Source organism: Scyliorhinus canicula, chromosome 7 (genome assembly GCF_902713615.1).
Source record: "Scyliorhinus canicula chromosome 7, sScyCan1.1, whole genome shotgun sequence".
In the NCBI taxonomy this organism is placed as follows: Eukaryota; Metazoa; Chordata; class Chondrichthyes; order Carcharhiniformes; family Scyliorhinidae; genus Scyliorhinus; species Scyliorhinus canicula.
The window spans coordinates 140233358-140305446 of NC_052152.1; positions in this window are offsets into that span (position 1 = coordinate 140233358).

Below are 72089 nucleotides of genomic sequence, written 5' to 3' on the forward strand. Positions count from 1 at the left end.
CTCAAGTGGATAGAGCTGTGAAGAAGGCCAATGGTGTGCTAGCGTTCATTAGCAGAGGGATCAAATTTAAGAGCCGTGAGGTGATGATGCAGCTGTACAAAACCTTGGTGAGGCCACATTTGGAGTACTGTGTGCAGTTCTGGCCGCCTCATTTTAGGAAGGATGTGAAAGCTTTGGAAAAGGTGCAAAGGAAATTTACCAGGATGTTGTCTGGAATGGAGAGTAGATCTTACGACAAAAGGTTGAGGGTGCTAGGCCTTTTCTCATTAGAACGGAGAAGGATGAGGGGCGACTTGATGGAGGTCTATAAAATGATCAGGGGAATAGATAGACAGTCAGAGACTTTTTCCCCGGGTAGAACAAACCATTACAAGGGGACATAAATTTAAGGTGAATGGTGGAAGATATAGGGGGGATGTCAGAGGTAGGTTCTTTACCCAGACAGTAGTGGGGGCATGGAATGCACTGCCTGTGGAAGTAGTTGAGTCGGAAACATTAGGGACCTTCAAGCGGCTATTGGATAGGTACATGGATTACGGTAGAATGATGGGGTGTAGATTAATTTGTTCTTAATCTGGGACAAAAGTTCGGCACAACATCGTGGGCCGAAAGGCCTGTTCTGTGCTGTATTTTTCTATGTTCTATATTCTACATTTGACCAAAACTGTAGGTTTTCAGCAGTAACTTAGAGGAGTAGAGGGCAGCATGGTGGCGCAGTCGTTAGCACTGCTGCCATACGACGCCGAGGTCCCAGGTTCAATCCTGGCTCTGGGTCACTGTCCTTGTGGAGTTTGCACATTCTCCCCGTGTTTGCGTGGGTTTCACCCCCACAATCCAAAGATGCACAGGTTAGATGGATTGGCCAGGCTAAATTGTCCCTTAATTGGGGAAAAAAATGAATTGGGCACTAAAACTTTAAGGAGAGAGTGGCTGCAATAAGTTGAAAGAGGAGCAGATTTGGTGCAGATAAACGTAACTTTTATTGAGAAAGCACATTGCGATGCTTACACACTTGTCGCCCCTTTCGACTGGAAGCCATTTCTCTAGCCGCACACCATCTCCCGCCCACCACCAACACCCTCCTTCACCACCCCCAAACCCCAAACTGATAGAAAGGCGGGCGCGACAGCCAATCTAATTGCATTTTATTCCCGTTAAGTTCACTATATCTTCACTACAACAACATGCCTGAAAATGAACAAAAAGGGGCTTTTCACAATAACTTAATTGAAGCCTATTTGCGACATAAGCGATTATTATTATTATTATTAAAATATATTTGTCATGTCGCTTTAACAAAGAAGAGAATATTCCCTCTTTTATTACAAATTAAGGGTGCGATTTATCGTGCTTGTCGCACCCAACTTGGTGACGCGACTAAGCCGTTGAATTTCACGAGAGGCATCTCATGAGATTCGCAGCGTTTGAAACGCCTCATGAGGTTCTCACGAGACTTTGCAATCTGGATATCACCCTCGCTGGTAAGATTCAGATTAACATAAGCGCATTTAAATCTGTCTGTGCCAGCTTCTCCGGGTGTCCAGGACCTGGGATACCTCATCAGGCTACTATTTAGCAGTGGTCCACACAATATTAGACCAAGCATAATGGCACCTGGGGAGGCCATCTCCCAGGCCATGAGAGACCCCCGCGTGGTCAGGCTCTGGGAAAGATGGTTCCCTGGCACTCTTGCTGACATCTAGGAACCTTGGCACTGCCCGCCTGGCACCCTGGCAATGCCGCTCAAGCACTGCCTGTACAACCAGGTGGCACTGCCAGCCTGCAGGGGCACTGACAGGGTACCAGGTGCCTGGTTGCTAGGTTTCCCATGCCAGGAACCAGTTGTGGGGGTGCCTTGCCAATAAGAGGTGGAGTGAGGGGGGGCTTAAGGATCACAGAAGAGGTCAGTTGGGTGCAATGGGAGGTCCGGATGCCACATTGAGGAGGCCAAGGGCACTCAAATGATTGAGGTGGCCTTTAGAAATGGCACCCCGATCTGCGAGTCCTCTCTCTGCACTGGCGAGCTGAGTTCAGGAAATTATGTGACTGCGGTCTCGATGGGGCATTCCCCGCCGAGGCCAAAAAACCAGCAAAGTGCCATTGAATAGCGGGGTCTTTCTCAGCACTGCACGTGCCGAGAAACAGCCCACTAAACCCACCAGAAACGGGACTCTGTTTTTGTCCCGTTGAACCATGCCCTAAGTGTCTGAGGTGCTCCGCGGGAAAGGTCAGAATGACATAGCTCTACTGAGGAAGGTTCCAGGACAGGAAAAATAATAATAATAATGATCTTGGTATCACAGGAGGCTTACATTAATACTACAATGAAGTTACTGCGAAAATCCCCTAGTCGCCACATTCCGGCTCCAGTTCGGGTAAACTGAGGGAGAATTCAGAATGTCCAATTCATCTAACAAGCACATGTTTCGGGACTTGTGGGAAGAAACCGGAGCACCCGGAGGAAATCCACACACACAAGGTGAGAACGTGCAGACAGCGCACAGTGACCCAAGCCGGAATCAAACCTGGGTCTCTGGTGCTGTGAGGCAACAGTGCTGACCACTGTGCTATGGTGCTGTCCACAATGGGGTCTTGAGCTGCACAAAAAGATTGCTGCTGGAAGTGGGTAGCTCGGTATTTAACAGCTTGTTGGATGTGTCAAGAATAACAACTGTAGGGCAACCATACGCTCCTGAGGTTAGTGGCGAAACGTCAATCGCAGGCTGACCCTGCATTCGGCGGGATGTTTATCTTTCTCGAATGTGATCCACATGTCTGCTCACTACTTTGTTCTCAACTTGAACTTGAAATGACAGTGGACCAGTTTCTGAAATGATGGCTCCTGAAGTCCAGCATCTTCACAGAATCGTCCACCTTGAACATACAAACACCGCTGTGTCAGTCATGATTCAGTTTCTGAGGCTTTTTGTTTCTGTCTCACCTTCCTCTACAAATTGGAAACACCAAATCCAGTGTGAAAGTGGCATTTCACCAGCAGCTCTGATGGCGTGGAGCCAGTAGTAGTAGTTCATAGATCATATATCTAGAATTTACAGTGCAGAAGGAGGCCATTTGACCCATCGGGTCTGCAGCAGCTCTTGGAAAGAGCGCTTCACTAAGCACTCACCTCCACCCTATCCCCGTAAACCAGTAACCCCACCGAACCTAAGGGCAATTTAGCAGGCCAATCCACCTAACCTGCACATTTTTGGACTGTGGGAGGAAACCAGAGCAACAGGAGGAAACCCACGCAGACAGGGGGAGAATGCACAGACTCCACACAGAAAGTGACCCAAGCCGGGAATCGAACCTGGGACCCTGGAGCTGTGAAGCATCTGTGCTAACCACTCTGCTACCGTGCTGCCTGTGGTGTTGTGCAGTAACTCAGAAAGAATCTGGAAGGACGTCGCGCCAAAGGACCTCCAGACATCATGAGCTTTTGCGGTCTGGAGAGCTTTCAGCGAGACTATTGGGCGAAGGATGTCAGAGAGCAGTCTTGAAGTGCCGGATGCCTTTCAGGTCTGTAAAATTATGCGCTGGTGAAAGCAGTCCCATTGACAGAGACAATGACCTCAGGCATATCATGCATTCATCGGGATGCATGGAGTGATGCAGCCTCTCAATGTTTGCAACTGAAGTAGACATCAAGTCACTCTGAATGTTCATTAACGAATAACAGGAATACGGAGCTTAGAAACAGTCCCACATAGTCAATATGTCGTCTGACTCAAGGATGGCCAGGCCATTCCCATGGGTGAAGAGGAGCTGAAGGAGGCTGCATCTGGTGCTGCTGGAAAAAAGAACAGTGTTTAACATAACTACGTGCCAGCATCGTCATCCTTAACATATCTGGGTGTGTACTGTGGAATTCTGCCAAGAGTGCCTCTCTGCCCTGGGAAGGGTACACAACTCTGAAACCCCACAGTAAGATTCTGTCCTGGAAACTCAGTTCAGTGTTTCTGGAATAAAAGGGGCGCAGGTAATCCAACACAATGGTACCTGACCAACCTTGTAAAACAAAGGGCGGAATTCTGCGTCAGCCGACGCTGGAATTGCAAAACGCGATTGGATGGGGAATCGGTCGTGAAGTCAAAATCGTGGTGGGCATTGGGTGCACACCAGAGTGCCATGCACTGATGCTTCAGCAGCAGCGCCAAGGTGTTCTACTCTGCACGCGCAGTAAAGGCTGTTCACATATCATTAGCTGGCCTGATTCAGTATTCTCCGGGGCCTGCGCGATACTCCGCCTCTGCCAGGGGGTTTCACTTGTGGTTTTAAAAATCAGGAAACAGGCGCCATGATGAATGAGTGATGGAGCGAAGGTAGGACACGCAGAGACACAACCTCTGGGGCTCCACCAGGCCTGAGGGGACAGTGGGGGGTGATGGGCATAACCAGGCGATGGGGCCGTGGAATCAGGGTGACGCCTCACAGGACCGGGGCGCCCAGGCACGGACCGTCATTGCCTTGGCCTACAAGGCAGCAGCCTTGCTGCGCACCCCACTGACTTCACATATGGCCCTTGGTCGTGCAGAGTGCCACCGGCTGTATAGCTGCACCCACCCCATCACACCCTGCACCCCAGCCCCCTACCAACCCTGTTTCCCCCTACCAGCCACCACCCGCTAATAGGAAGTATGCGGCTTATCCAAGGACAGCGGCCACAGTAGCTCCTGCAGGAGGGCGTGGAGCATACTGCTGACATGGGTAGTGCCAGCCACTAGTACACCGGGCAGCAGGGATGGAGGCCCCACAGTGCCAGGCACCGACAAGGCCAGGAGTACGGTGGACAGTGTGCCGGGGGAACGGCCGGGAGTGGGTGTGGAGATGGGGGAGGAATGGAAGGGAAATGGGGGGCAGGGGCTGCAGTGCACGGCCGTACGCACAGAATTAACGTGTCTGACTTTCACCCCTGCTGGCAATGGATTTTGGTTTAAACAGGAATGGTGGCCTTCTTCCTAATACTAATGCCCTGGGGGATGCACTGAGGCTGTGTGAGCAGGAGCTGCCCAAGGAGGACACAATGAAGCAGCAAAGTCTGCCCCAGAGGAATAAGAGCCTGCTGGTGAGGATGGAGAGCCGGCCGCCCAACAGACTGAGGAGGAGATGCAAGAGAGGTGCCGCATGAGGCCTCATTTATATTGGCAGCGACTGTCATTCAAGAACCTGCACATGCCGATGAAGACTCCAGCTGAGCAGTGGGGATAGTGCGACATATCTGCCAGATCACAGAGAACATGGCACTGTGGGGGAATGGGGGAACGAGACCAACTCCTGGTGGCTGGCAAAGTGACGGTCTCCCTGAACCTATATGCCACAAGATCCTTCCAGGTTCCAAGTGGGGTCTAGTCTCAAATCTCATCTCTCCCTCTGAGACTGTGCCACCACCTTTTGGGTCTGTGCCACATCAGCCCGTGACTGCGCCACCTCCCTCTGGGTCTGTACCAAGTTGGCTTGCACCAGGGCAATGCAGCTGCAGTGTTCAGGTGGCTCTGGTACATGGCTGCATTTGATAGGGGAGTCCTGTCTGGGACTCGGCCTCTGCCCGCACAGAATTCCCAGGTCTTGGACATCTTGACCCATGGCCAAAACCTTCGCCCCCAAGGCCTCTACTGTGGACATCACCCACGCGGTACTGGCCTGGTGGCATGCATGGTCAGCACCAAGTTCTGCTCTTGCTGGCGGTTCAACTCTGCTGACTGAACCAGCAGGCGCTGATGGTTGCTGACAACCCCTCATGCAGTCCCTGGCTCTGCGACTGAGTCTCCACTATCGATGGGACCACCCTTTCCAGAAACCTGAAACCCGTCCAGACGGCAGCTAGTCCCTGGGGTCAGCCAGCCTCTGACCAGACATCCCCGCGGCGGTTCCTACCTCAACCTATCGTGTCACAGCACATGTGTGGTGCGCAACAAATAGCATCCCAGGAGCCTCTTCACTAAATTGCCCAGACGAGATGAGTGTCTCTGGAATGGTGGAGGGTGTTGGAGACAGCTGCGATGGGACTGGTGCTTCAGGGTGTCTCGGAATGCAGGGTGAGGGCTCATGTCCACTTCCGTGTCTACCGAGCTGCTCTCTTCCTGGGGATGTGTTTGTGGTTGGGGTCGGTGTGCGAGGCACCAGAAGGGTCCGCCTCATCACCAGGTGATCCTGCAAGACACAAGACAAGAAGTATGATTGGACCATGGATTAGGCTGGCTGGTATGGTGGAGTGGGCAGTGCAGGAGCTGGGATGAGTATGTGTGGGGAGCGAAGTGCATATATACAGCTGAAGCTTGTCAGCGTCCAAGTGTCAATCCCAAGTACAGCGAATCAGACACCGTTTTTCCTTTCAATCAGTTGTGTTCCACATGGCGCCAGTGCTAGCCCATTAACAGTCAGTGGATTGGTCTGGGTACAGTGTCAATTTGCTGTCCAGATTCAGAAATTCGGTCCAGGCATCAACACTTACAGCGAGATTCTCCCTTTCGTGATGCCGATTTGGTAATCGGCGATCGGGCGGAGAATCCCTTTTTACGACAGAATCGGGGCGGCGCCTGTTTGATGCAGGTTTTGCATTCTCCATCCCCTCCAAAATGGCATCATTGTGGCACGGCTGCATGCTATTGGGATGTCACCTGAAAGCCCTGCCCCAGTGCTCCGCCACCGATGGGCCGAGACTCGACAGTGCAGGGAACATGTAGTCCCAGTTGTGCAGGAACCCAGCATGGTGGCTGCGGACTGCGTCCAGCACCGCCACAGTCGGGTGGGGGCCGTGCTGCTGGCCGGGGGGCTTCCACAAGGGCTGGGGGGACTGGTGGGGGGGGGGGGGGGTTGGTCAGGGGATGGTGAGGGGGTGTCCAGGGGGGCACTATCTAACAGGTCGGGTCCTCGCACAGCCAGCACCAGGTTGTATGGAGCGACCGCTGCAGGTCGTTGCTGTGCACATGTGCGGCCAGTGACATGGCAATTCTCTGGCCATTTATTTTGTGGAGGCCGGGCGTTTTACGTGGCACGGCTTCTTGCCCCTCACCGGTCGCAGAGGAAACCTAACCATAGAGTCCACACTGTGGCCCGGGTAGGTTTCCTCAAATGCACTTCAAATGCACACCTGCTTCCATAAATCTTTCTAGCATTTCTTCGAGGTTGGCTAAATGTTGTTTCAGTCGGACCAGTGCAAAGCTGTCAGCAAAATACACAACCACATTTGGAAGTCCCTGCAGGAGACGCTTCATAGTTTGTGGAAAAGTTGCACATGCAAATGAAACTCTAATAGGCAACTGGGGTGTTCTGGTCGAGGCCTCTGTGAAAATTGATTGTCACATACTCTCTTGACGTGCTGTCCAATTCCAATTGCTGATAGGTATGATTCATATCTAGCTTGATGAATGATTTGGTTTCTTCTTCTGGAATTTCATCGCACGTCAAATTAAATATTTATTACCAATCTAGTTTTATATTTTGCAGCCAATCTCAACCCAAAAGGCTGAGCTTTCCCGTTCTTCAACCATCACAGGAAGCTGAGGTATCTGCTATTAGCAGCAGACAGGAAAAGCAGCTATATCTTAGACATGAATGATTGTCAGGTTCTCAGTTGGATGGATCTGCACTCCACTGTCAACGGTTTGCTCCTTTCTCTGGGGTACTTGCGTGTGCTTCCTAACAATAGTAGCTGAAGCAGTGACGTTCACCTCCATCTACAGTTGCTTGACATTCATCTAAACTGTCACAGATGGGCGCAGATTTAACAGCAGTTACATGATTAGAGAGTATGCAGCAGCACCAGCTTCCCTTGTGTCAGTTGACTCAATCAGGTTTGGTCTTTATTCTGCTGTCAGTTTATTTTTTGTTTTGCACTGCTGAGCTAGATGTCCTCTCTTGTCACAATGGTAGCACTCTGCCTCTCTAAATCTGCATGTGTCTACTCCATGATTCCCTCCACATCTATAGCAAATGTGTATCTTATCAGCTGACGCATTGTAAGTTGGCTTCCTGACTAGTTATTTGGTAGGCAGGGAATTGCACTGAAGATCTGCTGCTCCATTTTTGGTGCTATTTTCAGCAGCAGGTTTCTGCCTAACATGGTGCAGTGCTCCATTATTTAAGTCCTGCAAATCCTGAGAATCTCTTGAGGTATTCTCCATAGTGAGGGAAAGTCCCAGAGTGCATTTGGAATCAATATCCAATTCAGCAAACTACCGGCACTGTATGACATCATCGTTCACCCCGCATACCAGCCAGTCCTGTAGCATATCATTCAAGGCATCCCCAACTCACAGTGCTCAGTGAGCTGTTTCAGGTTCACCACAAATGCAGCAATAGATTCTCCTGGAGCACAAACTCTCATTTGAACATGAAGGGCTGTCTGATTACAGATGGATTTAGCTGAAAATGTGATTTCACAACTCCACTAATTAATTATAGAACTTTGTACTAGATGCTTTTGGGGCAGTCAGGTTCTGATAAAATTAAACTTTTTACTTGCACACATCCTCAGCTGGATAGTTGTACATTTACCTTCATCAGTCATTTCATTCATAATGAAATAGAAACATAGGGATGGTTTTTCCAGCCGTTCACATTATTTCAATTCAACCCCCTCTCATTCTTCTAAATTTCTGTGAATACAAGCCCATTCGACCCAATCTCTCCTCATATGACAATCCTGCCATCCCAGGAATCAATCTGGTAAACCTTCACTGACTCACTCCATGGCAAGTATATCCTTTCTAAGATGAGGAGACCACAGCTGCACGCATTACTGAACGTATGGTCTCACCAAGGATCTGTATAACTGCAGTATGATATCCCTGTTCATGTGCTCAAGTCCTCTTGCAATGAAGGCCAGGCATTAGCCTTCCTAATAGCTTGTTGTTCCTACTTGCTCTCAATAACTGGTGTACGGGATACCCAGGTCCCTTTGTACATTAGCATTTCCCAATCTATCAGCTTTTAAATAATACTCTGCCATTCTGTTTCTCTGTACAAAGTGGATAACTCTTCACATTTATCCATGTTATAATGCATCTGCCATGTATTTGTCCACACACTCAACTTGTCTAAATCACTTTGAAACCTCTTAGCATCCTCCACACCTTCCTACCAAGTCTCTTGTTATCAGCAAACTTGGAAATAATACTTTTAGTTCCCTCATTCTAATCATTGATGTATGCCATGAATAGCTGTAGCCCAAGCACTGGCCACTGCAGGACTCTACTAGTCACTGCCTGCCACTTTACTCCTGCTTTCTGTTTCCTCTTTGCTAACCAGCTCTCAATCCATGCCAATATACTACCCATCGCCAATCCCAAGCACTTAAATTGACCATAACTTCTAATCTGGGACTTTATCAAATTCATCTGAGAATCCAAATACAACACTGGTTCACCCTTATCTATTCTACCAGATACCGCCTCAAAAAACTCCAGTAGGTTTATCAAACATGATTTCAATTCATATATCCATGTTAGCCATGATGTGGAGATGCAGGCGTTGGACTGGTGTGAGCTCAGTAAGAGGTCTTACAACACCAGGTTAAAGTCCAACAGGTTTGTTTTGAATCACTAGCTTTCGGGGCACTGCTCCTTTGAAGGATCAGTGCTCCGAAAGCTAGTGATTCGAAACAAACCTGTTGGACTTTAACCTGATGTTGTAAGACCTCTTACTATATCCATGTTAGCCATGATGTGGAGATGCCGGCGTTGGACTGGGGTGAGCACAGTAAGAAGTCTTACAACACCAGGTTAAAGTCCAACAGGTTTGTTTCAAACACGAGCTTTCGGAGCACGGCATGTCATTCACGATGTCATTCACCTGAAGAAGGAGCCGTGCTCCGAAAGCTCGTGTTTGAAACAAACCTGTTGGACTTTAACCTGGTGTTGTAAGACTTCTTACTATATCCATGTTGACATTGTTTAATCTGCTGATATTTCTAAGTTTCTTGTTATCGTATCCTTTATGATAGACTTTAGCATTTTCCTTACTACTGATGTTATGCCAGCCTGTCTGTAAATCCCTGATTTCGCCCTCCCCCTTTTTTTAAATGATCTGGAGATGCCGACTTTGGACTGGGGTGAGCACAGTAAGACGTTTTTTAAATAGCAGCATTACTGACACCAATCCTCTGCATTTGTAATGAACGGATTGAACCTCCAGAAGAACGGCATTACCAGACGGTCTTATTTTTCTGTTTCTGCTTCTGCATGTGCTGGCTGTTACCTTTTTCTTGTGTTTACTGCTTTAAACATGGTTACCGCTTTACGACAGTGACCACTTTTTTTAGACTAGAGGCTGTCAGCAGCTTGTCGATTCTGTCATTGAGTTTCCCGTGATTTTCTGGTCTTGGCAGAGTCCCAGTGTTATTGGATCTTTTTTTTTCTAAAAATTTGAAGGTTCACTGTAGAAAACCTTTCGACCTGAAGGTAATACTTTTTCTTTTGTTTTTGTTCTGTGGGTATTTTTGGACTTTGGGGCCATCTGCGGCATGCCCTCTCCCAGTAATTATCCTGTGCTTTTCAAGCTGGAGAGGATCCTAGCAATTATTTTTTATTTATTTTTTATTCATTTATGGGATGTGGGCGTCGCTGATTAGGCCAGCATTTATTGCCCATCCTTAGCTGCCTTTCAGAAGATGGTGGAGAGTTGCCTTCTTGAAGTCCCTGAGGTGTAGGTTCACCCACTGTGCTGTTAGGGAGGGAGTTTCAGGATTTTGCCCCAGCGACAGTGAAGGAACAGCGATATATTTCCAAGTCAGTGTGGTGAGAGACTTGGAGGGGAACCTCCAGGTGGTGGTGTTCCCAGGTATCTGCTGCTCTTGTCCTTCTAGATGGTAGTGGTTGTGGTTTGGAAGGTGCTGTGGAAGGAACCTTGGTGAGTTACTGCAGTGCATCTTGTAGATGGTACACACAGCTGCCATCGTTCGTTGGTGGTGGAGGGAGGGTTTGAATGTTTGTGGAAGGGGGAGCAATCAAGCGGGCTGCTTTGTCCTGGATGGTCTTGAACTTCCTGAGTGTTGTTGGAGCTGCACTCATTCAGGCGTGGATTACACTCCTGCCTTGTGCCTTGTAAATGGTGGATATGCTTGGGGGGGGGGGGTCAGGAGGTGCATTACTCGCCGTTGTATTTGACATGCCCAGATAGCCACAGTATGGACCTTTTTTATGAAAATAATCTTTCAAAACCTTTACAAGGGCAGTAACTCTTGTCCAGGCGGGTCTTAGTTTTTGTTATTATTTTAACTTTGCAGGACATTGTTGTTTTAGAACTTTGTGGTACTCACAGCAACTAGGGTGAAGTGTGCAGCATAAATTGGGTTTATCCTTGTCGTCAGTATAATAATCTGAGGGAGGCGCAGATTTTGTGCAGGTAAACTTAACTTTTATTGAGAACACATATTGCGAAGCTTACATGCTTATCACCCATTTCTACCGGAAGCCGCTCCACTCACAACTCCAGCCCCCTCAGTTGATTGACAGATGGGAGGGACAATTAGTACTTTGGTGAAGTGTTTCAGGGAGGGAATTTCAGAGTTTAGGGCCTAGTCATCAGAAAATGTAGAGCTACCAATGGTGGGATGAAGTAAGCACAATAGGCCAGAGTTGGAAGAATGCAGGGTTCTCAGGGGTGAGCAGGTTACAGACTTTGAGAGCAGCAAGGCTATGAAATGATTTGAAAGGATAACAATGCTAAAATCAGGGCACTGCTTGACCAGGAGCTACTGTAAGTCAGTGGGCAAAGGGGTCATAATTTAATGTGCTTGGGTGCGAGTTTGGATTTTATTTTCAGAATACTATCTCATACTGATTGTGAGGTGAGTAGCGATTTGTGACATGGTTTTTCTTTCCAGTTTTCCCTCCATTATTCTTTCTATTTTTCAAAGGAAATATACCCACAGTGGTGGCTCCCTCAGTTACTGTAACTTCAATTTTCCCAGAATCTTGCTGACGCAGTCACTATCATGAAGGCCAACTAGTTCACCTAAAGTCGAGGATTGGAAACAACTATCCTCCAGTACAGCATTTTATCACTGAAATAATGAGATTACTTTTCTGAATTAGGGGAAGTGCAGAGAAAGTTCCTTTATTTTTAACAGGTAAAGAGAATCTGAGTTTTCCAAGTGTTTATGGTCTCTTGTACCTTGAAATGGAAAATTAGAAGTAACTCAAACATTCTAAACATCAATATATTTGAACAAGAACCATTATGTCATCTAGAAGCGACTGGGAACAATAGTTTCTTCAAAGCAATTATTGGTGGCACAGTGGTTAGCACTACTGCCTCATATCGTATAACACCTGGGTTCAATTCGGCTTTGAGTGACTATGGAGTTTTCACTTTCTTCCCGTGTCTTTGTGGGTTTCCTCCTTGTGCTCTGATTTCTTCCCACAGTCCAGAGGTGGTTTTGGCCATGCTAAATTAACCCTCGAGGTCCAGGGATGCGCAGTTTAGGTGGGGTTGTGAGGTTACGGGTGTCGGGTGATGTAGTGGGCCAAGGTGGAGTGCTCTCTCATGGAGTTGGTGCAGAGTCAATGGGCTGAATGGCCTCCTTCTGCATTGTAGGGATTGTATGAGTATAAAGATTCAATGTTTTTAATGTATATGAAGCAATGAAATATATATCAGTATTTGGACCTAGACAGTAAAGGAATTCTTCAGTCAAATAAAATTGTTTGGAACCACCAACTTGCCTTTAAATCCTTTTGCACAAGTAGGTATTCACAAGAACAATGGATTACACAGATATGTGTTGCTGTTTGGGAACATGAAGACGCCTGGCTATGGTGTCAGACTGGTTTGTCTCTCCAACATGGCAATATAGAATCTGACAGCTACCTTGATCAGACCATTGTCCAAGGGTGAGGTGTTGGAAAAACTGAATAGTTCTGGAATGTTTTTTAGTGAGATTCAGAATCAGACACCCAGTGGAGACACACTGGGCCAAATGGCCTCCTTTTGTACCTTAACAATTCTGTGAATTCAGAGAACTTCAGAGCTGCACATACTGTTTAGCAGTCGTTGTGGTCAAGTGACATGAAACAAAGCAGAGGGTTAAATTTTTAGGCATGATATAGGGCAAAACAAACATCCAACTTGCCAAATTTATCTTCAAAGCAGGACCTTGGCAGTGAAAATGTGGAATTAATGAAAGACTGAAGCAATTTGAACACTTAAATTGGCCATGATTTGCCAAATGTACAACTGAGCTCTTGAACGAGCTTATAATTAGCCAATGATGAATTTGAATTCAGGCGTACCAGACATTAGGGGATGTTAATCACTGCCTGGGCACAAATTGAAGCTGATTGCTTGAACAAACATTGGCATCCTATTTAAAAATATCTATGCTTTTCACCCACCTGTTGACACTAGCTGGAAAACGACCCCGTAAGTACCAGGTGTGGTCTGTTGTATCTCAAGTTATTGTCCTTTATGTCTTGAAGACTATTTAATCATGTGGGGGTATACTCATCAAACCCAAGGTCTGTGCCTGCTCACTGTAAAATAGAGATCATTAGATCATGTTAAAGTGAGAACTCTTGCTCTTTTTAAGCCTAAGAGAGCTGCACTGCTTTGTAATAATTTAACTGCTGTCCAGGCAAAGGACAGGTCAGTCATTACAGATCCAGGGCCAATTCCAAGATGGTTACCAGCGATGACATGCATTTATATAGCACCTTTAATGTAGTATAATATCCCAAGGTGCTTCGTGGGAAGCTTATCAAAGAAAATGTTATACCAAAGCACATAAGTGACAGAAGCAGATTTTTAAAAATGAAGCACACTTTTCACAAGCATAAGACATCCCAAAGTGCTTTACATCCAATTAAGCCATTCTGAAGTGTAATCATTGTTGTAATTTAGAAAACAATGCAACCAATTTTTTCACAGCAAGCTCCTCCAAACAGCTATGTGATAATATTTTTAAAAATTATTTTTGTGATGTTGATTGAGAGGTAAATATTATCAGGAGCAGCAGGATTATCTCTCCTGGTCTTCTTCAGAATAATGCCAGAAGATCTTTTACATTCACTTGAGAGGGCAAGTAGGGTCTCAGTTTAACATGTCATTCAAAAGATAGCATCCCTAATAGTCGGCACTCCCTTAGTAATGCAGCAGAGTGTTAGCCTTGTTTGTTGTATTCAACTCCTGTAGTGGCTCTGTAAAAGCCCAACCAACTCCAGGGCTTCGAAGAATGAAAAATAAGCAGAGCTTGAGGAATGGCCCAAGGCAGGTAAAGTTTGGGGGGGGGGGGGGGGGGGGGGGGGAGAGCTGCGGGGGCATTAGCAAGGCATGGAGGAGCATTGAAGGGATTTAAAAACAAGGATGCGAATGTTATATTCCAGGCTTTGGTAGAGTCATGTAGATCAGTGAGCACAGGAGTGATGGATAAACGGGGTTTTGTGTACGACCAGGTACAAGAAGCAGCATTTGGATCAATTCAGGTTTATATTCAGAAGGTCGATAAAGGTGATCGGGGAACAGACGCATCTGAGGCAGATGGAAATGGGCAAAGTTATGGAGATATAATTAGGCAGTCTTGGAGATTGAGCAGATATGAGGTCAGAGCCTGAGAGAGTGACCAGACAGAGAGATGGAGTCAGTGGCTAAGAAATGGGAATAAGAATATTTAGTTGGAGGAAATCTCTGCTCATCTAGTACTGGATGTGAACAGACATCAGGATTGGAAGGATCAAAAGAGTTGCTGAAGTGGAATTGGATTTCAATGATGCACATGTGGAAATAGAGGTATTTACCAATAATGATACCAAAAGGAAACATTCAGATGAGTTATAGGAGGGGTGAAGTACGGATAGGTCCTTGGGGGCGGGGGGGGGGGGGGGGGGGGGGGGGGGGGGGCAGGGGGTGGATGGCGGGAGACTGAAGTTACATTGCAGGTGATACTCTGATTCAGACTGGATAGGCAAGACCATGGGAGAGTAGTCCCACTCAGTTGGACAATGGAGAAGAAGCATTCGCGAAGGATGATGCGGTCAATCATGTCAAAAACTGCAGACAAGTCAAGAGCGATAATTTAAAAGAGAGATACAGTCACCAAACCATCGAGTTATTTTGACTTTCACAACACCATTTCAGTGCTGTGGATCAGGATCAGAAACCTGCTTGGATGGGTTCAAGTATGGAGCTGCGAGAAAGTTGGGCACAGATTTTGGAGGAAACACCGCAGGTGGTATGCTCCCTGAAATTGTGCCAGTCTGATATTGGGTGGGGAAATCACCATTTGGCCCGTCGACAGCAATGATGGGATTCTTTTTTTAAAATAAATTTAGAGTACCCAATTATTTTTTTCCAATTAAGGGGCAACTCAGCGTGGCAAATACACCTCCCCTGCACATCATTTTGGGTTGTGGGGGTGAGACTCTTTTTTTAAAATTTAGAGTGCCCAATTCATTTTTTCCAATTAAGGGGCAATTTAGCGTGGCCAATCCACCTGCCCTGCACATCTTTGGGTTGTGGGGGCGAAGCCCATGCAGACACGGGGAGAATGTGCAAACTCCACACAGACAGTGACCCAGAGCCGGGAGTGAACTTGGGACCTCAGCGCCGTGAGGCTAACCACCGAGCCGCCCTAGCAATAATGGAATTCCAACATGTATCATGTGGAACATTGTTAAAAAAAATCAGAGGCATGTGTTTTACATTGGATTACTAGCCTCAGATTCATCAGCCCTGAATTGACCTAAGGGTTTCAGTAATCCGGGGGCCATATTGAAAGGCCGCCGCTGCACACAGCTCATTCTCTCCAATGGATAGGAAGCTGCTGGGAACTGATGGCTTCGGATGCACGGAAGCATACTGCCTCCAAATTTATGTCAGGCATCCTTATCATCTGGCCTGGCAGGTGACCTGCTTAAACGTGCTCCACCTGTCTTCATGCAGGACAAGCTGGTACACAACAAAAGGGAGATGTCCCAGACACGTGGCGGAATGGCTGACCTCAAGGTCCTGACAGACTTTGAAAATAGAGCAGTTCAGCTGACCAGTGAGGATGTGGACCATTTGTGTGCTGACAGTGAGGTCAGCAGCGCTCAATCAAGTGAGAATCCAGCACTGCAAGATCCATCAGACAACCATGTTGTGAGTGATGTCTCCTGAGTCACAGGCCCCTGCCATGCACTAATAATCCTCCTTTCTTTCGCAGGTACATCTGTGAAGTAGCCAAAGACACCACGAAAGAGGAATCCGCAGACACCGACATTGATCGCCCATCACAGTGCTCACCCACACCCTACTTCAGCACAGAGATAGACACCATCCACCAACACAGCCTAGTTCTAGAGTAGCCTCGAGTCGCAAACTGGTGATCCACAGCAGTCAGAGGCATGAACATCCCAGGGTGCTGGCACTCAGAGGATTGCTGTGAAGGCCAGGAATCTGCTGAGTCTGAGTCAGATGAGGAACCTCTGAACTCAGTCATGCAACACCTGTCCTGCACTGCTGCAGGAGCGTCACTCCATAGTTGAGGCACTTGCTGGCATCCATCAGTGCAAATGCTAGAGAGGTCAGGGTATCTTGAGCTCACTCCAGATGCCCTATGCTCTCGAGGAGCCAGCCAAGGGCTCTCGGGTACCCACAGAGGGAAGGATCAGCAGGTGCACACGCTGGGGCCTTCCATCAAGGAGACTCTGAGAATATCCGCCCCAACAAAAGTGATCACTCATTGGCGACACTGATTCTCATTCATCTGCAGACAGCGCTTGCTCCACCTGTAAACCCTTGCTGTGGCAAGGCATCTACAACCGGTAGCTATCGGGGGTTCAATCCCTGCATGTGAAGGAGTCCTTGCCTCCACTTGGTCTTGGTTTGTTCTTCCCTTTGGTGAGCTAGGCATCTCCATCACATTTTCTTTCTTCTCTCCTACCCATAAGCAATAAGGTGGACACTAGTCTCCATCTTCCTGATGGTTTCCTCACTGCAATATCCGAAGGACCACTCTTGGTCAGGTCAGCATCTGTAGCTGCTTCTCAAAGCCCCTTTATGCATGCTGGAGAGCCCTGGCCACCACACAACCAAGTGGCGACAGCTCCAGCTGTTCGGCTGAATCCTGAATTTTCATTTTAGGCACAGGCATTTTCCTAACCTGCACTCCAAAGCTTTTCAGTTTGCTTGGACCATGAAGGTCACTCTTCAATGATTTCTTAAACATAATGCAAGGGAATACGACGGCACTCCTCTGTCAATGTTCCATGGCCACCTTTCCCAAGGGTATCCACAAGCTTGCCCAGTCACCCAGCACCATCAGACGCATTCAATTTTGAAGTCAGGCCATGAGGGATTAAATGTAGATGAGCAAAAATTGGCACTCTTAGGAATTAGTGCTGTTTGAGTGGGCACAATTGTTTGACTCGCCTGACTCCAAGCATGTCAATTGGGTTCAAGCTAAATGGTCCCAGCTGTAGAAGAGTCATCACCTTTGAGACATTTTCCCCTTTTCCTGGCTGTCTTCTTCACCCTCCTTTCCCTACCATCCCCTCCATGTGTTTGCGTTCGACCTTTCAGTCTGTGCTGCCACGATCACCACCCCCCTCATTGCATTGTTTCCCTTGCCCTGAGGTTCCCTTCTCGCTGGAACTATTTCTCTCACCCCGAGATTTCCTTCAATAAGCCCATGTCACTAGAATCTCCAAAGTCATGGTGGCATCTTAAATTATAAATGTCGCTCAATATCAGTGACCATGCACTGGTAAAAGCAGCCAAAGAAAATACAAGTTTGTTTGGATCTACCCAGCTGGGAGCATTCAGGCTGACTAGGATGGCTCCATGAATCCATCTTTAGGTGTACCGTACATGAGATCGGAGCTAAGGATAACTGATGATTCTGGAGTCACTTTCGATGGTGCTCATTAATTATAAGAAAAGATCATTACAATCAAGCTAAATTTTTGTGTCTGTTCCGGTGGCATGTTAGGAACTCAGTTCCATGATAAACTTTGTTCACTGTTCCCGATTTCACCCTTGGCGACATTTCGCAGATGGGAACCGTCTGCAACTGGTGGGAATTGACTGTACCCATTGAACCACATCCAGCATGAGTCAGCATCTGCAAGGGAGAAAGGAAGGAACTTGGAGGAAAAATAGCCATCCCCTTGTGTCAATTAGGAATCCCACTGTAATCAAATGATGAAGTGCAAGTAAAAGCAAAATAGTGCACATGCCTGAAATCACCTGTGGAGGGAGAAATATAGTTAATGCTTTGAACCCATATGCCACCATTAACAGCCCCTTTGCCTTAATTCGATAACATTTTTCGCAATCTTTCCTTAGCTCTGACCTATCACTGACCTCCAAGTGTATGATTCATCACAATTCTATCCACCTTCAGTTCTGGAGAAGGGTCATATGGACTCAAAATGTTAACTCTGTTCCTTACCATCTTACTCTGTTCCCGTACCAGCCTCCCCGGACAGGCGCCGGAATGTGGCGACTAGGGGCTTTTCACAGTAACTTCATTGAAGCCTACTCGTGACAATAAGCGATTTTCATTTCATTTCATTTTCATTACGCCACTGATGCTACCAGACCTTCTGAGTTTATTCAGCATTTTCTGTTTCGATTTAAGAACTGCAAGCACTGTCTGGCGAGTGCCTGTCCAGTCCGGTGATGTAACCCAGTTAAAAGAATTATGTGAGCTGGACACTTTGTCATCTCCCTGAAAAATGCCATCAAAGCATTGAGCATACAATTAAATACTGTACAGTGCAGTGACTGTTACTATAAAAGGAGAACAGAGGTTTACAACATCCAATTGCTTTGTACACTAATCATTCCCCTCCTCCAACATGGAATAGATCTGGAGTTACTGGACTTACAAGTCTGCCACAATAATGTATGCAGCTTATAGAAGAATAATTCAATGCGTCTCTTAATGGTCACAAAAAATGCATGCAACAAAGAAAGGAAAATGTCTCAGGGTAATTCTGATGCTAGAGTTACAGGACATCACAAGAATTACTTATTTTTTCTTCAAAGTGGCCTATTTGGGGAAATGAAACAATTTGCGGCACTTTGCTTGCAATATTGTCTATGTGATACTTACAAGTCGGCAGGTAGTATTGTGTTGCTTCATAAGGGGTTACTATTCACAGGAGTGATACAACAAGGAAATGCAACCGAGAGTTCATGGAGTGCAGTACGTTTCTCTGGAGTCTCTGTGACTCATGAAGGGCTGGGATAGAAATTTGATGATTTACATACAGTTTTTTCTGAGATCTATACAAAACACGTTTTTTACAAATTTCCCCACTTCATGGAGCTTCAAGAACATCACAGAATTCCCACAGACATGAAATCATACAGTGCAGTGACACTGTCGCAGTTGTTTGTCATTTCCATGGGAGATAATCTGACAGCTCCACACAGTCTAAAGAATGCTATATTTATCTGAAATATTAAAGCAATAAGTAAATGTCCAAAAATATCGGAAACTTCTCTTCTGCGTTTAAACATTTATTAAATCTCTCACCGCATAAATGTTGAATTTTATCTGCTCACCCAATGTTATCACTAATATAACTTGTCTTGGCTCACTAATGTTGTAATTTATCTGACTATTGCAGTCCAGCATCCTTTTTCCACAAGTGTGCACTTACAAACCATCTATTCTATAATGTTATTACACCACATAGAAAAAGCATAACGAAGACTAAATTCAATTATCTTCAATGGATACCTATGGAATTTGCGATGGGCGTGTGGAGTTTGCACTTTCTACCCGGATCTGTGTGGGTTTCCTCCAGGTGCTCCGGTTTCCTCCCACAGCCCAGAAGTGCCGGTTAGGTGGATTGTCCATGCTAAATTAACCCTTAGTGTCCAAAAATGTATAGGTTAGCGGGTTTAAAGGGATAGGGAGGGGGAGTGGGACTAGATAAGGTGCTCCTTCAGATGGTTGGTGCAGACTCGATGGGCTGAATGGCCTCCTTCTGCACTGAAGGGATTATATGGTTCTCATCTATGGTTGTTTGATCAACATTTGCCTATCCAAATCTGGTACAGGCAGTATGCCAGCTTTGTGTCACCTGCTGATTTAAGAGATTGCAGTTTGTAGTCAGCACCAGCTTCACTGGTCACTGGCTGCACATCCCAACAGGTGTGCTACAACTATGAATGGCTAGCACCAGTCAAAACTATCATGCACTACGCCAAACTGCACCTTTTAAAGAGAAATGAAAAGAAAAACTTGTGTCCATGCAGTGACTTTCATAACAGCCTCACATCCTAAAGCACTTTCTAGTCAAATAGATACTTTGGAAGTATAATTGCTACTGGATGCAGTATCACTGGAAGCACAATGAACTCACAAAATGGTCAAGGCCAGTGAATGTATTTTCAAACACAATGGGAGGAATTCCTGGCCTCCCAGCTGCATGTTTCCCAACGGCGAGAGGTGACGCGACATTCACTGGCAGCAGAATTCCTGGTGCTGTCAATGGGAATTCTTATTGCTGCTGCAAAACCTGGGGCGGGAGGTGCACTGCCAGCGGGACTAGGGAATCCCGTAGTTGTCGAGCGGCCAGAGAATTTCTGGCCCATATTTTAGCAATCTTTGCTGTTCAAAAGAAACAACGCCACAACTTCAGATTGCTCCCCAGGTAGTTCTTTCTTGTGTATTTTTCTCCCAATCTGTGGTGGACATGAGGTTCACCCTGAAGGAGACTTTGAACCTTACTCTCGCCCTACCTCACAGATGGTGTCCAAGTTTAAGGTGTGAGTACGTGACCAACTTCAGGATTTTATCATCAGTCATATGTACTCGATGTCTTAGATATCTTAGATATGCTGTGATTGTGCAGTATTTTCAATTTTTGTTTCAGATTCCAGCATCCGCAGTAATTTGCTTTTATCTACTCCATCTGAGCTGGGCTCTGATGATGAGTGGTTCAATTCCAGATATTATTGTTCCTTGAAGTACCTCAGTGCTCGGCATTTTGTCCTCCCATTTGCTGCCCATGATGTTCCGAATGCATCTCATGTGGAACCTGTCCAACCGCTTACTATATCTGGAGTAGGTAGTCCGTGTCTCAGGGGAAAATAGAAGGGTACATATTACCACGTCTGTACACAGTAGGTTTTGTTATAACTTTAAGACCTTATTTCCCCTGGTAGGCAAATGGCCTTGACCGGCGGTAGGGGGAGGTGGCACCATCTGTGGGGTTGCTCCTGGGCTGGGGGTGGTGCGTGTCTCAACGCCAGCAGGTCCACCATGCCACTCCCTTGGATAGAGTTTACGCACATTGGGGGCAACTCCAGCTCCTGCCTGTCTGTCCCACTGACCACCCATAATTCCTACTGACCATGACAACCTTTGGCCGAGTGGCTGAAGGCGATTGCTAATAAAGAATTGGCAATCATAGTACAGTGAGCACTTCACAGCTCCCAAGTGGGTACACATGCCATATCACAGGTGAGAGTTATTGTCTAAAGTGTGAGGCCTGGACACTGTGCCTGAACACTGGAGGTCTAAACACCACAGATGCAGCAGTCAACATCCAAACACCCAGGGGGTGGGCCTCGGCACTGTGGACAATCCCGCAACCAGAGGGTGGGGGTGTGCACCTGTGAGGGAACCTGCGTCAGGTCCAGGTAACGTTACAAGCGGGGTCTGGGACACAGGGTCTAGGATCGGGTGGCCAGGTGCGCCGGTTGCAGCCGGCAGTGCATGGGCAGGGCGGGATGGCACCCATGAGGGATGGCAAGGGAGGTGAGGGGGGGAGGGTCTCAGGGTGGATGCCATCGCTGGTTGTCTGTCTCTCACTTTCTCCAATTCCTTACAGATATTACATTATGGATGATATCTTGGACCCCATGGAGGCTGCACTTGTGGTGCTGGGGGCAGGCCAGGCAGCCAGATACCAGAGAAAGCAGCTGCAGCAATGTCGAGAGAGGCATGAGGTGGCAGTCCATGTGCAAGGCCCAGCCCCACACCCTGAGGAACTGGCCTTCCAACAGGCTAGTGAAGGACCCAGGGAGGAAGAGGCCGGCAAAGCCCAAGGTATACAGGCATTGCTGATCCTTCGAACAGATGATGGACAGCTTGTGCTGCAGGAGGGTCTGCCTCAACAAGGGGACGGAGTGGTACCTGTCGTTTCAGACGTGGCACCCGTGGAGGAAGAGGAAACTTGCTCCTGGTGGCCTTCAAGCTCACCGCACTGAACTTTTAAGACTCAGGATCAGTCCAGGGCTCGAGAGGGGACTTGTGCGGCATTTCTCAAGCTATGGCCCACAAGTGCAGGGATGCTCTGTTTGTCCTGGACTTTGACCTGGACCAAACCTGAGAGGATTCCCGGACAGCAGGAGTCTCAGCCAGCGCTAGGGTACCCCACATCCATCAGGTAATAGATGGAACGCAATTCGCCTTGCACACATTGGGCTGTCATGGAGTGCCCTACATCAACAAGAAGGAATTCTACTCCCTGAATGTCCAACTTATGTGGAACCACCAGATCATGCACGTGCGCGAACACTTCCTAAGTAGTGTGCACGACAGTTACATCCTAGGGCAGCCAAGATCGCCAGCCTCTTCGAGGACCACCCAGGATGTCCAATTGGTTCTTGGGGATAAGGGGTACCTGCTTCAGATCTGGCTAATGACACCAGCACGAAGACCGGTGACCGATGCGGAGACCCAATACAACAAAGTCCATATGGCCACCTGGCCTATCATTGATCAGTGCATCGGTGCTTTTCATCAGTGCTGAAAATGTGTTTCCAATGCCTCACCTGCTCTGGTGGTGCACTGCAGAACCCTGGAGGTTCAGCCAATTCGCGGTGGTCTGCAGAGACCTCCACAACAGCAGGGTGACATGCTGGAGGAGGAACATATGGCAACCTCCGAGGAGGAGGATGAGGAGATGCCGAATCAAGAGAGCTGGAGGATGTGTCTGGGGGCAATCCACAGGACCAGCCAGAGGATGGAGGACAGGCGGCAGCAATGAGGATCCAGCATGCCCGGAGGGCCAGGGAGGCCCCCATCCTCACCTGCTTCACATAGGGTGAGGCCTCATGCATCATCTCGCCCCCCCTTCCCACCCACCCTCACACCACACCCGTTCCCCCATCCCCACCCAGCCCACTTTCCTACTTCAAGTGGAAAGGAAAAACATTCACACTGATTACAGAGTCAGTGACCTCACTTATGCAGCAGTGGATGACAAACTTCAAGATATTGCAAATATTTCCAGTCCTACCCTGCAAGAACCAGCAATATAAACATTCCTGGCAACAGTAATTTTCACAGCATTTTGTAATACAGTCCTTGTCCTGCTGTGTGTTGTAATGGCAACAGGTAGCAGATTTCAGTGAGGATGCACTTGTTGAAGAACCGACATATCACACACTGTTCCTCAACAAGGTTCAGCTATGGGAATTTCTCCTTGAACACCCTGGTCAGATTTGGCTGCCTGCTGAGAGCCCTTCTCCCATTCCACATCTTCCCTCTTCCAGCTGCTTGCCCTGCTCCATTTGACCTCTGCTCATTCTGTCATCCTGTATTGCAAGGGGAATGTAGACTAATGCACCCATGCCTAATGGGGCAACATGTTTTTGCAGAAGTCGAAAGTCAGCAAACAATTCTTTCACATCTTTTGTTTTAAAGTATATTCATTGAGGTTTTACATTTGAACAACAGCATAACAAAACCACAGGAATGCACAGTACAGCAAGAAAAAAAAGCTTAATAAACATAAATACATGAGCAAGCATTAAAAAAAGCATAGCGTCTCTAACTGAGAGGCTATCCTCAATCTCACTGAGGATTTAACTAATCCTACCACCTAAACCTACCACTAATCCTGCCACACCAACTATCTACCCGCCACCTTGCCTTATCTCCACTCATATAACCATAGAATCCCTACAGCGCAGAAGGAGGCCATTCAGCCCACTGAGTCTACACCAACCCTCTGAAAGAGCACCCTACCTGACTACATTGCCCTATCCCATAATACCGTAACCCCACCTAACCCGCACACCTTTAGACACTAAGAAACAATTTAGCATGACTAATCCACCTAACTTGCACATCTTTTGACACTAAAGGACAATTTGGCATGGCCAATCCACTTAAATTGCACATCTTTTGACACTAAAGGACAATTTGGCATGGCCAATCCACCTAACTTGCACATCTTTGGGCTCTGGGAGGAAACTGGATCCGGCACCCAGAGGAAACCCACGGGAAGAAAGTGTGAACTCTATCCAAGGTCAGAATTTAACCCAGGTCCCTGGCTCTGTGAGGCAGCAGTGCTAACTACTGTGCCACCGTGTAGTTTCATTATAAACGAGTTAAGGGATATCCAAAACGCACTCCCTTCCCATAGTCACACCAATTACAGCACATTAAAAAAAGGGGTTAAACTGTGCATAAACCACATATCGCACAATCGACTCAACATGGCTTTTTGCTAGAACAGGATAACAGGTGACTCGCCCTCGTGCTCACACCTCACACACCCTTGCAGGAGATAAGACGACAACAAATAATTAGCAGCATAATCACAAGGGAGTAAATTCCAGATTTATAGAAGAACTGCAGGATAATAACACCATCTATGTTGGTTGGAAAGGTCAAAGCCATGACAGGATCATCCAATACTCTTCAGGATCTCTCAAGAATTCCAAAGAACAAAGTACCTTCACTTCAACCATGCCATCACCCCGATGCACAAGTGACCCAAAGCCAACTCCTCGGCCAATGGGGATAACTCAATATGATCAGCCACCTCCATCCCCTCATGACTAGCATTAAAAGCAGGATAATATGAAGCCAGTGGCTGCAGAGGGGAGGTCCAACCGACCACAGGCCTCAAAGCCAGGGTACATTGTGCTCCATCGAACCTGATGCGCCCAGCATCCAAATCAAGATTATTAAAGCATGGCAGCCAATCTACAAACGCATTCGGGAAATAATTCCCACTTCTTGCCAGGGACGGGGTTCACAGACACTGCTTTTCCGGACCTTTGGTGTACTTACTGTGTATGTTTCCTTGGCTGCAGAAAAATACATCTCACTGTACTTTGATACATGTGACAATAAATCAAATCAAATCAAATCAGACCTACCTCCTGAATCCATCAGGATAGATGACACCATGCTGAAAGATTTCAATAAACCAAAGGCAGGCCCTTTCCAAGGAAAGTGCTCTGTCAAATACAAGGGTTTTCTCCTGCGCCTCCACCATTCTCCTCTGGATTCTTTGCAGGTCCTCAAAGTGAGCTCCAAAGACCTGCACCACAGAGCCGGGATCATCATCCAGAACAACATTCTCGGTGTTGGCCGTCAGCCCGATGTACAGAACTCCACCGAGGCGTAAACCCGCTTACCAGCCACTGCAAGCTGGGCCCTCCCTAGCCACTCTGGCTGCCTCAGCCAAACAAGGATTCTCTATGATTTAACTCGGTTCCTCATCGTTAAAGTCCAGTCAGGATCATCCAGGGACATCGTGCAAGGCATATATCCCCAAAAAAGGTAATTATGAAATGTGCACTAGTATAAAATAAAGGGTTAAAAGGTGAGCAGAGCAAGTTCACGCGGCAACACAGCCGCACTCACATCATGTACCAACCCGTGCCTTAGCATCTTTAACACTATTCCCTGTGGAATTTTGCAACATAAAGCAACTCAGGCAGCACAGTAGCATTGTGGATAGCACAATGGCTTCACAGCTCCAGGGTCCCAGGTTCGATTCCGGCTTGGGTCACTGTTTGTGCGGAGTCTGCACATCCTCCCCGTGTGTGCGTGGGTTTCCTCCGGGTGCTCCGGTTTCCTCCCACAGTCCAAAGATGTGCAGGTTAGGTGGACTGGCCATGATAAATTGCCCTTAGTGTCCAAAATTGCCCTTAGTGTTGGGTGGGGTTGCTGGGTTATGGGGATAGGGTGGAGGTGTTAACCTTGGGCAGGGTGCTCTTTCCGGGAGCCGGTGCAGACTCGATGGGCCGAATAGCCTCCTTCTGCACTGTAAATTCTATGAAAACTGTAGAAAGCGCCAGGCACCTGTGGAAATGGAGCAAAAGCCAAAAGAAATCGACCAGCTATTGGCCTGTACATTGTTACTGATCAATTTAAATTGTACTGGTGGGGATGGGACCTTGCTGCTGCTGAAAGCATGCTCATCCATGCATAATTAAGAGACAATTTGGCTTGAATCTCCAGCTGTATTGTGCTCAAGCGAGTGCACAATGCAGCCAGAGTGTGCCGGGAGAGGCCTGCAGCGAGCCTCAGGACAGATTCCGCGCCTCGTGAGATTCGCCGAAGTCCTGCGAGACGTCGGAGTCATAAATCGCCCCAAATAGGCGGGACCGAATGTCGCTCACGGAAGTAGGTATTAAACCTACCTGCGCAGGATCCACCGGCCTCCTTCGGTTCTCCGGCCTCCCCAGGGAAGCTGCAGTCAATGCTGGTTCACACAAATGAGGACCAAGCGGAATGGCACCAGGGGGGTCGCCCGGGCCATTGGAGGCCCCTGGGTGGTCAGGGTGAGTGCAGAGTGGCCCCCTGGTCCTCCCCCTGAAATGTGGCACCTTGGCACTGACCAGCTGGCTCCTTGACACTGTCACTCTTGCACTGCCAACATGCCCGGATGGCACCGCCAAGCCAGCAGGAGCACTGCCTCGGTGCCAGGGTGGCAGTTCAAGGGTGCCAGAGTGTAAGCATGGCACTGCCAAAGACCAGGGGGGCCATGCTCTTGAAATGAGGGTAGAGGTGGGGTTTGAAGGGTGGGGAAGTGCAGGGCAGGTAAATAGGGGCCTCCGGGAGGTTGGGGGGTGATTGATAGCATTCCTAGTCAGGAGGAGGTGCTGGAAGGGGGCTTGGGGAGGGCATGAAGAGGTGGGACCCCCAGGGACCCCATGGTGGGGTGTCCTTACTTGGGAGGTGTGGGGTACTGTCCATGTGAGTGGGCACTGTCATTATTGCCCATGGGTGGGAAGTGTGGGGGACCCACATGCTCAAGTAGAGATCGGGGTACCCTTTCAAAAATGACAGCCCGTTTTCTCCAATGGCTCCAACATGCAAAAGAAAATTCCAAGTGTGAGCTAAACCGGTGAGGACCTCCCCAGAGCCCAAAAAATGACTAAGTGGCATTGAAAAGTGGTGGAAACTCATCGGCAGAGCCGGCAGGAAACTACATGAAAAACCCGTCACAAATTAACTAGAAATTTTGGGGAGAATCGCGCCCAATGTTAGCTGAGTGTTGAGCTCCAAAATGGCTGCTGGGATCAAATTAGTGGTCTAGATCTCCCCGGGAAAGTTGAGGGGCGGGATTCTCCTCTACCTGGCGGGGAAGGGAGACCCAGCGAGACGGAGTGCCGTGAACCACTCCGGCATCGGGCTGCCCCAAGAGTGCAGAATCCTCCGCACCTTCAGGGGCTAGACCCGTCCCGGAGTGGTTTGCGCCCCACCAGCCGGCAGGAAAAGGGCTTGGCGCCACACCAACCAGTGCCGAAGGGCCTCCGCTGGCCAGCACAAGTCGGTGCATGCGCGGGAGCGCCAGCGTGTGCTGGCGTCATCCCCACGCATGCGCAGAGGGCTTTGTTTCCGCACCGGGAATGGCGCACGACCACAGCCTCCAGTGCGGAAGGATAGAGTGCCCCACAGCACAGGCCCGCCAATCGGTGGGCCCCAATAGTGGGCCAGGCCACCATGGGGGCACCTCCCGGTGCCAGATCCCCTCCGCATCCCCCAAGAACCCTAGAGCCCGCCCGCGCCGCCAGGTCCCGCCGGTAAGGGGCCTACTCTAACTTACTCCGGCGGGACTGGCAAAGAACGGGCGGGTCTTCGGCCCATCGCGGGCCTGAGAATTCGTAGAGCCCCAGGGCCCATTGAGTCGCGCCGGTCACCGCCATTCTCCACGGCAGGCGGCGCGACTCAATGCCGGTCCAATTTTTTTGGGGGGTGAAGAATTTGGAGGACGGCGGGGGCGGGATTGACGCCGACCCCCGGCAATTCTTCGACCCAGCGGGGGGCGTCAGAGAATCCCGCCCGAGAAGTTCACCTCTATTGAGGGTCACTATGTTAATGGAAATTCTGAAAACGTGTTTTTAGTTCATAACCTGAAAGGGGTCACGACATCTCTACAACTGTGCCTCGTCATTAGGCCTCACTACTCACCTCGCCGATGGATCCATGCTACAGCTAAGAGGGGAAGTTTTTTATTCACGTATGCTGCTGGACAGGCTAGCATTTATTGCCCATCCTTAATTGCCCTTGAGAAGATGGCTGCCTTCTTGAACTGCTGTCGTCCATGTGCTGTAGGTACACCCATGGTGCTGTTTCAGAGAGAGTTCCTGGATTTTGACTCAGCGACAGTGAAGGAGTCGCAATATATTTTCAAGTCAGAATGGTTAGTGACTTGGAGGGAGGATCTTCCCCTCCAAGGAAAGTTCCTCAATCTCCAGTACAAAAAGGTAGAGCCACAGTTTCAAACACTGTCAGGGACTGCAATCTCAACCTATCGCTGGCAGGAAGATGTGGGGCGATTCACCTCATGATCTGCCTCCTCTGCATAATTCCAGTGGGTTATCACTGTGTGCATGCATGCCTTCAATAATTTGGCATCCTAGCACAATTTACCCTTGAAGTGTGTGCACATGCCTTAGGTGTCATTCTGGAACATAAACAGCACCCATATTACCCAAAAGACAGACTACTCATTCAAATTTCACACTGAAGGTATCAAACCTGAGTAAATTAGCAATTTATCTGAAACACAGTGCTTGAAATTATCATAACGGATTCAGTGTGCCTGACCTAAATGGGGTATTGTGTCATAGAAGTAACTAACAACTATTATTTTCCTTAATATTATGCACCAGAGACGATATAGATTATTCATTACCTTCATCTGCTTCAATTGAGGTAAATTATACTGTCAAGTTTTGTGAAGATTGTCAGAATGGATTTGAAAATATTGTATTCAAATGTTAGATTTTTAAAGCAAACTCTATCCACGCAAGTTTAAAAAAAACTAACATGAGAGAACGTGCTTTTCATCTCAACTTTGATGTTGTTTCCCCAAAGACTGTAAACAATAAGCAATTTGTCAGCTTGTGCCAGTAATTGGTAAGCATCTCATTTGTGTTTGAAAGCTATTGGTCCAAGGTGCTTAGCAGACAGGTACGTCCAGTCATCCCTTTTTCTGTCAACACAAGGTGTTAAAACATCACAAACATTGACAGTTAACCAGCAAAGGTCATCTTGGGCCAGATTCAGCTGGAGAACATGAGTGCTTTTCATAAATCATTTTTCTCAAACCAAACACTAGGGAAGCAGAGCATATTCATTGTTTTATACTTTCTATCCATTCACAGGATGGGCCATTCACTGCTTTTAATGGCCATCCCTGGTTGCACTTGAGAAGGTGCTGATGAGCATCCCTTGTAAACTGTTGTGGTACATGTGGTGTAGGTACTCCCACAGTGCTGTTAAGTTCCAGGTTTTTAACCCAGTCAAACTGGTGAAAAATGCAAAATCGAAAAAGTAGTAACAGTCGGATTTTAACTACTTAAAATACTAACTGGAATAAATTTGATGCAAAGGCATGGACAGTCCAAAAATTCACCAATGTTTTCAGGGGGATATTTCTTAGCCTGTATGCAGAGAGCCCAGCAAGAGAAGTGGCAGTCCTGGGATTAGTTTGAGGGACGGGCATCTTATCTAGTAAATTGAAGGAAACCCCAAAGATGCTTTCTACATACATAAAGAGAAAGAGGATAACTAAATAAAGTGCATAACCAATTGGAGACCAAGGTCGGGATTCTCCCCGACCCGGCGGAGCGGGGGTCCCGGCGTAGCGGAGTGGCGCCAACCACTCCGGCGTCGGGCCGCCCCAAAGGTGCGGAATTCTCCGCACCTTTAGGGGCTAGGCCCGCGCCGGAGTGGTTTCCGCTCTGCCGATGGCGTCAAAACTGGCGCCAATGGCCTTTGGCACTACGCCGCCCGGCATCGGGGCTGGCCAAAAGGCCTACACCAGTCCGCGCATGCGCCGGTGCGTCAGCGGCCGCTGATGGCACCACCGGCACATGCGCGGTAAGGGGGTCTCTTCCGCCTCCGCCATGGTGGAGGCCGTGGCGGCGGAGGAAGAAAAAGAGTGCCCCCACAGCACTGGCCCGCCCGCGGATCAGTGGGCCCCGATCGGGGGCCAGGCCACCGTGGGGGCACCCCCGGGGTCCGATCGCCCCGCCCCCCCCCCCCAGGACCCTGGGGGCCCACGCCCGCCGCCAATCCCGCCAGCACTAGAGGTGGTTTAAACCACGTCGGCAGGATTGGCCTGTTAGCGGCGGGACTTCGGCCCATCGCGGGCCGGAGAATCGCCTCGAGGGGCATGCCGATCGGCAGGGCGTGATTCCTGCTCCCGCTGATTCCCGGGTGGCGGAGAATTCCGGCCACGGTGGGGACGGGAGTTTCGCCAGCCCAGGCGGCTCCCCGACCCTGCGGGAGGTCGGAGAATTCCGTCCCAAAAGAGTAACTTATGTATGGAGGCCGAAGTTGTGGGCATGGTTGTTAATGAATACTTTGTTCCTGGTTTCAACTAAGAGGATGACTATGTAGATATTGCAGCTGAGGAGGAAAGTGAAAGATTGGATGGGGATTAACATAGTAAGGGAGGAAATATCAAGAGGTTTAATTTCCTTGAAATTGGATGATTCTCCAAACGAAAATGAAACAAACCTAAAGGAAAGATAGGGAAGAAATAGTGGAGGCTCTATCGATTTCTAATCCTCCCTGGCTATAGATGTGCTGCGGGAGGACTGAAGGACTACGAACATTGTACTATTTAAAAGGGGAGGAAAGGACAGACTGAAGAATTATAGGTCAATCAGAGCAACCTTGGTGGATGGAAAAGTATTGGAAAAATTCCAATGGGCAGTATAAATTATCATTTGGGAAGGCACAAATCAATCACGGACATTCAGCGTGGATTCCCATACCAGCCTCCCCGAACAGGCGCCGGAATGTGGCGACGAGGGGCTTTTCACAGTAACTTCATTTGAAGCCTACTTGTGACAATAAGGGATTTTCATTTCATATTTCATTTTTTCATTTCATTTGTTAATGAAAGGTTGTGTCTGAATAACTTGGTAGAATTTTTTCAGGAGGTAAAAAGGAGGGACGATGAGGTCAGCATGTCTACTGTTTTTGTGGTCGGGCTTTTGATAATGTCCCATTTGATAGATTGTTCAATTAATTAAAAGCTCCTGGGTTCCAAGGGAAAATTACAATTTGGTTCCAAAATTGGCTTATAGAAATTTCCACCTTTGCAGGAGTAAACTGCCAAGGAACTCCTTGCAAAGGTTCAGTATTTGGGCCCTATTGCATAAGGGCCAGTTCCCCTCCAAAAGGCTCATAATATTTTGCAGCAAATAACTTTGCTTTAGTCCCTCGGACTCAAGCTCTAAGTGACACAGAAAATAAAGGAGAATTGCATTTCTATAACACCTCTCACAACTTCATGAACTTGCTGTTGTAATGTAGGTAACACAGCAACCAATTTGAAAAGGGTAAAGTCTCTCAAAGCAACATAACAACGGGTAGATAGTATGTAGAAATAATGTTGGAATTCAGTAGAATCACAAGGATGTTCAGTAAAAAGGTTTTACTTTTGTAAATAATTGCAATAAATAACTGGATTATCAGGTACAAAAGTTACTTAATGTTTGGTTCTCATGTGGGAAACAGGTTATGTGCAGACCCTGAGGTTCAGGAGTGGAGTATGTTGGCTCACTGTGATAAGACACAATTTTACTCTGCCTATGGAGGGGTTGGTGAGAGGTGGGAGAGCTCTGTGGGCTGATGTTTCCTAATAATTTTCTCTATGCATTTGTGAAAGTGTTCAAATGAGGCTATCCATCAAGGATAAAGTGACTGTTCACGGTGATTGCTTTCCATGTCTGCAACATCCTCTCAGAGATATTTCCCATCAACCCATTCCTGATTGTTTGCAAATGTGTGAAGCACTCAGGTCCCCTTTACGATTCACAGGACATTGCTGGACACAGAAGGGAAGTAACCTATCTCAATGATTTGATTGATTCTTATCCCTGCCCTCAAGTGAGTTTTATTGTAATGCTCCTCTGCATTATTAGTGACCCATTGAGCTCTCATGAGTCTTTCAAGTGGCTGTTGCTCCTCATGAATTAATAGCTATCCTAGCATTTACCCATGTCAGTTAATCTGTGATCTTATATAGCACATAAATCTTTAAAAGTGCCAAAATGCCGCTCACTTGCCCTATCTAAGTTCCACACAATAAAACTTACTTTGCATTCGCAAAATGAAAGAGCTGAGACAACAGTCACAACTTGCATTTAAATAGTGCTTTTAATACAGTAAAACAACCCAAGCTTATCAAACACGATTTGGCACCAACCCACATCAGGAGATATCAGAACAGATAATCGAAACCACAGACAAGGAAGCAGGTTCTAAAAGACTTAAAAGAAAGCGAGAGGCAGAGAGTTTTAGGGAGGGAATTCCAGAATTTAAGATGGAGGCAGCTCAAGACACAGCCACCAGTGGCCACCAGTGAAAACTCTCAATTCTCCAGAGGCTATAGCGACGCACCGACTAATCATGGGGGGGGACTTCAACTGTGTACAGGACCCAACGACGGACAGATCAAACCCCAGAACGGGGAAAACCTCAAACATGGCAAGGGAACTCAGCCACTATATGGAGCAGATGGGAGCAGTAGACCCCTGGAGATTCGCCCACCCGGGGGAGAAAGAATTCTCTTTCTTCTCCCCAGTACACAACGTGTACACCAGAATTGACTTCTTTGTGGTGGGGAAAACGGTGCTTCCAGAGATAGACAAGGTGGAATACTCCGCAATTGTGATATCAGACCACGCTCCACACTACATGGATGTGCGGCTAGAGACGGGAAGGGCCCAGCGCCCCAAATGGAGGTTGGACGGTGCCTTACTAGCTGACAAGGCCTTCAGCGAAAGGATAGCGCAGGCCATAGCGGAGTACACTGAGATCAACCAAAACGGGGAGGTCTCACCCTCCACGTTCTGGGAAGCGCTTAAGGCCGTACTAAGAGGGGAAATCATAGCCTACAAAGCGCAAAGAGATAGGGAGGAAAGGGTGGCTAGGCAGAAGCTGGTCGACTCCATACTGGAGGTAGACCATAAATACTCCGAGGCCCCGACTGTAGAACTCCTGGCGGAGAGAAAAGAATTACAAAGGAACTTTGACCTGCTCTCCACCAGGAAAGCAGTACACCAACTCCGCCAGGCACGCGGGGCCCTATACGAACACGGAGACAAAGCCAGCCGCCTGTTGGCCCACCAGCTGAGAAAGCAGGCAGTCAGCAGAGAAATTGCGCAAATCAGAGATACCAGAGGCACGTTGGAAACAGAACCAGAGAAGATTAACAAAACCTTCAAGGCCTTCTACCAAGAGCTGTACACCTCAGAGCCCCCAACGGGGAAGGCTGGGATGAACCGGTTTCTTGACGGACTGAACATACCAGTTGTGGGAGAGGGCAGAAAACGGGATCTGGAAGCACCACTAGCACTGGGAGAGATCATGGAGAGCATTAGCTCCATGCAGGCGGGGAAGGCGCCGGGACCGGACGGATTCCCGGCGGACTTCTACAAAAAATTTGCGACAGCGCTGGCCCCGCACATGCGGGAGATGTTCACAGACTTGCTAGCTAGGGGCACGTTGCCACCCACGTTAGCACAGGCCTCAATCTCGCTGATACCTAAGAAAGACAAAGACCCAACGGAATGTGGGTCATACAGACCCATATCTCTGCTGAATGCAGACGCCAAAATACTGGCCAAAATCCTAGCCAAAAGGCTAGAAGACTGTGTACCTGAGGTGGTCACAGAGGACCAGACGGGCTTTGTCAAAGGTAGACAGCTGACCGCGAACATCAGGCGCCTGCTGAACGTGATAATGACCCCCTCCGGGGAGAGAACACAAGAGGTGATCGTCTCCCTGGACGCAGAAAAGGCCTTCGACAGAGTCGAATGGATATACCTCATAGAGGTACTGGAGCGGTTCGGGCTTGGAACAGGGTTCACAGCTTGGGTAAAGCTCCTGTACAACGCTCCCATGGCGAGTGTACAGACCAACAATACCAACTCCCAATACTTCCAGCTGCACAGGGGCACCAGACAAGGATGCCCACTGTCCCCGCTGCTGTTCGCACTAGCAATCGAACCGCTAGCAATCGCGCTCAGGGCAGCAAAAAATTGGAGGGGGATCCGAAGGGGAGGTAGAGAGCACAGAGTCTCACTCTATGCGGATGATCTGCTCCTCTATATCTCGGACCCACAAAGCAGCATGGACGGAATCATCGCGCTCCTGAAAGAGTTTGGAGCCTTCTCGGGCTACAAACTCAACATGAGCAAAAGTGAGATCTTCCCATTACACCCGCAAGGGGGGGGGGGGGGGCAGCACTAAAGGGGCTGCCGTTCAAACAAGCCCGACATAAATTCCGCTACCTGGGGATCCAAATAGCCCATGACTGGAAAGGGATCCACAAATGGAACCTCACCAGCCTGACGGAGGAAGTTAAAAAGGACCTGCAAAGATGGAACACACTCCCGCTCTCCCTCGCGGGGAGAGTTCAGACGATCAAAATGAACGTACTGCCCAGGTTCCTCTTCCTGTTTAGATCCATTCCGATCTACATCCCCAAGGCCTTTTTCAAAGCGCTGGACAAACTCATCATGGCGTTCGTATGGGGGGGTAAAAATGCTAGGATCCCAAAGAAGGTCTTACAAAAAACAAAAACCAGGGGAGGGTTAGCCCTCCCGAATCTACAATTCTACCACTGGGCAGCAACAGCCGAGCGAGTAAGGGGATGGATCCAGGAGCCAGAAGCTGAGTGGGTGCGTGCGGAGGAGGCCTCCTGCATGGGAACCTCCCTCCGGGCCCTCGCCACGGCAGCACTCCCATCCCCACCCAAAAAACACTCCAGCAGCCCAGTGGTGACAGCCACCCTCCAATCCTGGAACCAACTGCGGCAGCAACTTGGCCTGACCAAAATGTCGAACAGGGCTCCCATCTGCAACAACCATAGGTTCAAACCAGCACTGACCGACGCCACCTTCAAAAGGTGGAGGCAGGACGGGGGGACACTGACAGTCAGGGACCTATACACGGACGACAGGATCGCAACACTGGACGAACTGACAGAGAAATTTCAGCTAGCTGGGGGGAACGAGCTACGGTACCTGCAGCTCAAAAACTTCCTACGAAAGGAGACAAGGACGTACCCACAACCGCCACGACAGACACTACTGGAAGACCTACTGGACGCAAGTATCCTAGAGAAAGGGAACTGTAGTGACATGTATGACCGACTGGTAGATAGGGACGACACCGTACTGGACGCAACAAGGAGGAAATGGGAGGACGACCTGGGGATGGAGATCGGGTGGGGACTCTGGAGCGAAGCACTGCATAGGGTCAACTCCACCTCCACGTGCGCAAGGCTCAGCCTGACGCAACTAAAAGTGGTACATAGAGCCCACTTAACAAGAACCCGTATGAGTAGGTTCTTCCCGGAGGTGGAAGACAGATGTGAACGGTGTCAAAGAGGCCCGGCCAACCACGCCCACATGTTCTGGTCCTGCCCCAGACTCGTGGAGTACTGGACAGCCTTCTTCGAGGTAATGTCCAAAGTGGTGGGAGTGAGGGTGGAGCCATGCCCGATAGTGGCGGTCTTCGGGGTTTCAGAACAGCCAGATCTATTCCTGGGGAGGAGGGCGGATGCCCTTGCCTTTGCCTCCCTGATCGCCCGCCGTAGAATCCTGTTTGGCTGGCGGTCAGCAGCACCGCCCAGAGCTGCGGACTGGCTGTCCGACCTCTCGGAATCTCTCCAAATGGAGAAAATCAAATTTGCCATCCGAGGGTCGGACGACGGCTTCCACAGAACGTGGGAGCCATTCATGCAACTGTTCCGGGACCTATTTGTGGCCAATGTACAAGAGGAAGAATAGTCGGGGGAAGGTAGCGGGAGGGGGGGGGGGGGCTACAGGTTCGTTACGGGGGTTCGATGGCTAGCTAAGGCCCAAAACCAAGCTAAATAAACATGTTGAGGGGGGGGGGGGGGCGCAGTTACTACTACGAAGATGCTTACCTGTAAATATGTATGTTAATTTTTGCGTGTTTGTTTTTGTTTGTTTTTTTTTTTCTCTCTCCTAACAATTTGTAATTTGTTCAATATAAAATACGAAAACTGAATAAAAACATTTATAAAAAAAAAAAAAAAAATTCTCCAGAGGCTAGAGTATCAGGAACACAGAAGCGATGGGGAGGCTTCAGAGATAGGGAGGGTTGAGGTCACAGAGGGACTTGGAAACAAAGATGAGAATTTAAAAATTGAGACACAAACTGAAAACATTAAAAATATCATGCTGGCTCCCGACATGTTGTGAATTTGCATGCAAGAGGATATGCCCGCTTAAGGGAATGGAAACCTTTGCAGTTCACATAAATCTGGATTTTCACGTTCATAAATGTAATACTATTGTCTAAGTGTAAAGTTGCCATAGTCCAGGATGACCACAGGCTGCTTTCCCCTTTAAAGGGGTAGAGCAGACTGGTGGTGATTTAACCTGAGGATCGCAGCACCTCAGGCGAGGGGCAAGGTTGAGAGGGTGGGGCCTTCACGAATAACCTCAGCCGGTTTGGGAATTGAACCTGGCCTCAGTCTGCGTCACAAATCAGCTGTCTAGCCAACTGAGCTGAAGTATGTTATGTCTGCAACCGACACTTTTCCACAACTCTGCAAAAAATGATGATGCTCTTGATGTCAGTATTAATGTCGCCATGATGATGGGAGAGAGCATGGGAGTGGAGGATTAAAAATTCAGTGCTGTGAAACGCATCCCCTATCTGCTGCATACATGCCTGACACCGGGGGCGGGATTCTCCGCCCCGCCGCGACACATTTCTGCCCCGACAGGCCGGCGGGATTCTCTGGTACGCCGGCCGGTCAATGTGGTTTCCCATTGTGGGGCAGCCCCACGCCGCCGGGAAACTCCCGGGCGCCGGCAAAACGGAGCATCCTGCCAGCGGAGGATCCCGGCCCATATGTATGTAGCATGCCACCTGGGTATCCTGCCTTGGAAAGACAGAACGCTTTGTTAAAATATTGAAATCAGGCCCCTAATAGTGCAGTTGGGAATCTGATTTAAATTTAATGATTTCTGGTCATGTTTTCCAGGTCTCGGGAAAATAACAGTAATCTGGAGATGGCTGCAGTGGGTGAATAACTTTTGCAGTACACCTTGTGAAAATGGAGAAGCAGCAGAGCACCCTGTTATATACCCTAAAGTAAACGCAGTAAAAGGAAACGGAAAAGGCCTCATTGTGGCCTTTCTTCACTGCCCTGACTGCACAAACTCTGCTAAATCCACAAGAACCTGCTACTCCTCCTGCTACTCCATAATCTCTCCCAATTGCCAGTCTGACACCGAACCTCGAATCTCAATGCATGATCTTTCCCGATTGCTGGGAATTCGACCCAGTGGTTAACTTGGCAGGCTGCCAGGCTGGAAATAGAATCACCGTGATTTTCTGGCTTTCCCCGAAGCTACCCTGCTCCTCCATTCCCTCCTCGCAAATCTCAGGGCACTTCAATCCATTCTGCTCGCACTGTTTAAACCCTTAAAATCCCTAAGTTTAGTATTAAAAAAACATTACCTTCTTTATTGTTTCATCTTCTGAACTATTCCTTTCAACCCACACATGAGAAATCTCAATTTAAAATGCCCAAATTACTTCAGGTGCTATTGAATGTTAAAAGAATGAAAGAGTTTAACTTTTATTACTTTTTCTCTTCATAGATTCCTCAGTGAGCAACGCAAGTTCTGAATTGTTAGCATTTTCTCTGCCAGGAGAGTCCCATGAGCCACTAACAACCCAAACACAAAGGCATCTAACTTCCTTAAGGCCCCAAATAAGACGTGATTCTGGCAGTACACAGCCATTGCAAACTGGAACAAATAGGTTGACTAACTTCATCCTTAGCCCTCATCATAATTCAGTGAGTTGGAGGAGCCAATCGGGCATGTCAAAGCACCTCGCCTATTGAACAGACTTACTAAATTCATCCCATGCCAAGGCCCTGACCTATTCCGGGGGCTTGGGAATGGCAATCAAGAGGGTGGGCTGACTCCACTAGATACATTATAGAGCAGGAAGGAGCAGTAATATTGCTTCCAACTAAATATTTCTGGAGATTTTAGGGCTTTTATTTGAGCACCTCCACCTCCCAAACACTTGGTTGCCTGAGACCTTGAAACACTATAGAATCCCGACCGTGCAGAATGAGGCCATCCGGCCCATCGGGTCTGCACTGACCATCCGAAAAGCACCCCACCTAGGCCCACATCGCCACCCTATCCCTTTAACGTCACCTAACCTGCACACCTTTGGACACTAAGGGGCCATTTAGCATGGCCAATCCACCTAACCTGCACATCTTTGGACAATGGGAGGAAGCCAGAGCACCCGGAGGAAACCCACGCAGACGCAGGAAGAACGTGCAAACTCCACACAGGCAGTCGCCCGGGTCCCTGACGCTGTGAGGCAGCAGTGGTGACTACTGTGCCACCATGCCACCCACCAGGTTGAAAGGATCTGAAAAATGGAGATCTAAATGGGCACAGGGGTCTAATATCCAAATTGGAACGCAGCCTGTGCCCATTTCAGGAAGATGCCAGAGCTGCCTGAAAATAAAGGCCCCAAACAGATTAGCAGTGGTGTGAAGCCTTGTGCAGATTGAGCTCGAGCATTTATTGGTGATCATTGAACACAGTATCGGAACTTAGATGGAGCAGAAATCTAGCAGTTCCGAAAGCAATAGAAACCTATGCAGTTTGCTGCAATTTAGAAGCTAAAATCCAGTTTTCAAAATGCAATAATCATAACATATGTTTTACCTCCTAAGGGAGACACACTAATGTTATTAATTGCAAAGGTTTGATTTAACACACTTTACTTAATACTGTAAACATTTTATTTGTTATTTTGGATGCAAGTATGTTGAAAAAAAGACAGATTTTATTTTGAAAATAAAAGACGCCCAGGAGCTAATGGCAGCCTTTGCAAAGGAGCACTGTAAATAGAAGTGAAAATCAAGCATTTCGTACTTGTCATCTGAACTCTTGCTGGAAATCACTAGCATCCAGCCATTAGAGTCGATACATAATGTATGCAGTAGAGTCAATAGGCAGTTTTGTTTGTTTTTGATAGTGTGCAGTGCTGGAAATTTCCTCAGTACTTTACCTGCTCCGTGCAGTGTAACCTCTCGCAAGGCTATTTGATAAGTAACAGCTCCACTGCAAGATGAATTCCTTTATTGAATGCAAATCTGCGGTGGATTGCTCGAGGAGTTGTCAAATGGAAGGCAGGGATATGGGGGTTTCCAGTCTGTCAGCTGTTGATAAAGGATAAGCAGTTTGACGATGCAATGCTAACAAGGTCCACCGCAAAGATGATTTGCGTGGGTAACAGGTTGATCTGTCTGCCCTCCGGTCAATAGGGAAGTCACATGAAAATTGGCTCCAGTGAGTGTTATATCCAAATCAATTAAATCACATTACAGTTAGAAAAACAGCAGGAATTGTCCTGTTCCCTTCCACTTCAATCATTACTGATGTGACCATCAATTCACAAGACACGTGATTGGAAGTGAACAGTGGTTTTAATAATCTTACAACAGAGCCTACCTGCGACGTGATGAACTGGCAGCAGGCTCACGACTGCAGAGCGTTATACATCCGGTTAGTGGGAGGAGCCATGGGCGGAGCCATGGGCGGAGCCAAGAGTGGAGCCCAGTACAAACTCCTCATCTCCCCCTATGGGCAGAGCCGTGCAACGGCTCGTATACAGAGCCCACAAGGACACAATACATATAATGGAACACAGTGTGAATTGCTAGGTTTATAATTCACCACAATTAGTATATGCTATTCATTTTGAATCAGATGAGAGGTCTTCAGCTCTAATTGCAAGACAGGTTCCAATGAACTCTGTTGCAATGAGGTGAGTCATAGATCAGGCATCAGGAAGTATTCTTAAAAAAGCAATTCAGACAAAATCAAAAGCAAAACACTGCAGTTTTTAAAAATTTATTCTTTCATGTAGTGTGGGCTTCATTGGCTAGGGCACCATTTCTTGCCAATCCCGAATTGCCCCAGAGAAGGTGCTGGTGAGCTGCCTTCTTGAACTGCTGCAGTCCCTGTGGTGTAGGATCTAACTCCCTTGCCTTGGAGACCTTGGGCGAGTGCCATTCCGTGTTGGTTTCCACAAACGGGAAGCAGACGGAACGGCACTCAAGGGAGTCTTCCAAGGCATCGGAGGCCCCACGGTGCTTGTCCTCTGGACAGGGTACTGCTGCTGCCACCTGCACACCCTGGTAGTGCCACATGGGTGCCCACCTGGCACTGCCAAGGTGCTCAGGTGGTGCTGGCAGAGGAACTACCAGGTTGACAAGCTGGCATTTTTTGCTTTCGGGAATCAGGCCTGAGGTGTCCCGCATGGGTGTGGAGGCTACGGGAGGGGGGAGAGGGGATCTGAGGAAACACTTACACATGAGCTGGGGCTTGGGGGGGGGGGGGGGGTTCGAGGGTCACATTGGGGGCTCGAAAGATTGGGGCTGCATTTTTAAATGGGGTCCTGACATCTCTCTGCACTGAGAACTTCCAGCAAGCTGAGCTCCTCAGTGCAGCGAATAGGCCTCAGTCCAGCCTCAGCCGCTCATTCCCTGCTGAGGTCTCCAATCAACCTGATGGGTGTTAGATAGCGGGGTGTTTCTCGGTGCTCCGAGCGCCGGGAATCGCCCGGCTAATTGCGCGACAGGACTCTGTTCCCATTTGGGTAGATCGCACCTTAAATATGGCGGGATAGCTTTGCAGAACTCGCTAACAGAGCTGGGGAGAAACCCACAGCCAAACCCACCTAAAATGACACTTAGAAACATTTCCATTCAATCACACTTAAAATTGCAGCTGATCAGAAGCTCAGGATCACGCTTGCAGACTGAACAGAGGTGTTCCACAAAGCAGTGACCTAATCTCTATGTGCAGTCTGCCTATTGTTGTGAAGATTGTATTGTTAACAGTGTATTACACTGAAAGAAGTACAAGTAAATTGATGTTTCACTTGGAAGGGGACTTGGATGTTAGGAAGGGAGAAGGTAAAAGGACAATGTAATATAAAGTAATTTAACAAAGGAGAAAGAACAAAGAAAAGTACAGCACCGGAACAGGCCCTTCGGCCCTCCAAGCCCGTGCCGACCATGCTGCCCGTCTAAATTAAAATCTTCTACACTTCCTGGGTCCATATCCCTCTATTCCCATCCTATTGATGTATTTGTCAAGATGCCCCTTAAATGTCACTATCATCCCTGCTTCCACCACCTCCTCCGGCAGCGATTAACTTGAAGATACTGTGTGATTAACTTGAAGATACCTTCACCTGAAAACCACTATATTAATACACTTTCTATAAGATATCTGCCCTGATCACTGGGCTGCAAAAGAAGTTAGATTTTTTTCCTTGTATCCCTATAGCCACATAAGCAAGGACCTAAATGATCATTTCAAAAGTTTACGCATAAACTCAGGTGACTTCATCAGTACAGCAAACATGAAGGTACACTTGTAATGCAGTTTCGAGCAATTTGTATTAATATTGTGCCTTGCATGACCTCAGAACTTCCCAAAGAACTAAGTACATTTTCCTTTTGACGTGTCACAAGGCAATTCCACAATCATTCGCATCCCAGCAGGAAGGCATCGCTTTAAGGGAGTAAAGGTCAAAGTTGGAACCACAATTCTTCAACTTGTTCCCTGTGCACAGGCCACTTCATGGAACACAGAACTAACCCTGATGTGGCACTGTGTTCTTTTAGATCAGAGCAATCAGCCCTACAATGCTTCTTTGACTGGGAGTTTCATGACATTTGATTTGTTGCAAGTAGCCCAACACTACACTTACAGAATCTCCTAAAGAAAAAGCACAATACAAGGTGGTTTCTTCAGGAGTTGTGTTTCTTTGGAAAAGTATTTTTACAGTATTCAAAAACGTTGCAACCATGACACAATTCTAAATGCTCGCCGTTCAATGGCTGTGGTTTGTTTTCAGTACTAATTGCATAGACCTTAACTCCAGCCATTGACACCAGCGGGATCTTCTGGTCTCGCTGATGGCATACCCCCACCATTGGTTTCACATTGGCCATGGGTGTAATCAATGAGAAACCCCATTGACAATGGTGCAACCAGAATATCCCACTGATGACCAATGGTGGGCAGCGGGTTGAGCAGAAAATCCCATCCATTATTATCAGTTACAGCATTGAAGGCATACTAACCAACCAATCAACACTGAGCTCACTGCCACTTAAACCAGCTTACCAGTCATGATTTCTGCCATCGTGGTATGCAAGTGCTAAGGCAGACTGAATATAAGTCCAGCATTGAGTGTCCAAGACTTCAGCCCAGTTTATAAAAGGCTGTTCAGCAGTTAAGCCTTCACCGTCCCCGTCTCCCCACTTATCCTCATGCCTCCTCATATCACTTGCCATTTCCATGCCCCCATAACACACATCCCATCTCCATGTTCCTTGACACCCTCATGACACCTCCATAACACTATATTTCACATTATATCCAGAGCCAGTCACCCAATATCCACAATGGGTGGGTCTCAGGAAGCAGGTGGAGATGAAAAAACCCTCCTAATGATCTAAGAGATCGCTAACTAATCACACACTTGATACTGAAAAATACTCTAATTCAAGAAAATAATTCAAAATTTTAAAATCCCTTCAAGTGTTTAATATATTGTAAAAACAAACAAAATTCTATTCATTAATCACATCAAAGATTATCGAACCTTTAATAGGCTCTTAAAGCTTTCAATCAACATGTGAATTCATTCCCCTGCTGAGTTAATCGTTGGAACTTTGAAACTCAGCCAAGAATTCATAATGGGTTCAGCTGTAATAATAGCCCTTGGGATATGTCAGTAATTAAACAGACAAATGATTTTTTTTCAGGGCACACCACATTTTGCTTTGTGATTCAATGCCTGCAGCAGCGTTTTTTTTACTCCAACTGAAAGCTGCATTCTGTTTTTTATTTCACTTTTAATGAGCTGATTATTTAAATAACTTCAGATAATGACAATTAAACAGACCTTTTTCGTCATTCAGGAGCATTTATGACTTGTCCACCAATCTGCAACTCCCATACTACAGATCAAGGCCCTTGAAACAGCATTAACAAGGTTCCATTTGAACATGGCATTAATCTTAATTGGTCCTGTTTGTGTGATTCACACAAAAGTTCAGCTGTAGTCTAACCAGTGTTATATACAGTTCCATCATTACAGGTCTGCTTTTGTAGTTAACAGCTTATCCAGTTTAGAAAAGCATTCCAAATGCTTTCTTTACCACCTCATCCAGCTGTCCTGTCACACCTTCAGGGACCTATGGACATGCACTCCAAAGCCTCACACTTCTGAATATCCTCCAGGCAAACGGAATATGTCCAGGCACTTCACCTTTCTTTAAATAAACAAAAACACAGGGGGCAATACCTCCCTGGTGCATTCACCATGGAAATATGCTCAACCAATCAAAACCAAATTGCCAACCATTTTTTTAAATCAAATGTATATTGTTGCTTCCCTTGAAATTTGGCATTCTTGCATCTGCCCTGACGAAGGCAATGTGAAAAATTTTGATAGCCTGTCTCTTTTGTCAGCAATGCTACCATTTTTTTGATTCAGGAATGGTTCTATCAGATTAGAAGTTGACAAATGTAACATAAAAAGGAGGGAACGAAAAAAAACAGGAAACTGTAACGCTGACATCAGTGGTTGGGAAAATTCTGGAATCCATGAAGTACGTACTAACAATGCACTTTGGAAAAAAAGTATGATTAGAATGAACCAAACATGATGTAACTAGTAGGGCACATAAGGGATGTAGTAGATAAAGGGACAAGTAGAATAGTATACATGGGTTTTCAAAAGGTACTTGATAAGGTGCCACACAAAAGATTAATTGGCTCATGGAGACTGAGTAATATATTCACGTGAATAGAGGTTTGGTTAACAGCAAGCAAAGTGTGGGCATAAACAGGCTATTCTCAGGTTGCCAATCTTTGACTAGTGGATTGCCACAAGAATCTGTCGGTCCTCAGATATTTGCAATCTATATTAATGCTTTATGACTTTGTATTACTGGCTTAGATGAACAGAAAATGTGAATTTCAATTTGGTTTGCTGATGAGATAAAGCTGGCTAGAAAGGTAAGCTGTGAGGAGGGCTTGGAGAGGCTGCAAAGAAATATATACAGTTTAAGTGATTGGGCAACAAGGTCGCAGATGGAGGATAATGTGGGGGACGTGTGAATTTGTTAGTTTTATTCACTATATGGGCCCTTCCTGTTGATTCTCTTATTTCGCATTTCTTTTACTTTGTCGATTGCATTTTGATCCATGGATGTTTAACGGACATGTACATTTATTTCGAGCAGAGGAAGTGAGGAACTCAGAAATTGCAAAACAGTAAACTGTGCTAGGTTTTCAACAGCAGAACTCAAACTTTTTGGCACCCGAGGGATCGGAGGGATTTGGTTTGATTGGCTGGCTGGTGACCAATGAATTGGCCAAAGGCCATATTCCGTCCGGCATCAGGTGGTAATTGGTATCCAAGTGGGATGGTTTTCAGATAACGCAGGAAGTGAGAGTCGGATCCTGGATGCTGAGAAGACCAGCTGTGAGTGTCTATCTCTCTCTCTCTCGCTCTGTCGCTTTCTCCAGAATTGCTGCCTCCTGCTGATTTATGAACCTACAGAGAGGTTCTTGAGACCTGGATAAATCTATAGTGAAAACCATTACAGACTGAAAGCAAAAATCTCCCGTTAAAGGCGCAGATTGAAGAAAGGCATACTGAAAAATGTTCATATGAATCAAAATCTCATATCCTTTTACGTTCATCATTATTTTACATCCCTCTTTTTCCTCTGTGATTGTCTGCCTTCATGTATAGAGGGTGGGGCAAGTTAAAGAAGGGGAGTGGTTATGCATTAGATAATAGATTTTTTTAAATTTAGAGTGTCCAATTGATTTTTTTTTCCAATTAAGGGGAAATTTAGTGTGGCCAATCCACCTACCCTGCACATCTTTGGGTTGTGAGGGTGAAACACACGCAAACACAGGGAGAATGTGCAAACTCCACACGGACAGTGACCCAGAGCCGGGATCGAACCTGGGAGCTCAGCACCAGTGCTATCCACTGCGGCACCGTGCTGCCCTAGTGTTAGATAATAGTTAACCAGTTGTATTTGCTGCATGTTTATATTGTTAGACCTAAAAATGAATTGTGTTTAAATTTATAAACCTGGTGACTGTAGTTCTTGGGTAGCCAGAGACCAAAGACTTTGGGTATTTTTTCTGAGAATTATTTGTTAATTTCAATTCTGTTGCAACACTGGGTCACGTGGAGCTGGAATTGACTGTTCACTAGCCCAGGGTGTCGTAACATCAGAAGAATTAAAAAGCAGAATTTTTTTTTAAAGGTGTGAAGCTTGTAAATGCTGATGTGTAAAGTGGCTGGTGCAAGGAGCCTGAATGTTAATAGGCAGGGTACAACAAGAATACGGAAGGCAAATTACACTTGCATTAGAGGACGTGCAGCCAAGATTCACTAATTTAGTCTCTGGGATGATTTGTTCTATTACGAGAGACAAAATCACAATTCCCCGTCACCGCGACATTGGCATCAATGCATTCCAGAACGCACGTACAATAAATACCATTTGCATATCATTAGCGGGGGCCCGACTTGGTATTCTCCGGGGCCTCTGCGATGGGGCAAGTTTCTGATGGCACGATTTACTTGTGCTTTAAACAATCATGAAACCAGTGTTGTGGCTGATGAGGGAGAGAGAGGAGGTAGGCCACAGAGAGGCACGACCGTGGGCTGCCGAGTCGGACACTGGCCAACCTGGCTGCGGTGGGGGAGGCCCTGCCAGAGCCGGGTGGGGCGGGTAGGGAATGGGGAAATGGGCTGAGTGGCCGGGGTGACCCCAGGAAACTGGGCGATGTCCAGGCAAGAACCGCCATTACCATGGCTCGCAAGGCAGCCATCTTGCTGCACACCGCACTGACCACCCACATTGACGACCTGGTTCTGCAGAGTGACAGTGGCCGTATGAGTGCCCCCACCCCCGCACTCCACCCTCCACCATAGCCCCCCCACACCCGCCGGCGAGGCATCATGCGGCTCACTAAAGGGCAACATCCACTGTAGCATCTACAGGGGTGCCATACGGGGACCACGGAGTGTGGAACTGGCAAAGGCAGCACATGCCAACAGTACCCCTGGCAGCAGGGACGGGCACCAGAACAAGAAGCTCCCATGATGCCAGGCAACGATGGGGCCAAGGGTGCTGAGATGGGGGTGGGACATGCCAGGGCAGAGCCCGCAGTGCCAACTGGGGCCACCATGTATTCCGGTGGACCATGTTGGGCACGGAGGTACGCACCATGCTAACATGTTGGCTTTTCACTCCCTGCAGACAATGGATATTGGAATTCAGCCAGCAATGAACACCTTCCTGCTAGTCGCCACCGCCTGGAGGATGCCTGCGGCTGTACGAGCTGGAGCTGCTCGAGGAGAAGGAGGAAGCTGCAGCAGTGGAGCCTGCCCAAGAGGATCAGGAGGCAGCCACCCAGAGCCGACCAGCCAACAGGCCGAGGAGGAGGACGTGCAAAGGAAGTGCCACATGAGGCTTTGTGTGAATCAGCAGTGTCTGTCATTTGAAGACCTACCATACAAGGCACGTCGTTGAAGACTCCGGCTGAGCAGGGAGACCAGATCATGGTGGCACCTTGGGGGTATGGGGGAGGACACCCACTCCCAGTGGCTGTCAAGGTGACGGTCACCCTAAATGTTTACGCGACGGGGTCCTTCCAATCGCCGAATAGGGATCTGTCTGGGATCTCACAGAGCTCGGTTCACAGGTGCATCTGTGCCATCACGGATACCCTGTATCCCCAATCGGCTCAATACATCCATTTCAATGTGGACCGAGCCCACCAGGATGTCCAGGCAGTGGAGTTCGCCACCATCACCGACATGCCCTGGGTCCCAGGGGATGATCGATTGGATGCTTATCCCCTTATGATCACATGCAGATGACAGGTCGCTCTAGACAAACTGAAAGGGATTCCACTTGATTAAGGTGCAGCTGAGATGTTACCATCAGCAGCGCATCATGCACGCCTGTGCCAGATCATAGAATTAATCACAGAATTATAGAATTTACAGTGCAGAAGGAGGCCATTCAGCCCATCGAATCTGCACCGACTCTTGGAAAGAGCACCTCACTTAAGCCCCCACCTCCAGCCTATCCCCATAAACCAGTAACCCCACCTAACCTAAGGACAATTGATCATGGCCAATCCACCTAACCTGCATATCTTTGGAGTGTGGGAGGAAACCCGAGCACCCGGAGGAAACCCACGCAGTCACGGGGAGAACGTGCGGACTCCGCAGAGGCAGTGACCCAAACCGCAAATCAAACCTGAGACGCTGGAGCTGTGAAGCAACTGTGCTAACCACTGTGCTACCATACACACCCCCCCCCCCCCCCAAACCTAGGCAGCGTGCTCGACACCTTCATCCTGGTATACTTGACAATTCCTGACACGTTCGTGATGCCCCGTCCCCCAGCTGGGGGGTTGGCTCCTGGGTGACAGAGGTTATCTACTGAGGTCGAGGTTGATGACACCTACCCGGAGGTCACAGACCGACACGGAGACCGGCTACAACGACGCCCATGCAACGACCAGTAGTCTGATCATACGGTGCTTTGGCTTCCTAAAGATGTGATTCATATTCCTGCACCGCTCTGGAGGGGCGCTCGGGTATGGTGCCGAGAGGATCGCTCACACCGTGCCGGCCTGCTGCGTCGCCCACAGCATCATGCAGCAGAGAGGTGATGTGTGTTTTGTTATGCTCTTGACGTAGCATAAGCTGCTTCCTTGATGTACACTCTGACAAAGGAAGGTTCAGACTTGGAGATAGCTTTAAGACATTTATTAAACTGTTAATGATTCTCCTACTTGGATTCAACTCTCCTGTTAATCCTGCTATAGCTACTCAGACTATCTAACCAGTCTGCTACAATCCACGTGGTGGGTGTGATGTGTTTCAATCAACCCTGTGTTCTCACTAAGTGTCTCTCCCCCTGTCCTCCCCCTGTGTGCGGGTTTCCTCCGGGTGCTCCGGTTTCCTCCCACAGTCCAAAGATGTGCGGGTTAGGTGGATTGGCCATGCTAAATTGCCCGTAGTGTCCTAATAAAAGTAAGGTTAAGGGGGGGGGGGTTGTTGGGTTATGGGTATAGGGTGGATACGTGGGTTTGAGTAGGGTGATCATGGCTCGGCACAACATTGAGGGCCGAAGGGCCTGTTCTGTGCTGTACTGTTCTATGTTCTATGTTCTATGTGTGCTGTGTCCTTATATATGGGTTGGTGTAATGCCCTCCTGTGGTAGTGTCACCTCTGTGTGTGTTTTGAATGCTCATTGGTCGTGTCCTATCTTACTGGCCTATTGGTTGAATGTCTGTGTGTCATGTCTCTGGTGCTCCCTCTAGTGTCTATCTAGTCTACGTGTATTTACATTAACACCTTGTGTATTTACAGTGATGCATATCACCACAACATGCTGGAGGAGGAGAATGAATGCCAGGCCTTGTCATATGAGCAGGTTGCGGGTGAGGGTGGGCAGGACATGGGGCCCAGGCATTTACAGGGGGTCGCACAACGTGTGCGCCAGGGCCAATATGCACGGAATGTTCTGATTGCCTCCAGGTTCACCAACTGGGGGGCAGGGGTGTGGGTGAAGGTGGAACTGGCCAGGGGCATAAACACCATATCCCACCCCCACACACACACTTCCTTCTTCCCCCAACCCCCCTCGTCCCCCCAGCCTCCCTGGCAACCCTCCCCACCTGCAACCCCCTTCCTGATACTTACCTGCCGCACTAAAGGGTGCGGGCCCTGGGTTGGCAGTAACACCGGGTCTGGTCCATGGGATGGACGATGATGACAACCTGCTCTGCAATGAGCTCTGGTGTTCCTCAGCATTTGACAAAATCTGACTCCTGCCCACAGTAGCACATTCCACCACCTACAAGGGTCATCCCTGCATATGAGCTGACCATTCCATCACACGGTGTCATTGAATCCCTGGAATGACGGTGGTGGGGTGGTCAGGGGATGGGGGGGGGGGGCTGGAGAGCTCAGGCCACCCACAGGATCTGCCCTCCCCTGCACCCCTCCGGGGCCAGGCAGACCATCCCACCCTTCACATCCATCTGACAGGTCACTGAGGCAGGTTGTAACAGTGTGAACAGGTGTTTAATTTGTTCATTAATACAGATTTGTGCCCTAGATCTACCACTAAACTATGCCCTGCATCCGTGCCAACTTAATTTGTGTGTAACTTTCTAGCCTTATGGGTCCTAATGATACGTCTTGATGGATCCCCAGATGGCACATCGGGGTGGAGGTGGCCTGCTGTGATTCCCGCCCTGCGACCTGGGTCCCCGTTGGTGGCCGCCTTCTGCGGAGACCGGGCCTGGATGGGCCCAGCTACTGTTCAGATGTCCCAGGTGCCACCCTGTTCTGCTCGCTACCCACCAGATACACCAGGGACCGGATGGGGGAGTTACAGATTGCAGGAGTAGGCGGGAAATTGAAGTTAAAGCTCAAGGTCAGCTAGGAGCATATTGAAGGTCAGAGCAGGCTCAACAGGCTGTATGATCTACTCATACTTCTATTTCCTGTTCCTGATTTGAAAACAAGGATGAGGAATTTAAAGTCGAGAGCTTGCTAGACCAAGAGTGACAATGTAGATCAGCAAGCATAGTGGTGAAGTGTTACTCACAGCACAGAGTTCACATTCTTGTAAAATACAGAATCTAAAATCTCTAATTCAGCAGAACACCGATTTCAGAAAAACTATGATGGGGGTCGGGGATAACAAGAAACTATGTGAGTTAGGACTTGGATATCAAAGTATTGAATGACATCAAGTTTACAAATACTGAGAGGAGGGAGGTCAACCAGGAGTTTGTTACAACAGACAAATGTAGAGGTAACAATAGCATGGATGAGAGTGTCAGCAGTGTAAACTGAGACAGGGCAGAGTCTGGTGATGCTACACGGGCAGAAATAGATGGTCTTTCTAATGACCAGCAAGCCAGTGGTGGGAATGAGAAAGGATTTATGTAACAGAACACAAAGTCTGCTCACACAGTAACTAATTAGACTTCACAGTCCCCGTTGGGACAACCCACATGCCGGTCCCTGCTCAGGCCGGGTTTTAGGTTTGATATTACGAGTCCTAGCTGAGTGGACCTCTGCCCACTAACGGGAGAGCTCGTCTTCCACAAGTCCCACGGGCAGATCATTTATGGTTTCCCCTAGGGCCTTGTGGGGGGCATTACAGTCTTCACGATGGCAGGGGGTATGTTATCAAAAGCTAATTTGAGGTCCATGTTTGCAAAGAGCCTGGATCAGCCTCATATTTACCAAGCAGAAGGCTGACGTCAGTGGCTCGGGAACAGAGTTCATAGCGGGAGCAAAACCTCTCGCTGGTCTTCTCAGTATTTAATTGGAGAAAGCTTCAGCACACCCAGTAATGAATGTCAGACAAACATTGTGGCAATTTAGAGATCGCGGAGGGGTCGAGGGAGGGGTGATGTGGTAGAGCATAGCTAAACCCATATGGGGGGTTAAACTGCAATTTTGCACATAATTCTAATGGGGATTATTGGGAGCCAGGGAGATATTTAAATATTTCTTGTTACTTTATATGAGGGAGCTTTCATATTTATCTCTAAAGCATTGGTCACCAATCTTTAATTTAGAAATTAAGGGAAGATACAGTCAGCCGAACAATAGAATGCATTAGTTTTTCGTGTAGCTGCTTAAAACTTCTAACTCTGCCTTCACTGAATGTGGAAAATATTGAATCGAAATAAATGTAACATTGTAGTCCTACTGCTTAGCAGCAGACTGTGGAATTGAGGCAAGGCCTGAGCTCATAATTGATAAGACAGTAACATTAACATTTATATTCATTTTTGTGTGATGCTTGCAGTCCTAGCTGAGTCAAGGAGAGCACAAATCCAGCTCACTTGCTTAAAAAAAAATTCAAATATTCTTTTCTTGGGTGCAAATGCAAAAGTAATAGTGTTCTGGAAACTGAATGTCTTTCTGGAATAAAAGTTGCCCTGGCTACTGCACTTGAATAAATTAGGGAAGTGAGAGGTGAAGCCAACTAGGTTTAGTCCATACAAAGAGCAATGCCTGGAAATCTGAAATTAAAGCAGGAAATTCTAGAAAATACTCCGCCATTCAAGCGGTACCTGTGCAGGGAGGATAGGGGAGAAGCATTAACTCTAAATGATCCTTGACTTGCCGACTATGTCCGTCCTTTTCTGCTTTGAGTTTTCAGCTGAGTCCCTCTTCATTTACTCATGTTACTCACAGTGAGAAATTCATGCTTTTTAATAATAAAAATAGAATCCTTAATTCCTAAGTCAGGAGACCATCGACGTCAGAAAAAAAAACACAAATGTAAGCAATAAAGCAGATAAGCGGGAATCCAGAAAGAGAAAGAAGACAGGCTGTGTGCCGTTTTGAGTAAGCGGGCGAAAGTCTCCCAACGGGAGACACAGTGCTAACACGGGAGTGAAAACCGGAGTGTTTCACTCTGGCGTCGGAGGCCGCTCCTCGCCCCCTATTCTCCCACCCCCAGGGGCGCAACGTCAATTTCGCGTGCCGGGCCTTGGCGCCGCGTCAAAGCGGCGCCGCGTAAATGACGCAACGCTTAAATGATGTCACCCACACATGCGCAGGTTGGCCGGCGCCAACCCGCGCATGCGCGGTTGCCGTCCTCCCCGCGGGCGCCCCGCAAGACATGGAGGATTGATCTTGCGGGGCGGCAGAGGAAAAAGAGTGCATCTTTTAGAGACGCTAGCCCGCCGATCAGTGGGCACCGATCGCGGGCCAGACCCCTACTGAGCACCCCCCTGGTGCCCGATCCTCCCTCCCCCCCCCCCCCCCCCCCCCCCACAGGCCGCACACGCAGCATTCGCACGCTGTTCACGCCGGCAGCGACCAGGTGCGGTTGGCGCCGGCGTGAACCGGGTCGGATTGGGCAGGCCGCTCGGCCCATTCGGGCCGGAGAATCGCCGCTCGACCATTAGAAACGGCGAGCGGCGATTCTCCGAGCGACCTGTCGTAAAACTCGGCACGCCGTTTTTGGGGAGGACGGAGGGGTGGGAGAATCGCGTGCGGGTGCCAGGGCGGCGTGGCGGGAATCGCCCGGCACTCCTGCGATTCTCCCACCCGGCGTTGGAGAATCGCACCCAGCATCTTTCATCAGAACTGAAGACTAAAAAGGGCTGGAAATTCCATTTGGACCACTTTCGGCTGGAGGTGCATAGCAGAAGCTTGAGTCTCATAAGAAGTTGGACATCTGCCTCTTTAGCATATTGTTGGCGAGGGGTGAACGTCAATTGAACACACTGAGGCAGTTTCATGAAGACAAATTTAGGAATTATGTAGGTCCTAGGAGTTGGGATGAGAGTGATTGTAGGCTAGCAGTAGTTTTCAGGAGTGTGATAGTGTTGAGGCGTGCTATAAGATAGATGTATTACTTTGGAGCTACATGTGAAACCAAAAGGTTGACAGGAACAGGCTTTGTGTCTGCTTTGCTCTGTGCTATCCAATTTCATTACAGGTCTTCACTAAAGTAGTGTAAGAATAACACCAAATTTTACCATCGACAACATGCACTGCAACAACTTGCCAAGGATCCTTTGACATCAACTTCCAAACCTGCGACCTCTACCACCTGGACAAGGACAGGAAGCATAGAGGAAAACCACCACTTGCAAGTACTCCACCAAGTCACACGTCAACCTGATGTGGACTAAATCGTCCTCCCTCCACTGTTATTGACTCATGTATTTGCTTTGTTTGGCCCCTTGTTCTGCATTGTAACCAATCTCTGTTTGTCAATGTACCATTTGGCAATGTACTCTATAGATTATTCTTTTTTGCCTACTATGTACGTACTGGGTATGTTCCCTTGACGCAGAACAATACTTTCACTGTACTTCGGTACATGTGACAATAAATCAAATCAAATCAAATAAGTCAAATCAAATAAAAATCTTGGAACTCAATCCCTAACAGCACTGTGGGTGCACCACAAGGGCTGCAGCGGTTCAAGATGGCAATTCACCAGCAGTTTCTCAAGGGCAATTAGGGATGGACAATAAGTGCTGACCTTCCAAGCAACATGCTCATCTTATGAACAAATAAAAATAAGTGAATGGAGTATCTTTCTGCAGCCAGTGCCGATGTCAAGCAATTTGTCGTGGGATGTAGTAGAATGAAGTGTTTTGTATCCTGATGCAGGGTCTACAGCCTATATGTTATCTTACTTGTTCTCTCATTAGATGCTGATTTATTTGTTGAGTATTTCCAACAGCTGCTACTTCTGTTTCATCAATAAATACCATTAGTGCACTCCTTAATAACACCCATTTCCCACCACGCAACTGATCACTTTCTCTAAACTAGACCTTCCCCTCTTCTTTTGGAAACGATCATTTATTCATGAACAGCTGATTCTGTCAAGGGTCAATGCCCATAGAGAGCAACCGTCTGGAAATGGTTTGCCATCTGCTGTTCTTTATTCATCCATTAAAATTAGTCAGCCCAACAACTGGCACTTCAACTACAACCTCAGGGGCCTCACTGTAGCATGGTGGTTAGCATCAATGCTTCACAGCTCCAGGGTCCCAGGTCCCAGGTTCGTTTCCCGGCTGGGTCACTGTCTGTGCGGAGTCTGCACGTCCTCCCCGTGTGCGCGTGGGTTTCCTCCGGGTGCTCCGGTTTCCTCCCACAGTCCAAAGATGTGCGGGTTAGGTGGATTGGCCATGCTAAATTGCCCATAGTGTAAGGTTAATGGGGGGATTGTTGGGTTACGGGTATATGGGTTACGTGGGTTTAAGTAGGGTGATCATTGCTCGGCACAACATCGAGGGCCGAAGGGCCTGTTCTGTGCTGTACTGTTCTATGTTCTATGTTCTAACCTGCACTTCCTGCAAGTCACACAACTCAGCACAGATGTGCCTACTTATAGCACCAGCAACTTTGGACTGTTGGTCAATTCCCAATGAATGATGGACTGAGATACCCAAATTAATTTCCTTTAGGAACCGAATAGCTATATTTATATATATCATGCTCGAAGACTTGATTCATGCATTATACAATGTGATCAGTCATGATTTCATTGAATGGCAGAGAAGACTTGATGGGCTGAGTGGCCTACTTCTGCTCCTACTTCTTATGGCCTTACTTCTAGAGTAAGATGGCAGCGATTGTTCCCACTACACTTCCTCGATTTTTTGGGGGGGAAAACAACTCTCTAACTGTTACATGGAGAACAGAGCATGGAAAATGTTAAATATGAAATTCATCCCCATGTGCAACAACAAACTGCATTTCTCTAACACCTTTGCATGATTATACATCCCATGGTGCTCGACGGGGCACCAAGCTAACAGACACCAAACGAAAGCAACGGATATTAAGATTGGTGTCCAAAAGCTTGATCGAAGTGACGGCTTTAAATGGGGAAGAGAGAATGCTGGAGGCCCAAGCAGTGCTGCCAGGAAGTGAGAGCTGCACTCAAGGCCAAAAAATAGAGAAGGACAAAGTTCACCAAAAGGGTTCTAAAGCACAACTTCTCGGTGGCAAAACTATTTCTGAGCAACTTGTGTTGCTTGCCAATCAGTGGGAGAAAAATGCAAATCTCAGTGTTCTGTTTTCTGAAGCTTTTTTTTATAAACCTGAGAATCGTTCCAGAGAAACCTTGCAGTCAAGTGCCAATGTCAAAATCAAAAGCAAAATATTGTCAGGGTGCCACCTCTGGATTATCTCCAAGGAAGATATTCAATTCTTAACTTTGCATCAGAGGAGGGGTTTTTTTTTTGGTGCCTGCTGCTCTATTTGACAACTTTTGGTGTTTATATCACGTTGGTCTGTTCCTGCACCCTTCCTCTGCTGCCCTTTCGCCAGCCAGGCTGATCACATGGGATCCTATTTTAACCCAACATTTTGCTATAATAATTTTACAATAACAAACAATTTCAGGGCACTGTGATCATTTATACAGCACCAGAACAGGAGTGTCAAACAGAACAAAGTATCGATGAGGTGATGACAGGCTTGGATTTCAAAAAGCTGGGAAGAAAAAAGGAGGGAGGTGAGGAATTTCACAGTCTTGAAGTTTTCAAGTGATCTTCTGGACTGATTTTGATCATCTGAGACGCAGAGAGGAATTTTCCAAAGATTCTTTTTCTCCTGTTGTTTCTGAGTTCTCTGTTTTTTGCCTTGGTGACGACAAGGCGGTGTCGGGGTGATAAAGAGAGCGTGCCACCAATGTCCAGTCATAATCCTTCATCCATCAGTCATTTACAACAGGCTTGGAAACAGCTGGTATTTTCCTGTGCACCATTTTCATACAAGATCAAAGCAAACTACTGCAGATTCTGCAATCTGAAACACAAACCAAAAACGCTGGACATTGTCAGCAGGTCTGACAGCCTCTGTGGAGAGAGAACGGAGCTGACGTTTCATCCAGACGCAAAACATTTGCTCCACTCTCTCTCCTCCGACATGGTCAGGCCTGCTGAGATTTTCCAGCATTTTCTGTTTTTGCACCATTTTCATATGTTTGTCAGAGTTATAGCAGGCTCGTGGTGGATGGGATGATTGGAAACTGAAATCCTTTTTAAATCCCAGCAAGTGGTCTGGCTAAATCCTTAAGCGCCAAATTTGATTAAATCAGTGATCCTTGGCCATTTTCGAAGAGGAACAACAGGGTTATAGCGATCTGTGCTGCCACCTACTGCTCATGTTTGGATTTCATCAGAGTCAGAGAGAAGCACCAGTCCTGTTACTTGTGTTGTATCACCATCTAGTGTCAGATCAGGGAACTACAGCATGTTTAGCTGTCATTCCTGCACAGCTGCAGTGATTGCCCTTTACAATTGATTGTAGATACACAAATTAATATGAAGACTGTGTAAAATCGCATCTCTTGTCCAATTGCGTATATTGTCTCTCATTAAGGAAACCATTGTTTTGGGCCCTTACTCTGCCCACCACTCCTGAAGGCACTGAGTTGACAGGTAATATTTCAATTAGCAGTCCGATGGGACTTTGGATGAATGCATGACCCATTTTCCATATGTGGCAGAATGTTTGACCAAATAAAGCATCATAATTGGTGTTTGCACATGTGTACTTGTCGGAGGGGTGGGGGCGGAGTCACTGGTCAGCGATCAGGAGCAGGAACCCCTTCTGTTGTTCATCAGTCCCTAATCTTGCAATTCCAAATCCAATTAAAGCACCTAAGTGGTTGCCTTGGCTGAGGAATGCTGGCTCAGTGCTGACTGAAGATTGACAATCGCCTTTTGGATCAATAAATTGAAATTAATCATTTCAGGGAGCCCGAGTTCAGTTTCATTCAGATTTGGCTTCAATTCAGCTTTGAAAACAAGATATTGCAAATGCCAAACCCAAACATACAATGTGCAGGAATCTAGCATCAATAAAAAGAGACACAGACTTACATTTCTTTTGCATTTGATGAACAGTGGCTTGCACAGATTCATTGTGTCCTTTGAGCCCATAGTTATGTAACCAACTTATTAACTTATTGAGAAGGGTGTAGGGAGCACGGTAGCATTAGAAGTGGAAAATTAAATTGTAATCGGAATGTGCAATTAGAGAGGGGTGTGATTCAGAATCTTTACGGTGCAGTCATTCAGCCTGTCGAGTCTGCACTGGCTCTCTGAAAAACCATTCCATCTAGTCCCAATCCCCTGCCTTATTTCCGTAACCTTGCACAATCTTTCTTTTCAGAGTAAGAAGTCTTACAACACCAGGTTAAAGTCCAACAGGTTTGCTTTAAACACGAGCTTTCGGAGCGCAGCTCCCTCCTCAGGTGAATGAGGAAGGAGCAGTGCCCCAAAAGCTAGTGTTTGAAACAAACCTGTTGGACTTTAAACTGGTGTTGTAAGACCTCTTACTGTGCTCACCCCAGTCCAACGCCGGCATCTCCACATCATTTCTTTTCAGAGAGCATTCCAATACTGTTTTGAATATCTCGATTGAACCTGTCTCCAAGGCCCTCTCAGGAAGTTCATTCCGGACTTTAATCAAAATTTTCATCACATCACTTTTGCTCCTTTTGCCAATTATTTTGAATCCGTGTCCTCTAGTTCCTGATGCTCTCGAGTGGGAAATGTTTCTCCCTATCCTCCCTGTCCGTACCCCTCAAGATCTTGAATAACTCTATCACGTCTCCTCTCAGCCTTCTTTACTCCATGGGAAGAAATCCCAACCTCTCCAATCTATCCGCTTTGCTACAGTTCCTCATCCCTGGAATCATTCTTGTGAATCTCCTCTGTATGCCCTCCAATGCCTTCGCATTAAAAGGTTGTTAGAAAATGTAACTGTTCTAGGAGAGCTCAAGAAGGCATCTTCACGTATTATCATCTCTTATGAAAAACTGAAGGGGCAGAGCACTGATAGAGAGATGCAGACTTGAGTTAGAGAGCCAAGTAGCAAAGCAGCCATGCAGCAAATGTCCTGGCATCCCCCTGGCCCCATCTCTAAAGAGCAGGAAGGCTGCAAAGAAGTGGAGCCAAGCTTCAGGCATCACTGCGTGGTAACTACAGGTTACCCTCGGAACTCTGCATCTGGCCTTCTGCTCATCCAGGTCAACTGATGACATCTAACATAGGGAAGTTTTTCCATATCAAAGGCGCCGTATAAAAGCAAATTGGTGTTGTTGGACAGTCGAGAATAAGACTTTCATTGCACTCTTTTATCCCAGATATCAGAGAGCAGTGTAACGGCCAAAGTAAAATGCTGTTGAGTTAGTGTCACTTGATTTGCCACGACAAGTGCCAGTTTCACCAAGAGTGCGGTACAGAATTAATATACCACTCCTGACAAGATTTAAGCACAGCTGAGTAACATTAGTGTTACAATCATTGGACGCTAACAACGACCTTTCACCCCAAATCTTTGTCACGAACTGCAGAATTTATCCAGTCCACCAGTTTGTTTTATTATTATTTAACTAATTTTATTGAATAAGGCAGAGGTGGGAAGGTAGAAGCGGAGGAATGGGAGAGAGAGAGAGAGACAGGAAAGAGAGTGGTCAAATGGGAGAGAACTCTGGTCAGACCCCAAATATCATATTGCACCAGGTTTCAGTCGGCTACATTTTCAGAAGGATGTGATGAACCTTGAGAGAGTGGAGGGGAAATTTATCAGAATGGCTCCAGGGATAAGATGGATTTTAGCGACAAGATTAAATTGGAGAAGCTGGGAATGGTCTCCTCAGAGTGAAGGATTGAGATCCACAAGATTATGATAGGGTTTGGAGAAGGTAGACAAAGAAAAGTTATCCCCATTAGCCAATGTTACAGGTAATAGGGGGAGATCTTGTTACTGAGTGGATAGCATCTCTGCCTCTGAGCCAGAAGTTTTGGATTAAAACCCCACCTCAAGACCTGATGGTTGAGGAAGATGCATTCATAACGTGCAGACAAACAGGTTGAGTGCCAACCTGAAAAATCCTTCCAACACACACCAATGGCAGTAAGAGTGGAAGAGACTCCTAATCAGCCAAGCTTTGTGTGGAGTGGTGCCCCTTCAAGCTATAAGCCTCTGGTGACAGGCTGGCGACCTGTTCCAGGAATAACTAGCTGTGGGAAAAGATGGAAGTCTGCCTTAATGCCCCACTAGGTGCAGGAAGAGAAACAACAGATACCAGGGGACACGGATTTAAGGGGTTTTTTTCATGCGAGAGATGCAAGCAGGATGTGAGGAACAACTTCTTTACTCAGCAAGTAATGGTGACTTCAAATTCGCTGGTGAGGTGGATACTGGAGGTGGAGATGATGAAGGATTTCAAAAAGAATTTGAAAGGGCACTTGAGGGAAATAAATGTGCAGGTCTAAGAAGATGGAGCAGGTGGAATGAAAATTAGAATTATTTGAATGCTCTACAGAGAGCTGGAATTAATTTGATGGACTGGATGGCACCCTTCTATACTGTAATGACTGAGAGGCAGGATGTTAAAGTGGGAGTTAGATAGAGTTTTGGGGTGGTCATTTCATCACTTGATGTTTGAATAGCTGTTCTGCTGCAGCTTAGTTATTATCTCCAACAATACAATCCTCTGGAGCACATAGTCATATGCACTGTCTTTACTGAGTAAATGAAAATCGTGTTCCAAAGTTGTAATAGATAACAGTTAAATGGGGCCAGTAGGTAATAATTATTAATCAAAGCTGACCAAACTTACATATTTGAAATAATTCATGGGTAAAAACTGAGTTAGTACAATTTATATTTTATAACCTTACAACTGTAAGATTGAATCACCAATTCCAATCATTTTTGATTCAGGATTTCATTCTGATATCACTGGAGATTAAATTTACTGTCTCCAATTCTACACCACACTAAGTTTTTAAATAATTGCATCAAGTTAGTGGGTATTCACTAGCTACACATTAAATGCCCAAGTCTCCTTTGATGAGTACTCCCATGAGGAAAGATTAGTCCAGGCTTGGCATTTTTGATATTTTGTTCCAGTAGCCTGATAATATTCCAACATAATTGTTCAGTATTTTCCAAAAGGTGGAGTATTGAGTGGATAAGGAACCGGTTCCAAACCAACAGCAAACTCATCTTTGCTTACAGCAAAATCACCAGCTGATTGGACAGAGGATCAGCAAAAAAATAAAGTTCTCAAAAAGATTTTGATCTTTTTCTCCCAATCAGCCAGACACACTATCGGTGAAATGTAAAGCTGATGAACAGAAAGTTCCGTATGTGTCAATCGCTTGTCCGCCATATGTACGAGTGGCAGAACGTAGTGTCCAGTCAGTGTCCCTATGCCCCTATGGCAGCCGTCTTCTGACAGGGATCAAAATGAGATATCACAGAAAAGTATATAGCAAATTTGATTGCATTTTTTGAGGAGGTGACCAGGTGTGCAGATGAGAGTAGTACAGTTGATGTAATTTACATGGATTTCAGCCAAGCCTTTGACAAGGTCCCACATGGAAGACGTATGAAGAAGGCAAATGCTCATGGGATACAGGGTAACTTGATAAGGTGGATTCAAAATTGGCTTAGTTGCAGGAAACAGAGTGATGACAGACGGCTACTTTAGTGACTGGAAGCCAGTGTCCAGTGACATAGTCCATTTGGAAGCTGGTGAGGGCCGTGGTTCCTCTGAGGAGTGCAGTCAAAGCTACTGTGTTCTCTATTTTGCTTTACCTGGATGGCTTGGATGCATAGTGTTGAATATGCTGTCTCTAACAAACTGAACCCTCAAGTACACAACTGCTCTCTATGCCTGACACTCTTCTAACTCCTTCTAACTCTAACTCCCAGAATCCCCGAGTCACATGATATATTTATGACTGTTCTGTGGTTCCCTCTAGTGGTAAGAAGCATTATTTTTGGTAACGAAGCTGGGCAAGTGGTTGAAGTATCAGTGGAGGGTGCGCTTTGCAAACAGTGATTATAACTCCATTAGATTCAAGATTGTTCTGGAAAGGGACAAGGATGGGCCTGAGATCAAAGTTCTAGATTTTAATAAAATCAGATATGATTTGGCCAGAGTGGACTGGAAGCTGACACTTTTAGGAAAACCTGTGACAAAACAGTGCGGTGCATTCAAGAAGGAAATAGGGAGAGTGCAGGGCCAACATGTTCCATTCAAGAAAAAGGGTGAGACAACAAATCCAGTGAACCCTGTATATACAACATTGGACAAGGGAAAAAAGAGAGGCTTATGGCAGATATCGAGGGCTCAAAACAGCAGAAGCCCTAGCGGTATATGGAATGCGTAAAAGGGAACTTAAATAATAAATTATGAGAACAAATAGGGGACATGAAAGGATACTGGTAGGTAAAATAAAAGGAATTCCTGAGTTGTTTTACAAGTACATAATGAGTAAAAGGATAGCAAGGGAGAGAGTCGGGCCCATCAAGGACCACAGTGGCAATTTGTGCGTGGAGCCGGAGGAAGTAGGTCGGGTACTAAGTAAGTACTTTGTGTAGGTGTTTACTCGAGGGAGGGGCAGTGTTGGTATAGAAATCAGGGAGAAGGACTGTGATGAAATTAAAGAGATTAACATAGACAAAGAGAAGGTTCGGAATAGTCAAGCAGGCTTGAAAGTAGACAAATATCCAGGGCCAGATGAAATGTATCTCAGGCTGCTGAGGGAGGAAGGGAGGAAATAGCAAGGGCACTGGCAATAAGGGTCACCGGAGAGATGCCAGAGGACTTGAGGATAGCCAATGTGGTACCGTTATTCAAGAAGGGAGGACGGGATAAACCAGGAAACTACAGGCCAGTCAGTCTAACCTCAGCGGTGGGGAAACTATTGGAAGCAATTCTGAGACAGAATTAATCTGTGCTTGGAGAGGCAGAGGTTAATCAAGAGCAGTCAGCATGGTTTTGTAAGGGCAGCTCATGTCTGACCAACTTGCTTGGATTTTTCAAAGAGGTGACCAGGTGTGTAAATGAAGGAAATGCATTTGACGTAATCTACTTGGACTTTGTAAGGCTTTTGATAAGGTAAAACATGGGAGACTGATAGCGGAGATAAGAACCCATGAGATCCAAGGAAATTTGGCAAACTGGATCCCGAATTAGCCAAGTGGCAGGAAGTAGAGGGTGATGGTCGAGGGGTGTTTGTATGATTGGAAGCCTGTGTCCAGAGGGGTCCCACAGAGATCGGTGTTGGGGTCCTTGCTATTTGTGGTGTATATAAATGTTTTAGACATGGAGGCAGGAATGTTGATCAGTAAGTTTATGGATCATAAGAAAATTGGGGGTGGTAAATAGTGAGGAGGATAGCTTTAGATTACAGGGGGGGAGGGGGTTATAGACAGGCTGATCAGATGGGCTGATCACTGGCAAATGGAATTCAATCTTGGTAAGTGTGAAGTGATGCATTTGGGTAGGAGAAACAAGGCAAGGGAATACATGATAAACGGCCATACCCTGGGAAGTACAAAGGATCAGAGGGACCTTGGTGTGCATGTGCACCGGTCCTTTAAGGTAACAGAGCAGGTGGATACAGTGGTTAAGAAGGCATATGGTATATTTGACATTATTAGCCTAGGAATATAGTTTAAGAGCAGGGAAGTTATGCTGGAACTGTATAAAATGTTGGTTAGGCCACAACTAGAGTATTGTGTGCAGTTCTGGAATCCACATTGTTGGAGGGATGTGGTAGCACTGGAAAGGGTGCAGAGGAAATTTACCAGAATGTTGCCTGGGCTGGAGTGTTTTAGTTATAGAGAGATTGGATAGACTGGGGAACATGATTGAGATGTATCAAATTATGAGGGGCATTGATAGAGTAGACAAGAAGATACTTTTCCCTTGGTGGAGGGATCGATCACCAGGGGGCATAGATTTAAGGTAAGGGGCAGGAGGTTTAGGGGGGATGTGAGGGGAAACCTTTTCACCCAGAGTGTGGTAGGAGTCTTGAACTCACGGCCTGAAATGGTGGTGTCATGTTCTATAGACTGGCCAAAGTAAATGAAGAACTGCAGAACATCTAGTTTAAATAATTTAATATTAAACAACTGTGTGATTAAGATAACTAAGATAAATAAAATGATAAACTACTAACGTTAATTAACTATTGTAGAGTTACTGTAAAATATGTCTGTCTTCTGGCATGACCTACTCCAAACTCCCCAGACCCAGGGTCACCTGGTGGGTTAACATTGCCACCGAGTAGTCGGAGATCATGCATAACATTATGTGCATAACTGCTTTATGCATATCATCAAGGTAGTGGAGGCAGAGACCCTCATAACATGTAAGAAATATTTAGATGTGCACTTGTAGTACCAAGGCATACAAGTACTGGAAAATGGGATTAGGCTCGTTCGGTGGTTGTTTTTGACCATGTTATGGGCCAGGGTTTAGAGAACCCCAAAGTGTATCATGGAGTTCACCTGACCCACGACTTTTAATAGATTGTGGTATGGGGAGCACATGGCCTCTCTACAGGTGTGCTACACCAGAGATCGAAAAGTATTTTTAAAGAAAAACAATGTTTATTCTATGAACTCAAGTTAACCTTTTTAAAACATACAGTGAACTCCTTAGCAACCATCAATTCAAATACCACCCCCAAAGAATAGAACACAAAGAACCCGTACCAGCCTCCCCAGACAGGTGCCGGAATGTGGCGACTAGGGGCTTTTCACAGTAACTTCATTGAAGCCTACTCATGACAATAAGCAATTTTCATTTTCATTTCACAAAATAACCTTACTTTCCTTTTAACATCCATAAGACATTAAAAAAAACCTTTTACCAGAACCACATCAGGTTTAAATTCACTACTGAGAACAGTTTTCACTCTGAATTGCCCAAATGATCAAGAGATAGTCTTTAAATGGCAGAGAGAACAACATTACACATTCTGTGGCTGACTGCAGCTCCAGCACTGAAACAAAACCAAAAAAATACAAACACACACAAGCTTTTCTCAAAGTGAAACTAAAAAGCAGAGCCAGAGCTCAGCTCCTCCCACACTCTGACATCACAGCAGTAACATGAGCAGACAAACATTTCTTAAAGTGAGATTCTGATGACAACCGGCACAGACGTGATGGGCTGAGGGTATTTTTGGGTGCTGTACACCTGTGACTCTGTGTCGGAGAATCAGCAGGAGGTGGCATGAATCCCGCCCTGCCACTCCGACGCCGGCTACTGAATTCTCCGGTGCCGGTTTTCCGGCTGGGTGGGGATTACGCCGCCCGGTCGGGAGCCGTTAGCAGCGCCCCCCCCCCCCCCCAGCAATTCTCCGGGCCCCGATGGACCGAGCGGCCGCCCATTTTCGGCCAGTCCCCCGGCGTGAAATGGACATGGTCCATCCTGCCGGGACCTGGCTTGGAGGATGGCTAGCGGAGTCCTCGGGAGGGCGCGGGGTAATCCAGCCCTGGGAGGGGTCCCCACGGTGGCCTGGCCCGCGATCGGGCCCCACCGATTTGCGGGCGGGCCTGTGCCGTGGGGGCACTCTTTCCCTCCGCGCCAGGCTCCGCCATGACAGGCGGGGAGAAGAAACCCCCTGTGTACGTGTAGCAAACACGCCGGCGGTTCTGCGCATGCGCCAACTCGTGCCAGTCCACGGCGGCCCTTGGGCAGCAGTTGGCACGGCGCCAACCCGACCGGCGCCGGCCTAGCTCCCCGAAGTGCTGAGGACTCTATGACCCTGTGACCACTAAAGCAGTAACCTCAGAACAACTGCTGGTGAGTATCGAAATAGGAGAATTCAGCGATTGAACACTTGGTTGAAAAACTGGTGTAGGAGTGAGTGCATCAGATTTCTGAGACATTGGGAGGGAAGATCCACAACTGAACAGGACCAGGATGAATATCGTCGCAGTGAGGTTTGCTAGTGCTGTTGGGCAGGGTTTAGACTAATAATGCATAACTCTGTCCAAAAGCAAAAACATGAGGTACAAAGTTCAAGTAGCACATAGCAAACCAAAATAGAAACAAAATGGTGGGTGTCATGATAGGCAAGGAGCTGACAAAAAGGGCAGTGCCCTCAGTTCTTTAATGTGAAGGACGACCTGACAGTCTTCGAGGGGATCCTCCTCAAGCTAGATCGTATCGTTATTCCTCACAGTCTGCAGAGCCTATTGCTCAAACAAATCCACGAGGGATGCCTAGGTGTAGCCACAGGGCCCAGCAGGCTGTCTATTGGCCTGGAATCAGCCAGGACATATCCAACATGGTCCTCACTTGTGCGACCTGCCAGCGTTTACAGCCTGCTCAAACAAAAGAAACACTCCAGCAACACAAGATTGTGACCTCTCCATGGTCCACGGTGGGAATCGACCTTTTTCATGCCAATGGGGCGTGACTATGTGCTCATCATAGATTACTTCTCAAATTACCTGGAAGTTATGCAGCTGTCAGACCTCACATCAAGGACAGTCATCAAGGCCTGCAAGGAGACATTTGCCAGACATGGTATCCCACTCGCTGTCATGAGTGACAATGCTCCCTGCTCCCACAGCCAAGAGTGGTTAAATTTTGCCAAGTCGTACCAATTTAACCACATTACCTCAAGCCCACACTACCCGCAGTCCAAGGAAAGGTTGAGAAAGGGGTCCATATAGTGAAGCAAACAGACCTGGATCACCATCCAGTGCTGCAAAAGGTGCAGCAGCTCAGGAACCGGCAAAAGCTGACGTACGATGCGCATGCTACCGATTTGCCTGTGTTAGCTCCGGAAGATGCTGTTCGGATCCAGCTACCTGATGGAGGTTGGTCAGCTCCAGCTGTTGTTGTTCGACAGGCTGCTCCCAGATCGTTTGTAGTTTATATGGCTGATGGTTCAATTGTCAGGTGCAACAGAAGGGCACTGCACAAAGATGCCTGCCCACACCAGATCCTACTTTTCCACATGTTGTTATGCCTCCTACGGACACCTCGCAACACGAGGCCACCAATCTGGCTGCAATCCCACCTGTCAAGGCGCCGTCGTCCCCACCTCCACCTCTGAGGCGGTCGACAAGGATCAGACGCAAGCCCCAAAGATTGGAGTTATAGACATTTATCTTGTAAATTTTGTTATGTATCTGCACGCTAGACACCTCTTATGTATATATTCATCCACTCGCTTTCAGCAACTCGCCATTTAATGTAAATAGTTCTACATGTCAATACAATCGCATATGCTCCAAGCAACCAAATTTTTTACAAAACAGGAGGTGTCATGATATGCACTCATGCACATAATGAGATACAGACAGGCAATTACAGACACCCAGTTCGGCCAATCAACACACAGGACAGAACACAACCGATCACCAGGCAGAACACTAGAAGGTGGTTTCCCACTATAAAACACACGAGGCATCAACACTCTGCCTCTTTCCGCTGGTGACAACTGTAGTTACAGTCAGGGTGTATAAAACAGTTAGCACCTTCTACACATGGCTCAGGGCTAGTCTGGTCTAGTTAGTTATAGTAAGGATGCTTAGATTAGTAGAGAGTCAAACCCACAGTGAACTGTGTGCACTGCTTACCGAGTTCAATAAAGCGTATTGAACTAACATCAAAGTTTGGAGTCTACTTTCAAGTACAACTGCATCCAGTTGCAGTCCGTGTTACCCCAGGGTGATTAACACGACAGTGGGGTTTGGGGTGTATGTGTTGGGGAAGGGGTGGGGGGGGGGGGGGGGGGGTTGGTGCAGGGGAGAGTGGTGTGCAGGGGCAATGCTCACAGTCTGAAATTGTTGAATTTCTTGTTGAGTTCAGAGGCTGTAAAGTTCCTGATCTAAAGAGGAGCTGCTGCTCCTTAAGCTTGCATCGAGCTTCATTGGAATGCGGCAGTGGGCCAAGGACAGAATGTGACAGTGAGAGCATGATGGTGAATTGCAATGGCAAGTGACAGGACGCTCGGGGTCATGGTTGCGAACTGAGTAGAGATGTTCTAGCAAAGCAGCCGCCCAATCTGTATTTCGTCTCCCAATGTAGAGGGGACGGCATTGAGAGCAGTGAACACAGTAGACTAAATCAAAATAAGTTCAAGTTAATCGCTGCTGCACCTGGAAGGAGCGTTTGCGACCTTGGAGAGCGAGGAGAGAAGGGGTAAATGGGAAGGTGATACACCTCCTGTAATTGAATGTAAAGGTGCTGTGGGAGGGGGGGATGAGGTGTTGGGGGTGATTGAGGAATGGACCATGGTGCCACAAAGGGATCAGTCCCTTCAGAATGCTGACAGTGAGGGAAGGGGAAGAATTGTTTGGTGGTTGCTACATCTGGGCGAGGATAGGTGCAAGGACTCCCCACTCCCCATTGATTGTAGCAGGGTTTTATGCAATTGATAGAAATTGATGTATTAATACAGTGCGTGCACTTAACTATTTAACTATTAGCAGTACCGGCTGAGGTTATTCATGAAGGCCCTGCCTTCTCAACCTTGCCCCTTGCATGAGGCGTGGTCACCCTCGCATTAAATCACCACCAGTCAGCTCTTCCCCTCAAAGGGTAAAGTAGCCTGTGGTCATCTGAGACTATGGCGACTTTACTCACTTTACATGCTTATTGGAAAGAACTCAGAATCGGGTGTTCTTCAATTTAAACATGTAAAGGATTTGTTTTTATTGTACTAAAAACCCACCAGGGAAATGTATTAAATATCTTAAAAGGAAGGCAGCACGGTGGTGCAGTGATTAGCACTGCTGCCTCACGATGCCGAGGTCCCAGGTTCGATCCCGGCCCGAGGTCACTGTCCATGTGGAGTTTCGCCCCCAAACCCAAAGATGTGCAGGGTAGGTGGATTGGCCACACTAAATTGCCCCTTAATTGGAAAAATTGAATTGGGTTCTCTAAAATTTTTTAAATATAGTTAAAACGGTAAACAGATACACAAGTGTAAAAGAAATACCAGTTGCAAAGTAGAGGAGGTTAACTTTTCACCAAATTACGATTCAGCAATAAAAGACATAGGTATAAAGAGCTTACGGATTAAGATTCCTTTGCTGTTATTCATAGCTTCGGCAGTTCCTACACCATTAGGCCTTGGGTTTATTTTTCTGGAAATCCTGATTTGGAATGTGATGAACCATCAATCGAACGCGAGACGAGTTGCTGTACAAAAGTTAGGCTTTAATAAGCTAAAAGTTAGCCCTGCTGTCGACTACAGTAAATGGACGACCGCCGGGCGTTCTGGTTATTTATACCTCGCTCTGGAGGCGTGGTTAACTCAGCCTCTTGACCAACCGGAGAGCCGTCACATGACTGGTCTCAACCAATCGGTCAAGAGGCACATGACCGACCAGGGCCAATGGTAAGCCGGTGTTCTGCACCAATGGCAGACAGCTATGCAAATCATACCACCACAGAATGTGAAGTCGTTTTTTAAAGAATTTCTCTGCTTGCTGTGCACAGTATTATATAAGCAGGGAGAGTCCAGCTCAGATGAAAGCGGGAGAAACATAGATAGCCTTTTTGTTCCCTTCTCTTGGCTGACCTTAGCAAACGATGTTTTGTACGAAAAGACTTTTCAAAATAGTGCTCCTGACAAAATAGACCTCCCTCGCCCCATAATTATTGAGTATTCCAAAAAAAATAATTGATTAGCTTACGTCAGGACAGATCTTGCCAATTGTTTTACTGCCAACGTGATTTTTTTAATGTCCAAACCATCACTTCTGATTTAATCATTCTTCCATGTAATGAGCTAGGAAGAACATAGCAACACCTCCAAGGTAGCCTCTGACTCTGTCCTCTCAACATCTCCAACCTGATAGAATGGAATGTGGCTTTTATAGCTGTGCGATGATGACCACCATTTTAAGGTTCAGTCCATCTTTGAAGTAATCCTTGACATTAGCAGGTGTGAAATTCCACAGGAGGATTGCCTCTGTATGTTTTAGTTATTATCCAGATTGGAATCTTACAGAAACTTTACTAACTTATAGTTGCAGACTTTTCAGGTGACCCATGGCAGCCACCTTAAGTGTCTTTGTTTGAACAGTCAAAACAGACCTTTTTAAAACAAGTCGCACGTCCAGCAGATTAATTTTAAATGTAATATTTGACAACAACACACCTATGTAACATGGTGCAGAACTTCCCTGCTCCTCTTTGAAATAGTGCCATGATGGCTTCCTTTATTATTTCATCCAAAAGATGGCACCTCCACGAATATAGTTGTTGTATTTAGTACTGCACTGGAGTTTCAACCTTGATTATGTGCTCAAGTCTCTATAGCGGTGCTTAAGCCCATGACCTTCTGACTCAGAGGCAGAGTGCTACCATCAGTCTAAAGCTGCTATCTTGTATGCAAGGGGTATATGGAATGGAATTCAATTATCACAACAAAACTTAGATAGGCACCTGGGGGGTAATAATGGGCATGTTGTTTTCTATCCAGAAAATTGAATGAAGCAATTAAACAAGGAAATAAAATTGATGATCAGGACGACAGAAATATTATGTTTAAATTATACTCAGGACACAGGATAACAGGTCACATTATTACCTAGGGAGCATAATGAAAATGGCTCCATTAGTCTAATGCCCTGTGAGCTGTCATGCATTAAGTACTCACATCACTGGAAGCAATATTACTCAAAATAAGTGGCAAGCACAAATTATATGATCGGCTCATTAATCTCTTGGAGAGGTGGAAGTGAGTGAGCAGTGAGAGCAGGAGCTGGACTCGAATCGCCCTTGCAAATGCCAGCACTGCTCCTGTGGTTTCATGTCTTAGTACTGTTGAGATTCTGAACTGAGCTGGAAGCTCAAAATTGCACATCTATGAGGTGCCCTGGGTCATCATCAGCAACAGAAATGCATTCCGCCACAATCTGTAGCTTGGTCCTGTGTATCTCTCACTCAACCACCAAGCCAAGGAATCAACCTTGGTTCAATGAGTGATGTGAGCAAGCCAGGACCAGCATCAGGCATAACTAAAACTGAGGTGCCAATCTGATGAATCTACAACACATGGCTGCAAGTGTTCAACAATGTAAGCAGCATATAATAGACAGAGCTAAGTGACTCAACAACCAACTGATCAGACCAAAGATCTACAATCCTGTTGCATCCAGTCATGAATGCCGTTGGACAATTATACAACTAATCAGAAAATGTGGAACCAAACACACCCCATCCTCAGTGACGGAGGAGCCAGAATGCCAATGTAAAATAAAGGTAATAGCATTTTCAACAACCTACAGTCAGAAGTGGTGGGGGAATGATCCAACACAGCCTCCTCCCAAGATCCCCACCATCATAAATGCCAGTTTTCAGACCATTTGATTCACTCCATGTGATATTAAGAAATGGCTGAAGGCACTGGATATAACAAAGGCTATGGACCCTGACAATATCTCAGCTGAAAGAGTGTCCTTCAGACCTAGCTATACTTGGACAAGCTGTTACAGTATAGCTGTCACCTTCACAACAAGGTGAAAAATTACCAAAATATATTTGATTCACGAAAAGCTGGACAAATCATACTCTGGTCAATTACCATCTCATCAATCTATTCTCATTCATCAACAAAGTGCTGACGGTAGTCAGCGACAATGTCATGGCAATTAATCAAAAATAACCTGCACACCAATTCTCAGTGTCAGGAAAAAGTTAATGCTCCCTAATACTCAAGTTGGAATTTGGAGTTTTAATTCTTTAATAGACTGCATGTATTGTTTAATAGACTCCACCAAACAGAAAGGGAATACAGGTGGCACTGTGGTGTTGTTGGAGAAGTGATTGCTGAACTCATTAAACTTGTAGTCAAAGAAATCAAGACCTGCCTTTTAGTTCTTACTGGAGAGTTACCATCCAAACTTGACACTCAGTTTGGGTTCTGTCAGGACTGCTAATATCCAGACCGCATTATAGTCCTGCTGTAAACATAAACGAAAGAGCTGAAAGCCAGAGGTCCCAGCAAAATTAAAGTCAATGGGAATCCAGGAGAAACTTTCCATTGGTTGCAGCCATAACTAGCACATCATTAGTACTAGTTGTGTTTGCTGGAGGCTATTCATCTCAGCTCCAGGACATTGTTTGTAAAAGCTTCTCAAGGTATCGTACTAGCCCCAATCATATTCAGCTGCTTCATCAATGACCTTCCATCCAAAATATATCAGAAGTGTGGATATTCACTGATGGTTATATAGTGTTCATACCACTCACAACTTCTCAGATACTGAAGAAATAATCTATGCCCCCATGCAATAAGACCTGAACAATATTCAGACTTAAGTTGATAAATGGCAAGTAACATTCAAGCCATCAAAGTTCCAGGCAATGATTCTCTCAAACAAGAGATAATCTAACCATCTCCATTTTCCAATCAATAGCATTACCATAACTTAATTCCCCAACATTAACATATGAACATAGATGTGCACATATGAATTAGAAGCATAAACAGGCCACTCAGCTCTTCATTCAGTAAGATCATGGCTGATCAGACAGTAACCCAAACTGAACATGTCCACCTATCCCAATAACCTTTCACCCTTTCTTTCAAATCAAGAATCGATCCACCTGTGCCTTAAAAATATTCAGACTGCTTCCACTGCATTGTGAAAGAGTGTTCCAAAGACAAACCCTTAATTTTAAACAGTGGCCCCAAGTAATAATAATCTATATTGTCACAAGTAGGCTTACATTAACGCTGCAATGAAGTTACTGTGGAAAGCCCCTAGTTGCCACATTGCCTGTTCAGGTACATAGAGGGAGAATTCAGAATGTCCAATTCACCTAACAGCCCATCCTTCAGGACTTGTGGAAGGAAACCAGAGCACCCAGAGGAAACTAACACTGACAAGGGGAGAATGTGCAGACTCTGCACAGACAGTGACCCAAGCGGGCATCAAACCTGGGACCCTGGCACTGTGAAGCAACAGTGATAACCACTGTGCTACCATGCCACCCAACTACTACATTCTCAGACAAAAGAAAACATCGTCTCCACATTGACCCAGTCAAGACCCCTCAGGATCACATGCTTCAATCAAGTCACCTCATATTTATTCTTCTAAACTCCAGCAGATCCAAGATCTTTCCACATAAGACAACATGCCCATTCCAAGTATGAGTATAATACATCTTCCCTGAACTGCCTCTAATTCAGTTCCTTTCTTAAATAAGGAGACTAATGCTGTACATAGTATTAATATCAATATTGGTGTCTGATGGAGGAATAATACAGCAACTTGCCTTTCACCTTCAGCAAGTTTATTCTGCATACAACTCAGGAGCAATACAAATGCCTAATAAATCCCGTACACCAACTGTTCCAGCTGTGTCCATTTATACTCTTTGGAGCTTGAGCCAATAATCATCATTTGTCTTTAAAAAGACAATTATCTTAACAATGTAATTGCCAAAGGATGCACTCGCTGTTGCAGT